General features: G+C 33.9%; 1 pseudogene; it reads left to right on the forward strand.

The window, feature by feature from the left end:
• Positions 1-20,390: 20,390 nt before the first annotated feature.
• LOC120595027 (60S ribosomal protein L34-like) lies at positions 20,391-48,410 on the forward strand (annotated as a pseudogene).
• The last annotated feature ends 23,679 nt before the right edge of the window (positions 48,411-72,089 follow it).

The raw sequence follows: 72,089 nt of genomic DNA on the forward strand, positions 1-72,089 counted from the left end.
AGATCCAAGGGTGGCAGAGACTTAACCAGCAGAGGCAAAGAGATTACAGCTACCACAATAGGTATCAGGGCTAGAGAGAACAAACTGTTAACACACTTTGACAATGACTAGTTGACCATAGGGTCTTTATAAGTAAAATAAATGAGCAACCTTACTTGATCTGTATGATAAAAACCTCTACGTAGAGTAAACAGAGGCCTGACTTGAGTCACCCTAACAGAAAAGCACAGATTCTCACTTAGAAGGCCAGGTACCTATGTGGAAGAACCTACAATAATACCACTTTCCAGTCTTCCCCAAAATAACAGCAGCCATTTACTGTAGTGACTGTACATTGAGCAAAGAGAAATACTCAGACCTTTTGAAGATTTTCAACATGGGCTCTGAGCTAAAATTAATTCTTGGGGACCCATTCTGACCTATACTCAGAGAAGAGGCTCATTGTAGTCGTGTGATAAATGAAGTTTTGACCCAAGCCCATCTCTCATTCAGTTCAGTGTTTCTGAAAACATATTCTGTAGTTATTTCTCCAGTTTCTGAGTGTATAGTGGAAATAGACATTCTTGGCAGCTGGCAAAATCCCAACAATCGTTCCCTGAATAATCAAGTGAGAGCTATCATGAATCATAGTAGGTATGGTAACCACCCTGCAAGATAGTCCCCAATGATCTCTGCCTCCTAGTATTCATAATCTTATATAGCACCCTCCCACACTGTATCAGTGATAGTCTGTTTGACCAGTAGAATGTCACTTCCAAAGCAAGGTTATAAAAGAAATTGTGACTCCTGCCTTCTTCCTTCTCTTGTATCACTTGCTTTGAGGGAGTCTGCTGCCATGTTATGAGGAAACCCAAACAGCCTATGGAGAGAGTCAAGTGACAAGAAACTAAGTAAGGCCCCTTGAAAATAGCCGGTTTCAAATGAAGCCATTTACGTAAGCTGACCCTGCTGATTCCCTGACTGCCCGAGGGACCCTGAGCCAGAACATCTAGCTAAATTCCTGACATAAGAAATCTGTTCTCAACTCTGGCTACATATCAAATCTGCCTTTTAAAATTACATATGACCCTGGCTCAGATTTTAAAGATTCTGGTAAAAGATCTGGGGGTAGGACTTGGTTATCTGTAGTGAAAACAAAATAACATAAAAGATAATACTGGTTTGCAATCAGGATTGTGAAACTCTGTTCTATGTTGATTTCTATACTACCTTCTCCTGATTATTATAGTTTTTGTTGCATTATTTTTGTAAGTTATCTTAAATACAAATGACAATAAGGCAAGAAATCATTCATAAATAAATACATCACTAAATCATTTTAATGTACAAGAGGAAGTCCCTAGAGCCATGTCTAGAATGACACAGGGAATTTCATTGTATTTTCTTTCTCTTCTTCCCCACATCCTCCAAACGTCCTTATTTTGGTGAAATCAAAATAAAAGTAAGGCTACTTTAAAGGACAAATATTGTACATGGGAAGCCTGGAAAGCCAGTAGAGAGATGAGAGCAGAGAAAGCCAGTTTTTTGCTCTGACTAGCAACTTCAGGCACAGGCTTGGATTCAGGTGTCTTCCTGAATCTGGCAAGAAAGAATCCTCTTTTTTCCACCAGGGTGTCATCATGCACAATTGCCCAACCACAAGAAAGGTACAGTTAACACAAATTGCTGCATCTTAGAGACTGCTACCCAATCTCAAACTCTCATACTATTTAACAGGCTCAATTGGTGACATCTAGGAAACCCAGATTTAAGTACTGATCTACAAACGTCCTATTGCAAGTGTGAACACCTGTAATTCCTACTACTCAACTCCAAAAAGAAATCACCTAATTTTATCACCCGCTACTATAAAATTTAATGAAATTGGACAAATTCTAATCAGAGGTATAGGCATGGAAAAGAAAAAAGGGTTCCCTAATAACTGAGTATGAAGAAAGCGAGGATCAGGGATAGCTCTAAGCAAGAAAATGAGGCCTAGGAATTTAGTTTCAGGTTTTTTCCAACCCCTCTTTCCCACATGATACTGCCTTTGAGGTGCTCAGTGCCCTAACTCAACTCCCCATCCTCTATAAAGCTAGGATTCCATTTTAGCAAACCTTTGCTGACTTGACAGAGCTCATATTTTTAATTCACCAATTTCCTTTCACACCTTCACAAATGAGCTTTTCTGCATTATATTCCCTCAGTAATCTCTGTTGAAGTTAGCAATTGAAAATGGCTTATTCAATTACCTTCTCACAAGATATCTTCATTTGATCAGCAAACTTCAATCCTTGAAACAAAGGAATAATTGATGGAAAAAATTTCTAGGACCAACATAGTTAGAACATACACATTTCTATTTATATCATACATGCTAGAGACATAGGAGATTTTTTAAAACAGATATTCTGTTATTCACATGATTGAAAATTCTGACATCTATTCCACTACTTACTCCTTTGGAAAGAAATAATGCATTGGGAAGTTTTTCACATACCCTTCCCTTTGAGGTTGTTCAGCCTTTACTTAAATATATCCAGTAAGAGAGATCTCAATAATTACCAATGCAACCCATTCTATGAACAACATGAGAAACTAATGAAGCTTCTTGTTGAGGCCCAATCATACTACCTAAATTTTCTACACATTAATCCAAATTTGCCCTCTGAATTACAGAGATCAAGTAATGTTTTTCTTCTATCTGCCAAGATTTCAAATACTGACAGCAATAATGTCTTATCTTTCCCAGAATAAATGTCTCCAAATCTTTCAAACCTTCCAGCTAAGACATAATTTTATGCCTTCTTATCATCTCATGTGCTCCATATCCTTCAGTTCAATATTTCCCAATATTGAGTTTGTTTTCTTAAACATGAATTTCTAGTCTCACTCATATAGATCGTGATCAGTAATTTGGGGGTAAGTTTTAGCAATTTACATTTTTAAATTTTTTTCCGGTAAATTCTAATGAATATTTACTTTAGCAAATCAATGCTCTAAGTTATTAATATGGTACCCTAAACAAAATCAGAACTCTAGTTGAAGGCTAACCAGTTCCGAAAAAAGGAGAATTATTATCTCCTTGATTTCAGGTACTATATTCTTATTGATAGAGTCTAGCATTGCATCATAATTATTAGTATTAATTATTTTCAGTATACTAGTAAGTAAAATCTCTAGGAGGTATCCATACCACCTTCTTATACCTATGACATTAGACAGTTCTACCAAAGTGCATTGCTGATAAGTAATCACTCTCATTTTTATAGCTCTTAGCTTAGATGAAACCTGCATTTTAGTTTTGGATTTCTCAAACCAAAAAAATGTTCCACTCAGGAAAAGCAGACCCTCAGGTAAGACCATGTATCTTATCCAGCTCGAGCTCAAGACTGGGTGTTTTTTTAAGCAACAAAAATGTATTTCCTCACAGTTATAGAGGCTGGAAGTCCGAGGTCAGTGTGTCAGCATGGTTAAGTCCTAATGAGAGCTCTCTTCCTGACTTGTAGACAGCTGCTTTCTTGCACATGGCCTTTCTTCAATGTGTGTATATAGAGAGTAAGCTCTCTGGAGTTTCTTCAAGAGCATGAATCCCATCATAAGGACTCCACTCTGATAACCTCATCTAAATCTAATTATCTCCCAAAGGCCTCATCTCCAAATACTATCATATTGGGGCTTAAGGCTTCAACATATGAATTTTGGAGGGACACTATTTGGTCCATAGAAAAGTAGAAACTTTTTAGTAATTTGTGCACTCATGATTGTATGTATGGTAAAACATGGGAAATAACAATGTTCATTCTGTTCTCACTGGCTAATCTTTTCCTCATATTTTTAAACTGAAACTCAAGCTTAACCAAAAACAAGAAAACTTCCATAGTTTGCTCTGCCTCTCTTCTACCCATTTCTATTCAATAAATACTTGAATTTGTTTATAGTGCTCATATCTAGTATCAGTTTTCTAAGAATAAAAAATGGATTTTTGGATCCTTTAGTGAAACTCCACAGTATTATGTTTTGTAGTCATCATGTAGTAGGTAATCAATAAATGAGAAATTATTCAAAATTAGTAAATTTTTTTACTGCATCACTTTCAAACCTTAACTCTCCTTTTTTTTTTTTTTAAAGGAAAAAAAAGAAGTATTTATTAAGGGTTTATAAGGTGCCAGTTACTGTGGTAGATACTGAGGAGAAGCAATGGGTAAGACTATATGTTCTCCTTTATGGAACTGAAAACTTAGATGGGGAGACATGTATTGAACAAATAATCACAGAGATAAGTATACAATTAAAATTGTGATATACACTGTGAAGGAAAAGTAGAATGACAGATTACAATGGGGGCCTGATTTAGATCAGGATTCAAGGAAGACTTCTCTGAGAGAACTATTTTAGAAGAGACCTGAATTATGAACAGGTGATATAGCCAGGCAGAAGGACAAACTCCAAGAAGAGGGGCTAGAACAGGAAAACCCCTCAAAGCAGTAGAGAGTTCAGCCCCTTTCAGGAAATGTAAAAAGGACATGTAGCTAAAGTGAAAGGGAAATGGATCATGATCAGGCTAGAGAGTTATACAGGGACCAGATTATGTAGGTAGGAATCAATTACAGATCCAGTTAGAGGGGTTTGGATTTATGCTAAATGTATTGCATAGACACTGAAAACCTGTTGCAGGGAGTACTGCATTTGTAGAAGATTACATAGGGCTGCTCTATACAGAATGTGTTGATGGAAGACAAGAGGAAATAGAGAATCAAGTTTGAAAGCTTCCACAGTAAATGGTATGGGGGAGAAAGGGCATTTGCTAAGAGTACAATGATGACAGTGGACATTTGAAAAAGTAGGCAGATTCAGGGTATATTTTGGAGATATATTTCAGAGGAATAAAAAGGGAAGTGTAGAGTTTGACACATATGTGCTTTCATAAAATGTCTACAAACCGTATGTATTTTCCATAACTGCTAAGACTCAGGAAGATATCTTAATGCCTAATTGTGCCTTTACCTTTTGTCTAATTGTTCATTTCAAGTAAAACCTAGAGTTGCTTAACTTTATACAATAATCAGCAGAGCATGACATTCATTTTTATGATTTCTTAAACTCACTTGATAAAGTTCTATCTCACAAGATTCTGGGGTTCTTAGTAAATCAGTATTACAAATATTGAAGGAGAGTATCATAGGGACAGATTTAATTCAGTTCAAAAGAACAAACTTGACATTCTCTTTTAAACTGCATTTTTTTTCCCCAAAAGTTAATATCAGTTTTAGTCTGAAACGTGAGCCTCGTAAAATTAACCTCAATACAAGCTTCCAACAACCACCAATATCCCTGACCTTAGTGAAATATATCTCTAAGTTTGTAATGAGGACATAAATGTACTTTAATGTTGTAAATACAATTTCTACATGAAACATGAAGGACTTTTAAATGCACATAGGATACATAGGATAAAAGTTGGGAAAAAAATAACTTAATGGTCAGATTCATACTGCATTTGAAAATGGAAATATAAAACTCCTTGGTCCTAGCTATATACTCAGAAAAAAGTCATATGGGGAAAAAATAGCATTAAAGTCATATAACATCCTTTAACTTTAAAAATCATGCTAACTTTTCTCTCTTCTAGAATGTCAACTAAAAAAGAAACAATTTGAATTACTAGAATGTCAACTAAAAAAGAAACAATTTGAATTACATAGCTGCAAATATTCCTTTTTATGTTTTCCTTGCTAGAAAATGGAAAGATATTTTAAAAAGAAATAAAGGGGGAAACCTAGTCAAGAGGAAAGAGATTCCAAAAAGATTTATATATATAAAGATTACATCTTCTCCATCACCCATAATTCCTATTTCAACTTTGATCATTTTCTTCATGGCCAATAAGCATTAACCTAGTGTAAAACAGTGTAGGAAGAGTATGTGCATATATGATGGATAAAATACAAGCTGCACCTATTTTGGGTGTTTTGATCATTAACTGCTGTTGCATAAACTGAACATACAATGGGCTGTGACACTGGATAAATCATTTGTTTCCACTTGTTATTGATGACATTTCATAACTCGTTTGGGGCTCTGCTTTGCCCCATCACATGTGAGTTATGAGGTCATCAATCATGACTGGGAATAAATGATTTATGTAAGTCACCCTATTGTATATTTTAGGTACAGTATACCATAAAACGCACACTATTGATTTCTAATATTGTGGCATTATGTTTATCATGTGTGTTTGTGAGACTGTGATCTTGTGTCATCTGCTGCAACAACTGAGTATAAAATATTAAAATAATTTATGAGAATAGAAATGCACAAAAATAATTCAGAGAATTCTTATTTTTAATTAATATCTTGCTAAAGCAATTTTAAAGGTCTCATTGAATTAAAAATATACTGTCTTAAGAGTAGAGACTTGTAGTTAAGGACATGAAATCAGTATACGAAGTCATGATTAGAAAAAAAGAAAAGGACTGAGAGAGACCTTTTGAATAGAGCATGTGCCACCCTGAGTAATCTACAGAAATAGCAAGGACATACTTCCCCTTGAAGAACATTTTTTATTGTGTATTACACTTGCAAGGATCAATGGCTTAGTAACAAGGATATCATGAAAATGTAAGAACTTCTTCCAGCCATCATTAGAAAAGAAAGAGGTAGGGTGGGGAACGAAAACCAAACTGATATTTTTTCTTGATGAAAGCTTGGTCCCTTTAACTATAACACAGGTTGAGTTTGCAAAGAATCCACAAGAAATTTAATTAACATATTAAACGAAAATAAACAGAAAGTTACCAGGAAAATATAATACTATTATTTGAAAGGAGTTCTTTAAAAAGGATATGGCATCTTTAGAGATTGGTAAATTTTTCTTTTACTTCATTCCTGTTTCATCTGCCAACTGACTTCCATTTTTTCCCTGATGAGCTTAAAACTATAAACATGGTTTTAAAAAAATAAAACTACAAGAAAATGCAAAGAAATTTGAGGGAGGCAATCAAAAACATATTGAAAATCAAACCTAGAATAAGAGCATCAAAAATCCAAGAACTTTCAGCTATTTGCAATTACGAAAGTAATTGCTATTTTAACATGTTTTGCTTGTTCCAAAGAAACTCTGGTTCGTAAGCTGAAATTCAAGCAGTTTAAATCACAGCAAAATCTTTTAGGAGCTGATCAAGACTAAATATACAATCAAAACAACCTATTATCTACATATTTTAGTTGATTAAAAAAATAAGTTACCTCTCTGAGCACTATTACACAGAAGTTGTCGTCCAGCTGTGTTCACTTCTCAGTGATGATAAAAAAAATAATAACTATTTAATCTGAAGTATGAAGAATTTAGGTCATATATAAAGAAAATTTTCCTTTTCTTACAAGAAAGTATTAAATAATGACATGAACTATTGAAAATAGTTATAGAATTTTCTTTGGAAATTTTTAATAGTAGTTTCACTTTTTAAGTTTAAGATTTGTCCTAATCTAATGAACAAATGTTGCATTATAAATTCAAAATGATTTCTCACAATTTTTTTCATTGCTGAATTCTATCATGACACTAATTAATTAAGAGCACTATTTTATAGAGCAACAGCATAAGAGGAATGGGGATTTCAAAAGTGAGAGTTGGTACCTTTTACAATTAGTAAGACAATATATGAGAAAGTGAATCAGAGGTCCACCTGATGCACCTAAAAATTCTTAGTTTAAGTTCAATATTATTTAGAAATATTTCGGCTATGAATGTTTATTCTAGGTTTTTTTCAAGGTATTTTAATTAAGTATAAGATTCTTTAACTTATGGTCTTAAATGGGCTTTAAGGAAGTTCAAAAATTCCCTAAAATTGTATTAAAAATTGTATGAGTGCATATGTATGTTTCTGGGAGCTCATAACATTACAAAATTTTTAAGAGTCCAGGTCCAGAAACAAATTTTTTAAAAATTACAAACCACTTATTTGAGAGGCTGTTATTCAGTTAAGTCTATTATCTGTCTTTCCAAATTGTTTATAAAATTAATTCCAGTTCTTTAAACTACCTTTTCTCCTTCTCCCTCTCTTTCTCCCTCTCCTCTCCCTTTCCTCTCCCTCTATCTCAAATGCCCTTTATTCTATTCACTTTGACAACTGGTCAGAAGGAAGTACTTAAACTCAGTAGTTAATTTTGCTATCATTCAAGTGTCTTTGGATGATAGCTTGGTTATAAATTCAATGGTTTGAACTGTCAACTAAAGTCACTTTTTTTCATGTGTGCATATATCAATGAAATGCGATTTCCCTTTTTTCCCTCATATAATCAAAGAGTAGCTGCTGTTTAAATATGGCAAGTCGCATATGGAATCAGAACAGCCATTTAAGAAAAAAAATAATGTATTTTCTAAAAGTCAAGGTAAACCTTATGTTTTAATTTCAAATTTTACATTTTAACAATAAAATGTGATGAGATATGGGAAGATTATCATTTGACATAAGGAGGCTACACAGAGAAATTAGCAGTATAATTAGGAAGCATCTCTGCAGATTTGTATAATAAGTAGTACATGATCAATCCAGCGTATTAAAACAGAGAGAGTCAGGGAGGACAGAAGAAGAGAGGTAAAGAGGAGAGGGAAAAGGAGAGAGAGAGAGGATAAAAGGAATAAAGGAAGGAAAAATGAGAGAGAGAGAGAGAGAAGATAAAGATGGAAGGAAGAGGGAGGGAGGGAAGAAAGAGGAAAGGAAGGAAAAAAGGAAGAAAAAGAAAGAAATTTGTTATAAACCTGGTTTAATCAGTATAGAGCTGTTTTAATGAGCTTATTCCCAAGCATTAGAAATGCTGATGGAGCCATAGCCTATGTATTTGGTCGTGTACCAGGTTGAGTATAAAGAGACTGGGGACTTAACCCTAGCTCTGCTCTGACTCACTGAGTGACCTCAAACCAGTTAACTCGTCTGTTGTTTTTCAAAAGGTGATGACTTGAAGGCTGCCCAGAAATTGCTGTGCATTAATGGGGTGATAGTCAGAGGAAGATGCCTGGGGCAGAAGAGCTTCAGTGTAAGGAAATCAGCTTTTGCTGCTCTGCCCAATCATTTTGGCACCAGTGGTCTTTCAAGGGGCTTCCTGACATTGCTGATCCCTGCTCTGGTACACTCTGTGCTGCCAAAGCCACTGCAGGGGGTCACCTTTAACAGACAACCTCATTTTCAAATTTCCAGGCCACTAATCAAGTGAACCAGTACAAGTATAATATTTTTGAGGTTGCAAAGAGATGCATAGAAGAGATACCTATCTTTAGGACGAGAAAATTACAGCAGGAGTCTTGCTTTGTGATGACTAGAAAATAAGTAAATCAGAAAGCAGCTTCCTGAGTTGAGGAATTATTTAGATTTTAAATTGTGTTTTGCTCTACATCAAATTGGATTAGATTCCTTGAATCTTCTAAGACTTTGATCCAGCCCATTTCACATTTACAAATTAAAAAGTAGCTTTGGTGGTGAAAATTATATAACATACAACAACAAAGCTTCGAGGGGCATATGAACAAATTCAGCCTAGAGGCCCATCCACTTGTACAGTGTCTCATATAAACATGTTTGTACTTTGAGAAAATATACTTAATTCTTATAATGCTAAAAATTCTTCAATAGGGAAGCATCCATTCATAAAACAGATATATATCTATATTTTATACTTTATCATGTTCTTGAATCCAATAATAACTTATTTCAACAGCATTAATGCCCTCATATAATTAAGAACACCAAAATTAAAGGTACTGAAAATGTTGTGCAAATGTGGGCCAGTTAAAATATTAACTATATTTTAATTAAAGTTAAAATAAATGAGTCATGTCCTATATTTGATAATCTAACAAGTCCATGACAACTAGGCTCATCCTAAATAATCATGTGGAAACGAGAACAGTGAGAAAAGAGAGAGAAGGAAGACTAAACATTCAAATCTAAAACTTAGTCAACAGTAACTTTGACTGTGCAGTAATTTTAAAAAGAAAATCACCTTATGTGTGAGCCAGGAAATCTGAACTAAAATATCATCCATACAAACTATAAAGACTGTATCGGGCATCCCTTAAGAAATAAAAAGATCATCAGCTACTCTCAAACAGAGCCTGTCAGCATAGCACACTCCAGCAACTTTCTAATGCCACCATGTGTGTGCAAGGCTTCATCAATAGGGTTTGAAAAACACTGCTATTCTCCAGATAGTGCTCACTACATGAACACTAACATAAATAAAAAATACTGGCATGTGTTCCCTGTAGTCACTGTTGCTTAATCCACTTACTCTAACCCTTCCCACCTTCATACAGGGTCATCTCTCCATGTAACTGACATATTCCCCTTTCAAAAATATTTTCTTTTATGAAGGTTTATAAATGCCTTATTGATTTTTCCATACAAGGCCAGACAACTTTTGACTTCACAAGAAGAGTTGAATAAAGTGGCTGAACGCACTGCTGTTTCCCTACCTACACAACTAAAGTACCACTATCCAGTTAATTTTAGTTCAACTAAATGACCTAGTCATAAAATAGCTGTCATCAGTCTCAGGATGCCCAAAGGACAAAGACCTTTCTGTGCTCCTGCTTGACTACAAAGTTACAAAACCATTGGCAATAAAACTAGATGGCTGGCTTGATTCTCCTCTCAGTCTCAGTCTGATATGCTAGAAAAAAAGAATCTTGATGCAGCTTCTGAAAACATTCTTTTGATATGTTTATCTTTTCAACAAATCAGTTAATCAAAAAGGATTGTCTTGCATCTTTTGCATTTTTAAACATATTATAATTAAGGCTATAAACTTAAAAATATTTTTGCCTCATTTCACTCATAAATTTTCCACAATTTTTGAGAAAATATTTATTTTCTTATTTTTATTACTGTTATTTATTATTTATTTTATAGGTTATTAAAATATGCTACTTTATAGTTTTAATTCTTATTTTATTTATATTATTTCATGCATAATACCTTCTACTCTCCACTTTCTTTCTTTAAACAAAATTAAAAGAGTTTCAAAACTGATCTTGCATTAAATTTTAGAATAAAGCAAAAAAAATTACACACACGGACTACATATATAGTGGTAAGTAGTAGTAGAAATGAGCCTATATAGTTGCAAAGTTTCTATGTTTTACTTAGAGTAATACAATATAACACTAATTGAATTGTAAAAATTAATGATGTGTATTATATATATTTATTCTTCCAGTAACTTGGGGTCTTGGAAATTCTATTTTAAACCTTTTTTTTTTTTTCATTCCTACAATATGGAGATGAGAATCTATGAACTTTAAGAGCACTGCCAGTTCTGTAAATAAATGAAAAGATATACTGTGCTCATGAACTGGAAGAATTAGTAGTGCTAAAATGTCCTTACTACCTAAAGCAATAAACAGATTCACTGTAATCTCTATTAAAATACCAATAGCATTCTTTTCAGAACTAGAACAACTAATTCTAAAATTTATATGGAAACACAGACTCCGAATATCTAAAAAAAAAAAAAAGAAAGAAAGAATAAACTGAGAGAAAGAAATCATGCTCCCTAATTTCAAACTATACTACAAAGCTATGATAATCAAAGCAGTATGGTACTGGTATAAAAACAAATATATAGATCAATGGAATAGAATAAAGAGCTCAGAAATAAATCCTAACTTACATGGTCACTTAATCTAAGGAGACAAGAGAGGCAAGAATACACAATGAGATAAAGATAGTCTCTTCAAAAAGTGTGTTGGAAAAATTAAACAGATACATGTAAAAAATAAAATTAGATCACTTTCTTACACCATACATGAAAATAAAACTCAAAATGGATTAAAGACTTAAATGTAAGAACTGAAGCCATAAAGTTTCTAGAAGAAAACATCAGCAGTAAATTATCTGGCATTGCTATTTTGGGATATGTCATCTCAGGTAAGGGAGACAAAAGAAAAAATAAACAAATGGGACTATCAAACTAAAAAGCTTTTGCACAAAAAGGAAACCATCAACAAAACAAAAAGATAAACTACTGAATGGGAGCAGATATTCACAGATGATACATCTGATAAGGGGTGAATATCCAAAATATACAAGGAAATCATACAACTTAACAAACAAACAAACAAACAAAAACTAAATTAAATCAGCAGAGGGAGTTCCAGTCAAGATGGCAGAATGGGTAAATGCTTTGCTTGCCTCCTCTCATGGCCACATTAAAACTACAATTAAGTTATAGAACAATCAACCTGGAGAACCATCTAAAGACTAGCTGAACAGAAGACCTATAACTAAGGATATAAAGAAGAAGCCATGACGAGACTGGTAGCGGGGTTGAAAATGTGAAATGCAGTCTGATCCCACACCCACATGAGAATAAGGAGGAATACCCCAGTTGCAGAGGTCTCCCCTGAAGAGCAAGGGGTCTCAACCCTACACTGGGTTCCCCAACCCAGGGCACCAGGTCTGGGAAAAGGAGTCCTCACAACATTTGGCTGTGAAAATCAACCAGAATTCCACCCATCAGGATAAGATGGAAGACTGCAGAAAACCCAGGCATTCCTCTTAAAGGGCCCATTCACGGACTCTCTCATTTCCAAGTATTCACCCTGGACAGCAGCTTGGGAGTGCCAGAGACATATAGGGAAAGACTGAGTTATGTGGTTACAAGGCAAGGGCTGAAGGGACAACCGCCAGTGTCCCTGTTTTGAGCCCTCCCCTTGTGTAGTTGGTGGGCAGGTACCATCTTGCTTGTGTTGAGCACTCCCCGCCATCACAAAGCCTGAATCTGCTTTGAATCTGCATTGGCCTGATGAAATCCACTGGCTCCACCCTGGTGGCTCCCTGAGGCTCCACTCAACCCAACTCATACACCCCTGGAGGCATTTTTGGTAGTCGGCAGGTGGTCTGCTGGGACTGGCCCACACTACAGACTTACTTGGACAGCTCTCAGGGACCCGGGGACCCCAGGCAGGTGTCAGATGGCCTTGACAAGCTGCGAGCCTTTCGGCTGGTCCCAGGATCAGATCTTGTGCCAAGTCTGAATCTGCACTAACCTGGTGAACACCACTGCCCTACCCTGGTTACTCCCTGAGATCCTGCCTCACCTACCTCACTTACTGCCTGAGGTTCTTCAAGCAGCTGAACAATATAGGCAGCTAGCAGGTTGTGGCAGGCCTTGAGATACCTTTTGCTGAGCTGCCCGAGGCCCAGTACTAGTGGTGGCCAGCCTTGGTTCACAGTATGGCCTCTACCACACACCCCCAGGTCCAGCATAAGCAGTGACCAACCACAGATCGCTATGTAGCTCCTACTAGGTAGCCCTGGGCCAGTCCAGGCAGTGACAGAACTTGGCCTGCATGAGAGGCCCTCCCAAGAGGCCCTAGAACCAACATGTCCAGTGGCCATCTCCAGACCACAACAACACACCACTTGATTAGCCCCACAAATGACTCACCCAAAGGGTGGTCTCAGCAGTCACCAGAGCATGCTGGGGCAAATCCTACCCCACAACTGTTCATATACTATGGTTGTGGTCAGTCCTTACAGCCAGTCAGTCTAAGGATCAGTCCCATCCACTGATATGCAAACAGCAATCGAGGCTCAGCTACAAAGGAGGGTGACACAGACCACACAAGGGACATTCTGGGAGTATCTAGCTCAAGCATCCAGGGAGACTGTGTCACTGGACTCCACAGAACACCTACTACATAAGACTACTGAGACTGGGAAATGTAGCAGATCTACCTAAAACATTGAAACAAACACAGAGAGGCAGCCCACATGAAGAATAAAAGAAACATGTCCCAAATTAAAGAACAAGAGAAAACTTCACAAAAAGAACTAATAAATGAAATGGAGACAAGCAACCTACCAAATACAGAGTTCAAAACACTGGTTATAAAGTTGCTCAATGAACTTAAGTAAAGAATAGATAATCTCAGTGAGAACTTCAACAAAAAGATAGAAAGCATAAAAAATAACATAGAAACCATAAAAAGAACCAGTCAGAAATTAAGACTATAATAACTGAAATGAAATGAAGAATACACAGGAAGGAAATAACAGCAGATTAGATGAAGCAATGAATCAAATCTACAATTTGAAAGACAATGTAGCAGAAAACACCCAATCAGAATAGCAAAAAGAAAAAAAGAATTTTAAAAAATGAGGAAGTTTAAGAGACCTCTGGGACTATATCAAGCATAACAACATTCACATCAAAGAGATATGAGAAAGAGAAGAGAGAAAACAAGGGACTGAGAACCTATTTGAAGAATGACAAAAAAAATTCCCTAACCTGGTGAAGGAAACAGACATAATATTCGGGAAGCACAGAGAGTTCCAAACCCAGAGAGGCTCACACCAAGACACATCATAATTAAAATTCCAGAGGTTAAAGACAAAGAGAGAATCTAGAAGCAGCAAGAGAAAGGCAGTTAGTTACCTACAAGGGAGCTCTCATAAGACTGCCAGCTGATTTCTCAACAGAAACTTTGCAGACCAGAAGGAATTGGCATAAAATATTCAAGGTGATGAAAAGTAACAACCAAGACTCCTCTATTTGGCAAGGCTATTATTTAAAATTAAAAGAGAGACAAAGAGCTTCTCAGACAAGAAAAAGCTAAAAGGAAAAATTTATCACTATCAGACCAGTATTACAAGAAATGTTAAAGAGATTTCTTTAAGAAGAAGAAGGAATAAGGGGGGAAGAATACAAATATGAACAATAAAATGGCAATAACTACGTACCTATCAATAATCACTTGAAATGTAAATGGTTAAATGCTGCAATTAAAAACCATAGGATAGCTAATTGAATAAGAAAACAAGACCCATACATAAAGAGACCCATATCAGATGGAAAAGACACGCACAAACTGAAAGAGATGGAAAATGATATTTCATGTAAATGGCAACAAACAAACAAACAAAAAAGCTGGGGTAGCAATACTTAGACAAAATGACTTTAAAACAAAGGCTGTAATAAGAGACAAAGAAGTATATTATATAATGATAAAGGGATCAATCCAACAAGAGAATATAACCTTTGTAAACATTTATGCACCCAACAAAGAAACACCGAAATACATAAAGGAAATATTAACTGACATAAAAGGAGAGATTAACAGTAATACAGTCATAGTAGAGGACTTTAACACTCCATTGACATCAAAGGATTGATATCCAGACAGAAAATCAACAAGAAAACAGCATCTTAAATGACACATTAGACTAGATGGATTTAATTGATGTTTTTAGAGCATCTCACCCCAAAACAGCAGAATATACATTCTTTTCGAGTGCATATGGAACATTTTCCAAGATAGACCATGTTGGGCCAAAAAACAAGTCTCAATAAATATAAGTAAATTGCAATCACATCCAATATCTCCTATAACCACAATGGTATGAAAATAGAAATCAATTACAAGAAAAAAAAAACCTGAAAAACAGACAAACATATGGAAGATAAATAACATGCTACTAAACAATGAATGGGTTACTAATGAGATCATAAAAGAAATCTTAAGATACCTTTAGACAAATGAAAACAAAAGCACAATGACCCAAAATAGAATCTAAATAAACAACACACAAAAAAATCAAAGAAACCAAGAGCTGGTTCTTTGAAAAGATAAACAAAATTGATAAATCTTTAACCAAGATTAAAAAAAGAGAGGACTCAAATAAATAAAATCAGAAATGAAAAAGAAGTGACAACTGACATAACAGAAATATAAAGGGTTATAAGAAAACACTATGGATAATTATATGCCGACAAATTGGAAAATCTGGAAGAAATGGATAAATTCCTAAAAACAAACAATCCTCCAAAACTGAATCAAGAAGAAACAGAAAATCTGAACAGACCACTTACTACCAACAAAATCAAAACAGTGATCAAAAAACTCCCAACAAACAAAAGTCCTGGACCAGATAGTTTCAAAGGTAAATTTTACCAAGTATTCAAAGAATTATCACCTATCCTTCTCAAGCTACTCAAAAAAATTCAAGAAGATGGACGGCTCCCAACCTCATTTTATGAGACCGTCATTACCCTGATTCCAAAGCCAAAGGCATCACACACACACACACACACACACACGCTCATGCACACGTACACACACAAATTATAGGTCAATATCCCTGATGAATATAGATCCAAAAATTCTCAAAAAAATATTAGCAAATGAAATTCGGCAGTACATTTAAAATATCATATACCCCAATCAAGAGGGATTTATTCCTGGGATGCAAAGTTGGTTTAATTTCTACAAATCAATTAACGTGATACATTACATAAAAAAAAAATGAAGTATAAAAATCATATGATCATATCCATAGATGCGTAAAAAGCATTTGACAAAATCTAGTATCAATTTATGATAAAAACTCTCAGCAAAGTGGGAATAGGGGGAACATACCTCAACATAATAAAGTCGATAAATGACAAACCCACAGCTAACATCATACTCAATGGTGAAAAGCTAAAAGCATTTTCCTTAAGATCAGGAACAAGACAAGGATGTCTACCTTCACCACTTTTGTTCAACATAGCATTAGAAGTCCTAGCTATAGCAATCAAATATAAACAAACAAACAAACAAATAAATAAATAAATGCCATCCAAATTGGAAAGGAAGAAGTAAAATTATCATTATTTACAGATGACATACTATATAGAGAGAACCTCAAAGATTCCACCAAAAAAAACTATTAGAACTATCAATATATTCAATAAAGTAGCACAATATGAAATTAATATTCAGAAATCAGTTGCATTTTAAAAACCAATTACGAATTATCGGAAAGATGACATTAAGAAAACAATCCTATGTATAATTGCATCAAAAAAAATAAAATAGCTAGGAATAAATCTAACTAAGGACATATAAGACCTATATTCAGAAAATTATGACACTGAAGAAAGAAATTCAAGATACGATTAAATGGAAGCATATAGCATGTTCATGGATAGGAAGAATTAACATTGTTAAAATGTCCATACTACCCAAAGCAATCTATAGATTCAGTGCAATCCCTGTCAAAATACCAATGGCATTTTTCACAGAACTAGAACAAAGAATTCTAAAATTTGTATGGAACCACAAAGGACTCTGCATAGCCACGGCAATCTTGAGAAACAAGAACAAAGTTAGAGGTATCACGCTATCTAATATCAAACAATACTACAAGGCTACAGTAATCAAAACAGCATGGTACTGGCATAAAAACAGATACATAGGTCAATGGAACAGAATAGAGAACCCAGAAATAAACCCACATCTATATGGTCAATTAATCTATGACAAAGACATTAGAGTATACAATGGGGTAAAGACAGTCTATTCAATAAATGGTGTTGATACATTTACATGCAAAAAAATGGAACCAGACCATATTCTTACACCATATACAAGCATAAATTCAAAATGGATTAAAGACTTAAAACTCCTAGAAGAAACCATAAAACTAGAAGGAAACTCTCTGACATTATCTTAGTAATATTTTTCTGACATGTCTCCTCAGGCAAGGGAAACAGAAGAAAAATAAACAATAAACAAATGGGACTATATCAAACTAAAAATTTTTACACAGTAAAGAAAACCTACTAAATTGAAGAAGATATTCACCAATGATACATCTAATAAGGGCTTAAAATTAAAAATTTATAAAGAACATGCATATCAACACCAAAAAACAAAACAAAAAAAAATCAATTGAAAAATGGACAGAGGACCTGTATAAACATTTCTCCAAAGAAGACATACAGATAGCCAACAGACATATGAAAAGATGCTCAACATCACTAACTATCAGGGAAATGCAAAGCAAAACCACAATGAGACATGACCTAAACCTGTCAGAATGGCTATTTAAAAATCAACAAATAAAAAGTGTTTGTGAGGATGTGGAGACAGGGAAACCCTTATACACTGTTGACAGGATTGTAAATTGGTGTGGCCACTATAGAAAACAGTATGATGATTCCTCAAAAAATTAAAAATAGAGTTGCCATACAGCCTAGTAATTCCAGTTCCAAGAATTTATCCAAAGAAAACAGAAACACCAATTCAAAAAGATATATATATTCGTATGTTCATTGCAACATTATTTATAAAAATCAAAATATGGAAGTAACCTAGATGTCTATTAATAGATAGATGAATAAAGATATGGTTTATAGAGTCAATGGGATACTACTCAGCAACAAAAAAGAGTGAAATATTGCCATTTGCCACAACATGGATGACCTAGAGGGTATTAATGCTAAGTGAAATAAGCAGACAGAGAAATACAAATACTATATGATGTCAGTTATATGTGGAATCTAAAAAAAATAAAACAAATCAATAAACACAACAAAACAAAACAGAAACAGGGTCATAGATACAGAGAACAAGCTGATGGTTGCCAAAGGGGAAGAGGGGTGGGAGGAAGGGTAAAATTTAAAAAAAAAGCTGCTAACAGGTCAAATAAATGAGGATGAAAATATGTCCATTACATTGAGCAATATGAAGGCCATTTTTGACCATTCTAGTTATTTATTTCTGTACAACACACAATCTCAAAATTTAATAGCTTAAAAAAAAAAAGGACACTGCCAGTTCTAAGATTTTACAATTAGATTCTATTTGGGTTAAATATCAGTGAATGTGTTTTACTGAACTTTCACCTGTCTTCCCATAACCATTAGTAACTCTAGCTAAACATTATACTTGAGAAGAAGGTGAAGAATTTACTGTGTAAAACTTTGCAATATAATGTGACTTTTTTGAGAGCCACAACGGAATACTGTCATCAATCCCCAGCAGACAGCTACCCTAAACTGGTGCTGCTAATGAATTACATGCAGTAGATAAATTAATCTTGTACAACAATTGGTATTAAAATTTTCAATGTAGCATTTAGAGATGCAAACCTGGGTACTCCTGGAGCTCAAATAACATTTGCCATGTTACCTATTATAGTAACACCTTTTGGGTGCTGACATCATACATACATCAGTATGTACACAGAAAATAGTAGTAGAAAGGGCATGTAGATGCCATGTTAACAAAGAAAAGGCAGGAGTAAAAAGAGAAATTGATGTATTTAATGTCAATACTTAACTGCTACTTAGTAACTGCATAACCTTTAAAGACAGCAGTCCCCAAACTTTTTGGCATCAGGGACTGGTTGCTCCTATAAGAATCTAATGGCTAATGATCTGAGGTGAAGCTAAGGTGATGATGCTATTGCTGGGGAGTGGCTGCAAATACAGATGAAGCTTTGCTCACTCGCCCACTACTCACCTCTACCACATACTGTGTGGTCCAGTTCCTAACAGGCCATGGACCGGTACCAGTCTGCATCCCACGGGATTGGGGACCCTGCTTTAAGGAATTTGTTGTACTGAACTTGAAACACTGTTTTTCTTTAGCAACTGAGTCAAACATTTAAGAACTGTCTTTCTGGACACAAAATGAAACTTCTATCATCTTTTGCAAAAAAAAAAGAGAGAGAGAGAGAGAAGGGGCGGAGATTTTTTTTATCCTTGAAATACCTGTACTCTTCAATTCTTATCCATGCAATTTATCTTCTTCATCATCTCAATTATAATTCTTCAGGAAAAGAACAACTCTCTAAAAAGTAACAACTACTGCTACTTCTCAAAAAAAAAAATATAGGCAGCTTTTCTGCCTTAGAGTGTTGCTGTTCCCAATCAGTTCTTATTCTGTGAACATCTTATTTTGAATAAAAAGTTACTAAATTCCATTTTTTAGGGCAACATTTCTTACCTGACAGAAATCAGTCGCATTTTTAAATCTTTCAAAGTTTCTAATATCAGCTCCTTTCTCAAAAATCAAAATGTATGTCCATGGAGAAATCTATCTTATTGGAAATATAATGCTATATTGAGACTTCTGCTTTTTAATTAGATTGGGAACAATTTCTTCTGTTTCTTCTCTGCCTCCTTACTACTTTCTTAGTTCCTTTTCCTTTCTTTTTTTTCTCATTTGTTTTTTCTCATTTTCATTTCTCAGTGGCCTAGTATGGTTAACACTTAAGTCTTCCCAATGGAGTCTAGTAGGAATGCATTTCATTCTGAAAAAAAAAAAAAAAAATTGCCAAGGAAGCTAAAAAGGAAATACAAAGATTGAAAGGAACAAATCTATTTTTCTGTCATTAGGTGCCTGAAAGGAAACTGCCACCTAGCAGAAAATTTATTTAGTTCTACAGTATAACTAATTATGAATGAGTTTAGACCAGAATCGCTAATGTTCAAAGAACTATATTATGTCATTGAGTAGAGCCATCTATCATTTTTAAGAATTGTTATAAGCTTCAGGTAACTGTAGAGTCCATTTGCCCATTGTACACAATAGTTTTATATAAACTAAGGAACCAAAGGCCATGAAGAATTAATTCAGAATGGTCCAGCGTTTGACCCACTGCCATAGATTGTCCTACAATACAGCCTCTAACAAAACTAGGCTGTCCCAAATCCCTGGTGATAGAATTGTTTACCTCTTTACCAAGAAGGTTGGGAAAGCACCAAAATCTGCATATAGTGGGCACTGAGCTAACTTCGAAGAGTTGGTGCTGGGAGACTTAAAGTTCTTATGAGATTGTCTAAAACGGGGGAAAAAAAAAATGTCGGCAGGGCCTATTGTGGTTCCATGTGTACTAAATGTGTTCGTGACAGCATCAAATGTGCTTTTCCTTATTGATGAACAGAAAATCATTGTGAAAGTATTGAAGGTACAAGCACAGAGTCAGAAAGCTAAATTTCTTTTAACAAAGCTTTTTTTTTGAGTAATAAAAAGAATCTACAGCTTTAAAAATGAAGACCTAGGAGCGGCTGTGTTCGACAGATTTTAGGTAACAGAGGGAACTTCAATTTTTCGCTTAATATTCTGCATGTACATCTCTAGTTAGTTTAAATGCATTTACAAAAAATTTGGTTGCACTTCTATATCACTGTTTCTAAGCCCCAAGAAAGATATAAATTTAACAATAAACATTAACTAAAATAGCCCCAGGGGAAAATATTTTTTGTTTGTTTCTCAATGGACAGGCAGAGCCAAATTAATTGGCTCTTCCAGAATCATTCCATATGAGTATAAAAAAGAATGTTACTATTTCTGTGTTTTATATCTCTTTGATAGGGAGGAAAGGTAGACATAGTCTCTGTGTTTCTCATACAGTTTTAAACTGTGGGTAGTAATGGAGAGGAATAGGGTCGGGGAGAGGAGATGAACAGCATGAAGACTTTTTCTAGAGATATTCTAAAGGTTATGAGATTTCTGGATTATTCAGAAAATAGATGAAACTATTGCCTACTTACTACCCCCATTTCTTACAGTCATATTCACTTTAAAGATGGAAATACTCATTCCTCTAATATGGCAATGCATAGGAGACAAGTTCTATTATCCCACACAGAGCCTCCTCTGAACCTCTCTAAACTCAAGTCGATAGTAATAAAGATAATTTCTTTATTCCATTACTTTGGAGCTAAGAAGGCAGGAGAATGTAGCAAAAAGAGGCAGCGTGGGCTGGGGTAGGGGCTGCAGGGGGGTGAAGCTTAATGTGGCTGCAAGGTCTATGGGCGAAGGTGAGGCAGGAAAGAAAGGCTGCTAATCAAAACAGACTTGAAAATTACTTTTCTGGGTAAAGTTGGTAGATCCCTTCCATGTTGGTAAAGAAACTGATGCTAAAGAACAATTGTCTTCCTGATAAGTTGTGTAGCCTGATTATCCAAAAAATGGTTATCCTTAGGTATTCTATTTTACCAACAAGCCAGAATCCTCTAGGGGTTATTTTCATCATTTCATCATAATATTAGATTCCTAATCCTTTTACTAGACATCTTTCTCCTCCCTCCCTACTGTTTTCACAAACATTGCTAAAAAAGGAACAAACAAATCATATGAAGGGAGCTAATTATGGATATAGAAAAACAAACAAGGCCATTCTTAGAGACACACAGAATCAAAAAGATAGATTGCTTGAAATGCTGTTTTGTCATATACTAAAGTGAAACTGTGCTGAATACTACTAATGACAATTTAAAAAGAACACAACAGAAGCATTTACAGTCCTATTATACTATTAATAAAAAAATAAACTATTTCCTTGATGTCATAAAATGCTGTTTTCCCAGGAGATGTATGCATTTTCCTACTATATAACTACGCTTTCTAAACAATTTTTTTCCTGAAACATGCTGTTAACAGTAACTGTTGATAGAAATTGTGTTTAAAAATTCTGACATGGGTTAGTATGTGAGTTATACTCTGAAAATAAAGCTTAAAGAAAAGAATAAACACATTGCAAAAGATAAGGGACACATAATGGAAGAATTAAGCAGCCAAAATGCATATATAACCATTTCTTTCTCTTTCTCTCCATATGGGCAAATAGAATATGGCTAAATATGAAATTCATTTTGTATTGTCTTTCTAGTCACAGGTCAAATGATTCTTGAGGTATGTGGCTTTGCTCTCAAATAACAGCACAAAATAAAAGCACTTTTCAGATTCTTATCAGGAAGTTCAATCTTGAACTCACCACTACTTGAAACAAATTAAAAGCTGGTTTCATAGAAATGTCATTTGGACATAGTTGTCTAAATTTTATGGAATCCCAGTATTTCTTTAGCCTTCGTGACATCTATCCCTGGATCAGGTTAGACCACTAGACATAAACTGAACCTTCTCCTACTGATGACCTGCAGGACTTTTCATTACATACATGTAACTAATTTGTCAATGTCAATTGTCAAGAATAGATTGTAAGTCTGATGAGGGTAAGGGCTACATCTCTTGCTCACTACCGTTTTCTACATCTCTTGCTCACTACCGTTTTCTACCCATTGCAATGCCAGGTGATACATACGAGACACTTAACAGATGACTATTGAATGAATGAACAACCTTCCACTTGCTTTCACTGTCTTGCTTCACCAAGATGCTACGTAACATATAACTAGCATTCATTAGACTAATGCGTGTGTTGACCATAGACTATAGTTAAGGAACATATTTCCCTGAATTACACAATGTTCTCTCTATGAAGACACAGGAGATAATTTCCCATGACCCTGTGTACAGCACATCTCCTAAAGAATCAGTTTATTTTCTTGAAGCTGACTCTGTGGATCTTGTAATTAATTGTTTCCATCTTTGTGCTGGCTGTTAGAGAGCTGAGGACTAAACCTGTGTTCCCTCTCTAACCGGTACACAGGGCTTTACAGTGGGCATTTGGTTCCATAGTTACACTTCATGCTCCGCCTTTTCCTTTTATGGTTTTCCCTTGGCTTAATTTTCCTCACTTAGCTGTAAATTTATATTATGTATCTTTGTAAGCCACCTTAATTTCTTTTTGAATCAAAGTGGGACATAAATAAACTGATTTTTTCCCCTTCATGTAGAAGTTATTAACTTTGCTGAAGAAGAAAAAGGGCAAAGGAAGACAAAATATAGATTTCGGCAATGTATGGCTGATTCTAAGAGACCTTGGGGATAACTTGTAAAGAGAAGATACTATTTCTATCCCACATTGTATAGTTTCAGTTTTATGTACAGCACAAGGCAATTGCACAATGTCAACCCTTTTTATTACATTACATCCATTATGTTAATGCTACAAAATATTTTAAAATGAGAAACAAGGATTGTAACTGGACCAGAAGAAGCTTAGCTTTTACTTATGGTCAGAACATTGGGAATAAGGAAAACTGATGAAACTGTGAACATACATGGGAAACATAGGTATCAAGTAGACAGAATGACCTCTTGCTGTTGAATTATGTTTGGAAACACTGGGTCCCTCCTCGTCCCCATAATCCTTTCTTTCACAGAGTAAATTATCCATTTTTTTATGAGAAGTAACTTTTTGAGAGACAGAGAAATGGAACAATGCTATATAAGAGCAAATAATCACAATTTTTCTAAGAACTGATACTTGAAAGTTTATTCAGAAATGCAGTTGTATTCTATCATAATCTGAAAAAATATAATAGTCAATCTGAATATAGAATATTTGTATGTTTGTTATTGCTACCCCTACATCTACGTTTCAAGTACATTTAACTAAAAGAAACAGTGACAAAGGAAAATACACACACACACACACAGTCATCTGCCCCCAAATAGCAAAGACATCTCTGCCACAAGAGCCTTACCCATCTCTGCTCCAGGTTCAGGTAGAGAACTACTGTCAGTCTATTTTAGCACACCCTGTTTAAATTCTGTACATCTTTATAAATGCAGTTATCATTACCATTGTTGCCTTATCACTCTCTATGATTGCTCTCTTTCAGTCAAGTACAAAGGCAGTCTAAATACAAATGTTTTGTCATAAAACTGCTATTCAAACAATAGAAAAGGGTTAAATAGTAGTAAAAATAATTTACCCCCAGGGCTGCTGCACAGACTGCAGTGTACAGATTGAGGAGGACAAAACGCCTCCAGCCACACTCTCACTGTCCTCTAAACTCTTCTACCACATCTGTATCCATATCTGCATGATTTTAAAGACAATTCAGATACCATCACATGGCTGGGATATCCAAAACCTTTTTGCATAAGATTTAAAAAATGGTGCAAATTATCTTTAGCAATATTATCATTACTATACTTAAGAGACATGGGATAAATTAGATTGAGAGTTTGTATCTTTCAAAGAAAAAGTTACTTTTAAGTTTGTTAATTTGGAGGCAAATGGATAAATGCGTAATGCATATATATATGTATACACACATAATGCACATACATATATGTCATATGCACATATATACATATACCATATGTACCTACACATATATTATACATACATATATCACATGTACATGCATAATCGTGTTTCATATATACATGTATCACACATACACACATATATCATACACATATGTCATATATACACATATATCATGTGTACACACATATAACATATATCCTATATATTATACATATACCCATACATATAAAATCTTTATTCTGAACATGCTTTGCTGGCATTAGGACTAGCTGTGCACTGCCACCCAGGAGCTGTCTACAGCATCTTAACACTACTATCTTGCCAAGAGGCATTCAAAGTCATTACAGAATGCATCTTGGACTGATAGTCCTTCATGGTAGCTGTTAACAGCCCCATTGCACTTTCCTGTAGCTTTGGTGTCATATCCTATAGCCTGAATGCACACTGCAGAGAGAGGCAGAGAAAAGGAAGAGAGAAAAGAATGCCCAACAAGCAAAGGACCGCGTAGAAGGAAACAAACAAATCATACTGACAAGGCTGACAAGAAGGAATAAGAAAGAAGGAAAGAAAAGAAGGAGGAGGTTTATCAGAGCTTCATGCCTACTGCTCTGGGTAAATATTCCTCCTTGCAACAATAAAGACAAATAAAGTACAAAGAAAAGATAAAGCAGAAGATTATAGACCTGGCCAGTGTTTGATAAATGGCACTCTACTTCACTCTGCTTATTGTGTACTTCATACCTCACTCCTGAATATGGAATAGAATTTTATTAAAGATTTAGCCACGGTGGTGGTAGTGACTGGCTCACAGTAATTTTCCTACAAAGTAGTTTAATCTATCACAGGGCAGACAGTGCACCTTCTTACCATGTATCATATCTGTCTATTGAGTAAGTGCTATCCAAATCCAATTTCTTTTCATTTTTGGAATCTGTGATGCATATTCAAGATACACTTTCGTTTTGTCTTTGTCCTAAATTGGGTGCTGCATAAGAAGCGTGGAGGGGGAGGAGTACTAATAAATAGGAAATATGCAGTCTATGGTTTCTATATCATTCTGGTCACTTTTTGTATTTTACAAAACTAAATTGCATAATTTCAATGGCATATAATATTGGTCACATGTAGAGTCACCAAGACCTTTCAAATTTATGGCTATGAATATGAAGCATTGCACCACTGATTATGAAATGAACTTAGAAAATCATTACAGTCAAGTTCCGGTTTTAAGCTTTGTGGAGCACACAGGGGTTGTTCCATTCAATAATGAGATGACTTGTGCAATAATAGGGAAACTGTTTCGACCAAAATCATTCAGCAGTTCATTATGTGGTAAAATGTAAATCCAGAAGTGTCATAAGCAAGGTACCTTCAGAGTGCTCTGTTATGGAATCACAGAAATTAGAAAAGCCCCATGAGGTCACTCACTTCATCTGTTCCTGGTATCAGAGTGCTCTCAGAAAAATATTTTCAAATATAGAGTCCATGCTCCCATCATGAGATTCTATTATTTCTCCTTTCGCTATATTACTTTATTTCACTATGATGAATTGTTTTCTAACTTGACAATGGTTTCCTTTAAATGTTATCAGTCTTTTTTGTAACAAATAAGTAATTCTGCCCTCATCCAATTGTACTATATCCTTCACACAACTGTTATATCCCTTTAAAACTGACCTTACACATATTTTTTAATTATAATTATAGCATATATTTTACCCAGCAAACTTACATTTAGAATCACAACTATTATTGTTTTATAGTCCCTTGGAGGACCCAGAAATCTCAGACTCAGTCAATTGCCATCTACAGCAATTTAAACGGTACATCTCTTTCATTTCCAAGCTGTTTCCACCCTCAGCAACTTGGACTCTTTCTTGGTTGGTCCCAAATCCAAACATGAGATTTTAGAAAATATTGAAAGTAATTTTTTTACCAGGAAGACTTTGAGTCCTCTCTAATCTTGCCCAAGTCCTTTAATTTAAAAATGGAAAAATAACTGAATCTCAAAAAGTAATTTGTTTATATGGTCAAACAACTGATTAAATTACAACTAGACAGGAGAGAATAAATTTTAAATCTAAAAGACCTAGTTTCAGATCCCGCCTCTGCAGTTAACTAGTCCTGTGACCTTGTGTAAACCATTAGCTTTCTGAGCCTCAGTTACCTGTCTATATAATGAAAATAGTAATGCTGAGCACAAGTTTTTTTTATAGGAATCAAGTATTTAGAATGTTATTATCCCAACGCCTGGCACACAGTAAGTGCTCAATAAATGATATCAGTTACAGAACTGAGCCTAGAAACTATTTTTAATAGGATTTGTATAGCCACATTTATTCATGCCAGCTATCATTTCTCCTTCACCTATACATTATGAACCAGTGCTTAGGATAAAGACAAAATTTAACTTTTATCTAAAACTAGGTACAAAGTATTCACTTATTTAAAAAATCTAAATTTATTACAAATAAAGATATTTTTAAAATCTGATTATAAAAATAAAACCAGTTAGATATTGTACCATGAAAAATTTAGTCCTGGGTTTGAAATGAATGAAGATAATAATCAGTAACATTTGAGAGAACCTAATTTTTTCACTAGTTTCTTAAAATATATTGTCAATCAAATGTTTGCGTAAACATTTTTTAACATAAATTAATACTGCTATAGGATCTTTATGTATGCTTCTGTTTTAAAATAAAATAAACTTTTTCATACTATAAAAATAATTCATGTAGTGAAGAAAAATTTTAAAGTACAAAAAGAGAAAAAATGAATCATAATTCTACTATCTAGAAATAATTGCCTTTACTATCTTGGTGAAAAATCTTTAAAATATTCTATGTATAATAATTTCATATAAAATTAAGTTCATCATATATGTGTTATAGAGATGTAGATTATTTACTATTTTATAGCCTACCTTTTTTCCCCAATTATAATTGGTGAGCATTTTTTCGCACCAGTATATATTCTTGAAAACATAATTTTTAAGTAGCATATCATAGGGATTTGTGAGTACTTGAACTCCTCTCCTACTCTAAAACATTTATGCTCTGCAAAAAGCATCTGTGAATTTCTTTTGAATTAGAATTTTCTGTCATTCATTAAACCAAAAACTCCTTTGAAGCCACAGCTCTTGTCCAGCCCTCTCTTTGATTTTACTGCCAGCATAGTGTGGATATTCAATAAAAAATACTCTAAGAAATGTGTTCCTATAGATTAACATTCAACAAAAACATTTCCCCTTACAAACACTATGAAACTAATTCACAATGTGGGATTCATAGTGCTCTGATTTCTTTACATTACCATAATAAATTTTGCATGGAAAATTTAATAATTACATTAAATATGCCCCTCTCTGGAAATTTCCTCTATAAACTATAGACCTTCATAAATATCAACAATCAAGATAAATTCATAAATTAAAGTGTCTTGTTAGTCACTGTAGTGTCTAGATAACTAACATGAAGAGATAAGGAGATTGGCAATTGGAAAATAAAGACTGCAAAAGTACTTAGATCTTTCAGATGCCATCTCTTAAAAAACCAAAACACTGATTCGAATTTCTGACAGGTGTTTCATATTTAAAAAAACACATTTATCTTACACATTTACATGACTTGGAGATTTAAATTTGTAATACTAAAAGAAGAAGTCCAAAATTTAAAATAATTTTGGATTTTATGTTTGCCACCTGCACTGGTCTTGGAAACTGCCCATTGGAAGATTAATTTGAGAGTAATTTGAAGCCAGGTCATTATAATGACAAAGAAGAAAGTACCAAATTACATCATGCTGAAAGAGAAAAAGAACAACCAGAAAGTTGACCATTTTAAGAATGACTGTAATTGCCCCTGGGGGGATACTAGTCAAAAATATACTCACTTTGAGGGAAAAAAGTGACGTATAAGGCTTTTCTTTTAAAAAATGATTTTAAGTGTGTGTATACACATGTATTTCCTCTATTCATTGCCTTCGAATTCCTTCCAGTCTGACTATTCCAAAGTAAAAAAGCACTCTATTGGTAACAAAAGAGTTTTATTTTTAATACTGCTTTATTTATATTCAAAGCAGAGTATTTGTAAGGCATGAGGCACTATTTGTAATGAAAGACATTAGTGCATCCTGGAAACTATGAGTCTTTTATCCACTCTTTTAAGATGCGTAAGATGCATTCGCTAAACACAGAAGCTTCTCACCAAAAATGAAAATTAAGACATCTCTAAGTATATTTATATAGAGATTATTTATACATTTGTAAAATAAGTTTATTTTCACACTTGCAATAAAATCAGTTACCAGGGTCAGCAATACCATTAAATAGTCAGGTCAGGCAACTGACATTTTATTTCTTACACAAGACTGCACCCTCTACCGCACAGCGCCACCTGGCAGCAGGATGAAGAACTGTGTCGCTCGGGTCTCCTGAGAATAGTCACTAATTAGTGCAGTACACTGTATTCTCAAAGTCCAACTGAAGCTGACCTCATTTTCCTCATTAAAAATGGACACATTCACATACCAAGTTTTAAAATCTGGGGGTTTTACTCTCTTAGTTTTTGTTATTTGTACTTTTAGGCATCTTAATTTAGAACACTTCATTTTCAAAGGACATCTTCACTGCACCTGATGGCAGTTGATGATGATAAATGTATCTACATTTTTCAAAAATAATTTGTCATCAGTTTTCATGGAGATTATCACAATAAGTTAATTTACAACAGTGACACAAAGAAAAACCCAGTGTTCAGTTGAGTATAGCTGTATGCCTCTTTGAAGCAGGAACAATAAAAAACAAAAATAATAACCTCTCATATCTATATGCTTGAATTATTCCAATTTTATTTATATGTCTATACCCATAGAAATATTTATATGGTGCCTGGGTATGTTTCTAAACACATGTACATATTAACATGAATAAAATATTATTAAATCTTTTGATCTTTCTCTTCCCAATGATTTACTTGTAATCTGAATACATGTAAACAACTAGAGGCATTTACACACACACACACACACACACACAAACATACCAACTATGTTCATAATCTGACTGAAAATAGTTTTTCTTTTAATTGAAAAGAAAATGTTGGTATCCATTATTCTTTAGGTTTAAAATTTTAACATCCATTTGTCATTTCCATTTCTTCATAGCCACACACTCAAAAAAAGGTGGGGGAAGGGTAAGGAATTGATCATGATTGTCTTTAGATTTCCAGCACAACTGAAATTCCAAAAATAATACTGCCAACTCAATGAGCCAAAATACCAAGCTGGGTTCATAGTCATATTTAGCTTGTTAGATGGTTCTGACTGAAGAAGTTAGTAGCCCTCTCTGCATTACATTACGATTTTCCCAATCATAAAACGGAAATAATATTTAGCATCTCCCTAACTTGTGAGGCAATTTTCACTTTAAATAAAAAAAGAAAATGTATTCTTTTTTTGCTTTGTGCTTTCTAGTCTTTTATCCTATAGTCTCAGAAACAAAAATTTACCTTAGAACTAATCAAAAAAATCCCCAGCTTCTGAATATTTAAAAGCTGACAAAAGTGTCTGCTCACTTTTAAATATTACAGGGTAGAGGGTACAGCAATTCAGGTTATACACCCACATATAGACCACTTTTCACTTTTTTCTTTAGCGCCCTTATGATTGTGCATGAGGTAAGAGAAAGATCTTATTGGGAAATAGCTTAAATCACTTCTTGTTGATGCAATTTCCTTCTTCTCTCAACATCTAAGTTTGGAGCAGCAGTGTCACCATACTGGAGAAGTAAAAAAGGCAGACAAAGGTAGTGTTCTTCCCAGCCTACCAGTCTGGAAATGCTTCCCCACATTGGTAGACTCTCCCTAGATGATGTTGACGATGAGCCCTTCAAGTCAAAAGTGGGACGTGCAGGGTAAAGATGGCTTATTCTAAGACCCTTGTGACCTCATTCTCACATTTAATATGAGTGAACAGTAACTGTGGTCACAAGACCTGAATCAGCTTTCAGTGTTGCCCTCAGGGACTGCTCTAAGCAGAGAGGCCCCAGGCTTACACACCCTAGATACATGTGGAAGAACAAGCTTTGTACATTCCTCTGCAGGATGTCTGTTGGTCTTTGCTGGATCATTGCTGCTTAATATATTCATAAGTAGAAATATATATGTATGTGTATGTGTGTGTGTGTGTGTGTGTGTGTGTGTATACACACACACACACACATACACATACATATATATACACACACATACACTACATGGAATATGTATTGGATACCTCTTAGGCCTCACTTCACTTCCTTTTCACTAACCTTTTTACTACAACTTTTGCTGTAGTATCTATCTGCCCTCTGGTGTGACTTGGCAGTCCCTCACCTCAGGGCCACTGTGTATCTCTAGCTACACTGGCTAGATAATTTGTGGGGTCTGGTAGAAAATAAAAATGTGAGGTCTCTAGTTTATGAATAATTATGAACTTCAAAATTGAGAGCACAGCATAAAACAAAGCATTAGGAACTTCAAAGTGTGGGCCCCTGTGATTGTAAAGATCACTAATGGATCACACACTCATGAAGTCAGACCTGTTCTTTTGTTTTATGCAATTAAACTTCTCTGCTGTGATCCCATGTTGGCATCTGTTCAACTAAATCAGGAAATGCACAAGTTAACACCTACAGAGCAACTCTTAAGCAGTGGGGGATTGAAGCTAGTAGATAAATGCTCCCTTCTTTCATGCTTTGGATGTGTAATTCTGAGGTATTTTCTACTGGACTCTTCAGGATCCTCCAGCAGGATGGAGTCCAAAGATCCACAGTGAAACTCAGTTTAATAACACAACTCTAGATCACCACTCCTTTTTTGCTTATTCATTCTCCTCAGCTGCCCACTCTTGTTCCTTAGGATCACTTCCCAAAATAAACTACCTGCACAAGTGCAAGATACGCTTTAGAAGAAAACCTTGACGAAAATAAAATAGAATATAAATGAGATGGGTGAGGCTTGGGATGAGAATAGAGTAGGAGGCTAGTTTGAAAGATATAGCAATAGGAACAGAGGAGTTGAAGAAAAGATGATTTTGGAAGTTAGAAAACAGGATCAAAGGGACTTGGCAACTGACTGGATATGGGAGGTGAGAAAGAAAATCTGAATATAACTAAAATTTCTCATTTGAATAAATAATGGTAGTGACACTATTAAACAAATTTGGGAATTCGGAAGAAGAAAAATTGGAGTATGAAAATAACAAATTTGTGATTGCTCAGTGAAAATGTATCAGTATCCAGTTAAACTTGAGTCTAAAGTCAGTAAACAAATCTAGATTAAAGTATAGTGATTTTAAAAGTTAGCATACATAATGCTAAGAATATAACTAAAATGCACAAATAAACACTTGCTGAATACAGAAAAAGAGTTGGAGAAAATTTTCTGAAAAAAATTATTATAATGACATCCATTCTTTATTTTTACTATTGAAACTCCTGCTGGCAACCTAGTATGCTTTAAAATACTTCTATAAGAAATTGAAAAACAACAGGAAAAAAACTAGATCAACTAATTATTATATTGAATAATTTTAATGTGAAGTGTTTCCAAAATCAATATTTAAAAATCTCCGGGTTATTATTTTCCTTTTTGCCATTATCCTATCTCTTCAAATGAAGTAACCTATTTGAGAATTTAAATAAATTTAAACTTTTATTAGGAAACTAAAGCATTAATACTATGAAACTCTGGGGATTTGCCAAAGTTGTAAGCTTCCAAAGATTTTCCAACTGACCCCAGATATTTGGCCAAGAACTATAGGGCAAATTTTTCTTTAAGTAATGTTTACTGTAAAAGTCACATAATGTTTCGTTTCTACAAAAAATAGCAAGTTGGTTTTAAGGGGATAGCTCAAAACCAGCTATACCTAGAATTATCAAATTTGGCTTTATTGATCTGTCTTGAGAGGGATTAAAATCTACCCAGATGGTTAGGAGTTGATCTTCCTCTGGATTTTATTATTCACATATCCAATATCTTTAAACGTCTGTCTTTGGAATTGCATGTACTTTCAGTGTTGCCAGGTTCTTCTGAAGGTAGAGCTGTCCACATGAATCAAAAAGAAATGAGACTGGCATGGAATATAAGATAACTTGCTCTTCTTGACAACCAATATTTGCAACCTTTTAGAGGCAGTCAAAACCGAGACAAGACACTTAAATTAAAAAGATCAAAAAGACATCCCAGCCAAGATTAGAACCAGAGGAGGCCTGAACCAGAGCATGTACATGAGAAAACCTGCCCCACGGCCTGTGAAACACAAAATACATTGGAATTTTGAGAAAACAAAAGGTTTAAAAACAAGAAGTAAGAAGACTCTTTAAAAAGACACAAAAAGAGATGAAGTGATAAACTGAACATCAAATTTAAGATGTCAAAATAACAAAAGTTAGCATACATAATGCTAAGAAATTAGCTATACAATGCAACTGTGTGTGTGTTCACATGTACAATAAACAATGGATTAGTATGCAGAATAAATTGCTTTTAAAAACTCTTTCAAATCATAAAGAAAAACAAGACCAAAAAAAAACCCTACACAAAAATGGAACAAAAACAGGAAGAGAATATCACAAAACAGGAATTATTAATCTCAAATAATTAAAGTAAATGTTTTAAAAGATACTCATCCTCATTAGTAATCAGGGAAATATAAATTAAAACAAAAATGAAATAATATTATTGACTTATAAGATTGGCAGAAAAAAATTTAAGTTCTGAATCAGTTAGACATTGGACAATCTGAGAGAATGGTCATTTTGGGGTACTACTCATAGGCACATGAATGTGTACAGCAAATTTGAGGAAAAATTTGGCAATATCTATTCAGATTTACACTGTACATTTCTTACTACCCCCAAATCTCACTTTTAGGTATCAAGCAAAGAGAAATATTGACAGATGCAAACAAGAAGGCATGTACATGAATGTCCACTGAAGCTTTTTTATAATAGCAAAATTTTGACATATGTAATATATAAATCATTTATATATACTATAGAATTCACTTATATATAATGAATTGCAATAAAAAAAGACTAAATACATATTTAATTATTTCAAGGGAGGAGCCTAGGATAGAGAATATTTTTAGCTAACCTTATTTTTAACGGCTCACAAGGAGAATATATTCATGTATTACGTGAGTAATTAAAATGACTTTAAGAGCAAACAAGAAATCACCAGAGGATTAAAATGAATAAAAAAAGCAATCCCAAAGGTCATATATTGTAAAATTCCATTTATATTATATAAAATTTCTGAAATGACAAAATTTTACAAATGGAGAACTGATTAGTGGTTGCAGGCTGTTAGAGATGGGAAAAATGTTGGTGTCTGTATAAAGGGGCAACATGAGATCCTTGCGGCAATGGAATTATCCTGTTCAGTATCTTTTCTGTGGTAGTTGATACAAGAATCCACACATGAGAAAATTATATAGAACTAACACATACATACATACACACGCACACGCAAGTACAAATAAACTATAGTCTGGCAAAATGTTAACATTGGGGGAACCGGATAAATTTCTGAGGGACTGAATATATGATTGGATAATAGCAAGACCACATAAGACAATAGAACTCTGAAGCCATCATTATGGCAAGCCAAATCTCTGCAGCAGTTGGCCCAGAATGTTCAGGATTCTTCTAGTAACTGCTAGTTTTCCTATTTTTTACCACTCTTCCAACTCGGAATCACTTAGAGAAAGCCAAATATGCCCTTCAAATCAATCACCCAAGATGCCTCACTTCTAATTAGCCTACCTCTAGTTTCTTCATGTCAATAATCTCCAATCAGAGCATACCTGAGACATTCCTTTTTATCCTACTATAAAGCTTCTCCCCTTTCACCTGCCTGGTTTTGACTCTCTGTTGAATGCAAGTGATGGTGGCTGACTCCCTTGCTATATAGCAAGCTTGGAATAAAAAGCCTCTGTCCACATTCAGGTGGTCTACATCTACACAGTATAAATGGATCTCTACATATTATTTGTTATAACTGCATGTGATCCTACATTACGTCAATAAAATTTTCGATTAAAAATATGTCTAATATTAAAAAATGTCCTTCCCAAGCACTGGTCCTTTATCTTCTTCCTCTCTCCATATAATTTGTTCTCCCTCCCTCTACTACAGAAGACCATCGCAGAAATGTGGCTTAGAAAAGAGGAGGAAAAAAAGAATGGCAGAAAAAAAGGAAGTAAACATCCTAGAGTAGGCATTTTAAAATATCTTTGAAATTTCCAAAACACACTAGACCATCTTTAACTACATGTAAATAAACTACTATATCCTAATTGTTTTATCTACTTGATTGGGGGCAGGAGATGGGGAGAAAACTCCTAAAGCGCAAGGTCAAAGACAATTTTTTTCAAGTATTTAATTTACCATTTAGAATGTTGAAAGCATGTGCACACTAGGTCAAAAGAAAAATTTCACAATAGCCCCTGAAAATGGATTCCTTGAGACATCAGAGACAAGACTTTGTAAGAACATGCACTAGTGTACACAGATGCAAATCTAGTTACCATTAGAATAGCAGCAAATCTCCTACAAGGCAGTAACGACAATCGGTCCATTGTGAATTACACTCAGCACACACAGTTAAATGTAAAAGCCAGCAAATAATCGGCACAGATTCCAAGCAGTAGTCACAGTGTGCATATTACTAAATATTGCACGGGATGCTTCTTTATGACTAAGGCCTCTGCTACTTAGAATGTAGTCTGAGAAAAGAAGTAGAAGCAAAACTTGGGAACTTATTAGAAATGCAGAACCTAAGACCCTACTCACAAACCTACTGATTCAGAATTTGTATTTAAGTAAGACTCTCAGGTGACTCATCTACGCATTCAGGTCGGAAGCACCAAGCTCAACTAAAAATTTAGATAAAGAAAGTTGGGGCAAGCACCTAAAAATTATTGTGCAGTATTTCAAAAGTGATATATAGACCATTAGACAATTTGCTTAGATAGTTCAAGAAAACAACTAAAGGTTTAATTTCATAGCATTTTCCTTGAAAAGCTAAAATCGTAAAAAAAATTCTTTGCAACACTTAAAAATTATTTATTTTCTATTTCAAATACTATATCATATAGATATGTAGCAATTAGAGATGAGGTGGCCTAGTAAGTATAATAATGTGTCATCGCAAAGGATAAGAGACAATATTGCAAATTATAAATCTGCAAAAGACAAAATGCATTTCAGATCAATCTTCTCAGCCAGTTGTCACTTTGAAAAACAGTAGCATTTGCAGAAACGTTAGCTTCACCATCTAGGGTGAATTTGAGCCCCTTTATACATAATAAAATTGTCCCCATCATTTACAGATAAGTATAAACTATCCACTGGTGTGACTTTTGGTAAATTTTATGACTCTTTTAAGATTTAATTTCTTTATCTGTAAAAATTGAAATTCTAATGCCCATTTTGAAGAGTTTTGAATTAAATAAAAGGAGAATAAGGAATTCTTCGCACAATGCTAACCACATGATCAATAAACACTGGCTTCCTTCCTATCATATTTAGTCTTATTTACAGTTAATTAGATTTCTGTCAAATATATCTGTCATTGATAAACTTTAAACTAGCAGGAAAGCATATCTCACCCAAGGATAGTTAACTAATAGTAGTTAACAAATACATTTTGAATTAAAGTAATTTGATAGGTAAAAGTGAGTCACAATTGGATGATCTGGTGTTAAGACTAAGTTCTACCTCTGGACATTTCACTGTTGTTATTAATTACAATAATAATACTGAACATTTACATAATGTTTACTATACAGCAAACATTTCCTAAGTGTTCGTCAAATTTTTTACCTAATTCTTACAATTCTATGAAGTAAGTATCACCATCATCCCATATAAGAGGATACTGGGACACACAAAGGCTAAACAACTTTCCAAAAAATTGCATAGCCAGTAAATGGAAGAATCAAGACTTAAATCCAGGCAGTCTTTCTTCAAAGTTACACTTTAACCACTGTATTATCACATCTGCTATGGGCATTACATATGACCTGTCCATCTTATAAATTTCTTAAGAATAACATTTTATAATTATAAAGCTCTTAATTTTTTTGTTAACTAAAATTTGAGTTATACATCTAAAAATTCAAAACTAACTATAATTGGTCAAAGACATACTTTAGTTAAAATAACGTCACTGACCTACACTTATTTAATTTTTAAAATAAATCAATTCCCACATACATTACATTTCACAAACCACACGGTGTTCAAATCCACTTAAAAAATGTACCACAAATTAAGAATCATTCTTTATGGTGGTGGTTAACTGAAAAATAAATAATCAAAGTAAAATGATTATGCACAAATTTCAAAAGCAGATAGGAGAGGGAAATCTACACTAACCAGAAAGAAAAACTGTTCTCTATTCCTAGAAGTTTGAAACTTAGAAGACAAAAAAATAAAATTCTTTAAAATCCTTATCTAGCCAAATTAAAAGTAGGACTTTTCCCCCTAAACAACCTCATACAAAAAAAGAAAGTTGCCCTATATTTGAGGGCTTCCAAAATCTTTGATATTAAAGGGTACTTTTAATATTTATTTTAAGTAACCAAATGTACTCAACTAGTGCTTTTTGAGAAAGAAGCACTAGCCTATTATCTATGCGAATTTCTGGTGCTTAAATATATGAACTCATGGGACTGACTAAACAAAATAAATAAATAAATAAGAGACAGAAAAGTAAATACAGATTCAATAATTACACCTGGAGTAGGATCTCACAATTTGAACAAATTTATGGCCATGGAAACCAGCTTTTTAAAAGATCACGTAACAAAAACAAATGCAGAAGTCACATATACAAAATTGTGTTTTAACAAATACATAGTAAAGAGGTTGAATAGAAATAAAAACTTTTATAATGTTATGTAAATAATTGCTAGTACCTTGAATTAAAACCTGAGACAGTATCATGTGCTGATTGCAAAACTGCTTTATCTAAAACTACTTTGAAGGTAAGATGACAAACTTTGGAAATCTATTAGATGGAAAGTGGTGTTAGATGACTCAAAAAATAAGTTAAAGTATTGATAAAGACACCGAAGTTCTAGATAACTGAGATAAATTTGAATACATTTCAAATGCAACATTTATCAATTAATGTTTCAATAAGAAAACAAAAACTAAGTTTTTAAATGAAATATAAGTGGATATTACATGATTTCATCTACATTCCCAGAAGTTTGAAATTTTAAGTCAGCCAAAAACTTCAAGGAGATCTTTTCATTAAGAAAATGAGAATTGCCTTGCATCTTCCATTAGAAGCTAATGTATTTAAACAAGTGAAGAAAATGAGGAAGAAAATCTAGTTTCAAGGTACTTATGTTTGCCACACGCCATAACACAAAAATTAAACCAAAATAGATCATAGACTAAACATAAAACACAAAACTATAAAATTCCTAAAAGGTAACAAAGGAGGACCTTGGGTTTGGAAATGACTTTTTAGATACAATACCAACTGTACAATCCATGAAAGACAGAATCAATAAGTTGGACTTTATTAAAATTAAGTTTCTTTTCTTTGAAAGACATTGTCAAGAGAACGAAAAGACAAGCCACAGATTGTGAGAAAATATTTGCAAAAGACATATTTGATAAAACACTGTTATCCAAATATACAAAGTGTTAGTAAGGATGTGAAGAAACTGAAACTGTCTTAGACAGTTAAACATAAAATTACCATACTACCAAGCAATTCCACTCCTAAGAGTCTAACCAAGAAAATAAAAACATATGTTCACACAAGTGTTTCTAGGCAAATATTCACAGCAACATTATTCATAGTAGCCCAAAAACTAGAAAAAATCAAAATGTCCATCAACTAGTGAGTAGGTAAGTAAAATGTGGTATATCCATACAACGAATATTATCTGACAATACGAAGAAATAAACTATGGATACACGCTATCACATAGGTGAACCTCAACAACATTATGTTAAGTGAAAGAAGTCAGACACAAAAGACTACATATTGTATGATTCAATATAAAATGTCCAAAAAAAGGCAAATTTACAGAGACAGAAAGCAGAGGGAATAGGAGCTGACTACAAATAAACAGTAAAGAAATTTGAGGGATGATGAAAATATTCTAAAACTGGTTTATTGTGATCATTGCACAATTCAATAAATTTATTAAAAATCATAGAATTATATGCTTGCAAAGAGTTAATTTTATGGTATGCAAATTATACCTTGATAAAGTTGTTTTAAAAAGTCAATGTCATGATAGAATCTAAAAGTTTCAGTCTTTGCATCTCAATGAATCTGAATTTAATATACTCTTTTTCCTATAAAAAGTTTCCTAATATACTTATTAATTTTAAAAATAATTGCATGTTCTAGATAATTTTCCATTCAGACACATACATATACATACAACTTTTTAAAAGGATGAAGTGAAAAAAGAAGTAGAAGAAGTTCTAATATTACCTTCACAAATCAAAATAAATTATGTCGTGCAACCCACTTTGGAAGACATTTTTTACAACCTGTGAATATCTCCATGCACCTCATATGATGCCAGAATATCCTTACAAACTTTTACATGGAAATCTTCTTAGAAATACCTGAAAGGAGAGTCAATTACTCCCCAGAAGAGCTGTAATTATATCTCACAATATCTCTATTTTGGGGATGGGGTTGCTTTGAAAAATTAGAGCCAACATTTATTTAATAATTACAGGTAACAATAATATTATTGGTTTCACAATTTTTATTCTAAATTCTATCCTAAAATGCAACTTTGTTGTACATACAATACTTTGTTCTGTTCTTAACTCTAGATTTCATTCTAAATATCATACTCTACCCTATGCTCCATAGTTCTTTTAATGACCTTTAGACAAAAGCAATAAAATACTAATTTTATAATTTCCATACATGCATAACAAGACAAAAACTAAAAGTAAAATATATTGGTCAAACCATCTAGTCTATTTTTCAATCGCTGTAGAACTTTTGCAGCAATACACTAAATATTTACATACTCGTCTTTTTTTTAGTCTAAAATATCCCACATCTTTAGATTTTCTATTTCCTTTTTCCTACAACTAGCATAAAATCTCTCAATCTCTTGAACAAAATCCCATTAGCAGTTGAACTCTAGCAATTGTAACTAACCCTAGAAATCTTTCAAATCTTAAATCAAGATCTTTTTTCCCTTCAGTTGATGAATATTTGCTCCTTCACATTTGTACAATGATCCCTTATTTTCATTCTGTTATGTTGAGCCTACAAATCTTAAAACTGATCATCTTTCCACAGGTAACTCTTGAGTGTTCATTTTATTAAAGTTCAAAGTCAAACATAGCTAGAATAATCAAGTTTAAAAAATTCACTATAACTAGATATTCTATCTGTATAATACAAAATGGCAAACTAATGATTATTAATAAAAATTATGGGTTATATAAGAATTATTTCCCCCCATTTCTGTGTAAATGATAACTTTAAGAAATTTTCTTTGCATCAAATATTTGATAGAAACTCATGATAATGCCTAAGTTAAAGTTCACTACGTCAGCAAGGGACATCAGCAAAATGAAACAGGAAGCATCAGCCTTCACCCCCAGTCAACAGAGACAGTGAATTAATAACAATATATGTACCAAAATACTTTTATGAGTCTATGGCCATGCCACCCTGAATATGCCCAATCTCATCTTATCTCAGAAGCTAGGCAGGGTCAGGCCTGGTTAGTACTAGTAATACCAGGTGCTGTAATTGTTAAAAAAAAAAAAAAAAAAAACTTTTATGAGCACTTAAAAAAGTGCTCATGTACCCCAGGTACATGCAAAGCTGAGGTAAGCCACACTGAAACAGGTAAGAAGAGTCATTTTACTTTACATGTGATGGTCCATTCCCTAAACCAGCATAGCTCAACTTAGCTCATAGCTACTCTTTTGGGGGAAAGAGAAGAGTGGAACCTGCATTTAATGATGTAGCATTTTAGAGGACTGTCTGAGGGAACGGTTTATGTTTGCCTAAATGCTGAGAAGCTACTTAAAGTGAAGGAGTGGAAGGAGTGGCTTGCTGCAGTACCAGAGGGCCTACGATGCTACAGCATATGCCATCACAGGTTCAGTACAGATGGAAGAAAACGCCCAACTTGTGGCCTCTCCCTTGGTACAGAGGAAAAATATGGGAGTGTGAATCCAAGATTGCAGCTTTTTAGAGAGCTACCCAAGGAACTGTTATCTGTCTCACCTGATTTGGGGATCTAACAAGGAGTCAACCTACTTTAGAAGCTTGAGGATGCTCAGACAAAGGACAGTAGGGCAGCTTGTTGCTACAGCATCAGACAACCTGCAGTACTACAGATAGACACCAGAGGGGGCAAGAGATTATGAGCCAGGGAGAAAGAAACTGGCTGACCTCTCTAATTGAGAAACTACATGTACAAGCATAGAAAATCATAGCATACTCCCCAAAAATGGTTTCTGAGCTTCAAGAATCTCTAGCTGGGATGACTGGTGAAGGTCTTCCTGTATACAAAACCAGACCATACAAACTGGGGGAGGTGGCTGTTGGTACAGACACATAAACCTCAGCAAACAATAACAACCACAACTCACACAAAGAAAAAGGAAACATGGCTGAATCAAAGAAACAAAATAAATTTCCAGAAATTAACTCAAAATAAATGGGGATCTATAAAAATTACTTGATAAAGGATTAAAAATAAGTGTCTTAAGAAAGCTCAATGATCTATAGAGAATACAGACAACTAAACAAAATCAGGAAAGTGATGCATGAAAATGAGAATGTCAACAGAGACAGAAACTATTAAAAAGAACCAAACAAATTCTAGCACTAAATAATAAAATAACTAGATTGAAAAATTCACTAGAGTAGTTCAACAGAAGACTTGATCAAGCAGAAAAAACAGTGAGTGACCTCAAAGAAGACCATTTGAAATTACTGAATCAGAGGAGGAAAAAGAAAAAAGAATAGAGAAAATGAAGAAAGTATGAGGAATTTATGGAACATTATAAAATAGATCAACATAATATTATGAGAATTCCGGAAATAGAGACAAAGGAACAGAGAGCTTATATGAAGAAATAATGGCTGAAAACTTCCAAAATTTGAGGACATCTAAGAAGTTCAAATAACTATAACCAAGATAAGCCCAGAAAGAACCCCATAAACATACATTATAATCTGTCAAAGAAAATGAGAATCTTGAAAGTAGCAAGAAAAGTAACTTGTCATGTACAAGGGAGCTCCCATAATATTACCATCAGATTTCTTAGCAGAAACCTTACAGGCCAAAAGGAAGTGGAATGATATATTCGAAGTGCTGAAAGAAGTTAACTGCTAATCAAAAATACCATATATACCCAGCAAAATTATCCTTCAAAAAATGAAAGAGACATAAAGACTTCCCCATATAAACAAAAGCTGAGGAAGTTCATCACCACTAGATGTGCCTTATAATAAATGTTAAAGGGAGTCCTGCAAGCTACAATAAATGGGCATTAGACAGCAACATGAAACCACAAGAAAATATAAAGCTCACTAGTAAAGGTAAATGAATAAACAAATATAGAATACTGTAATACTGTAACGGTGGTACATAAAGCAATTTTAATCTTGGTATAGAATTTAAAAGACAATAGCATAAAATATTAGTATAATTAAAAGAAGATCTGAAAATCAACAATCTAATTTTATATCTCAAGGAAAAAGAAAAAACAAACAACTAAACCCAAAGTTAGAAGAAGAAAGGAAATAATAAAGATTAGAACAGCAATAAATGAAACAGAATAGAAAAACAATAGGAAAAAAATCAACAAAACTAAAAGTTGATGTTTTAAAAAGATTAATTAAATTGGCAAGCCCTCAGCTAAGTATGAAAGAGAGAGAAAAAAAGAAAGACTCGAATAAGTAAAATCATAAAAAATGAGACATTAAAATTGATTCTACAGAAATAAAAGGGATTATAAGAGACTACTTTTAATATGTCATCAGATTAGATAAGCTAGAAGAAAAGGATAAATTCCTAGAAACATACAACATGCAAAGACTGAATCATAAAGAAATAAAAAATCTGAACATATCTGTAACTATAAGGAGGTTGAATTACTAATCAAAAACCTCCCAACAAAGAAAAGTTTAGGATCAGGTGACTTCACCGTAGAATTCCATAAAACATTGAAAGAATTAATGTCAATCCTTCTCAACTTCCTCCAAAAAACTGGAGTAAAACACTTCCGAACTCATTGTATGATGCCAGCATTACCACAATACCAAAGCCAGACAAAGGTACTACAGAAAAAGAAAACAATAGACCAATATCTCTGGAAAATGTTAAAGTAAAAATCCTCGACAAAATATTTGCAAACTGAATCTATTTGCACATTAAAAGGATTATACATCCTGACCAAGTAGGATTTATTCTTGGTCTGCAAAGATGTTTTAACATGGGCAAATTAGTAAATGTAATATAGCATATTAACAGGCCAAAGGACAAAACTCACACAATCATCTCAACTGATACAATAAAAGCATTTCACAAAATTTAACAGTTTCATGATGTTAAAAAAAAAAAAAAAAAAAACAGTCGACAAACTATGAATAGAAGGAAATTACTTCAACATAATAAAGGTCATATATAAAAAGCCCATAGCCAACACCATATTCAACAGTGAAAAACTGAAAGCTTTTTCTCTAAGATCAGGAACAAGACAAGGGTAACCACTCTTGCCACTTCAATTTAACATAGTACTAGAAGCCCTGGCCAGAGCCTTTAGGCAAGAAAAGAAATCAAAAGGCATCCAAATTAGAAAAGAAGAAGTCAAATTATCTCTCTTCACAGATGCCATGACCTTATATTTAGAAAACCCTGAAGACTTAAAAAAAACAAAAAACAAAACAAAACAAAAAACTACCTGTTAGAATTAAAAAACAAATTCAGCAAAGTTTCAGGATACAAAATTAACACTCAAACATCAGTTGCCTTTCTATACACTAACAAGGAGCAATCTGAAAAGTGAAGGAAACACCACCATTTAAAATAACATCCAAAAGAATAAAATACTTAGGAATAAACTTAACCAAAGAGGTAAAATACTTGTACACAGAAACCTATATAATTTTGCTGAAAGATAGCACAAATAAATGGAAATACACCCTGTGTTCATGGATCAGAAGCCCTAATATTGTTAAAATGTCCATACTACCTAAGTGAACTACAGATTAAATGCAATCCCTATCAAAATCTCAATGTCATTTTTTTTTTTTTTTGCAGAAATGAAAAAAAAAAATCCTAAAATTCATATGGAATCTCTAAGGTCCCCAAATAGCCAAAATAACTTGAAAAGAAAGAACTGAAGTTCTCACACTTCCTAAGTTCAAAACATATTACAAAGCTATAGTAAACAAAATGATATGGTATCAGCATAAAGATAGACACATATAGCAATGGAACAGAATAGAAAGCCCAGAAAAACCCTCAGATATATATGGTCAAATGATCTTCAAAAAGGGTGTCAAGACTACACAATGGGGAAAGGATAGTGTCTTCAACAAATGATGCTGGAAAAACTAGATATCCACATGCACCATAATGTAGATGGACCTTTATCTTACATTGTATACAAAAATTAACTCAAAATGAATTAAAGACCTAAATGTAAGACCTGAAACTATAAAAATCCTAGAAGAAAACATAGGAGGAAAGTGTCACGACATTGGAATGTGCAATAATTTCTTGGATGGAACATCAAAAGCATGATTAACAAAAGCAAAAATAGGCAAATGGGACTACAGCAAACTTAAAACTTCTGTATAGCAAAAGAAACAATGGGGTGAAAAGGCAAATTATGAAATGGGAGAAAATATTTGCAAACTCTATATTAGATAAGGTTAATATCCAAAATATATAAAGAACCCCTACAATTCAATAACAAAAAAAAATGATTAAAAAATGGACAATGGACTTGAACAGGCATTTCTCCAAAGAAGATATATGAAAAAGATGCTCAACATCACTAAACATCAGAGAAATGCAAATCAAAACCATAATAAAATATCACCTAACACCTGCTAGAGTGGCCTCTATTTGAAAACACACACACACAAAAAAAAAATTCAGAAAAATAACAAGTTTTGGAAAGGATATGAAAAAATTGGACCTTTACACACTGTTGGTAAAATGGTGCAGCAATATGGAAAACAGTATGGAGGTTTCTCAAAAAATTAAAAATTGGACTACCATATGACCCAGGAATAAAATGTCTGGGTATATATCAAAAAGAACTGAAAATAGAATCACAGAGACATTTGCACATCCATGTTCACTGTGGTTGTTTTTCAGTGGTCATAGAATTTCAGTCATGCAAGATGAAAAAAAGTTCTAGATCTGTTTTATAACATTGTGCATATAGTTAACAATACTGTCATGTACATTTAAAAACTGTCAAGAGGATAAATTTATGCTGCACGATAAGATGAGGCAAGATAAGAAGTGAAGCTCACTGTAACTGATTTTATTTGTGTTAAGATAATAAAGTTTACCTAACTCTAAGAAATGACCAGAGTCTACTTATACTCAATATAGATTTCAGATGTCAACCTATAAAATAGTCTGAATCATTTTTTAAAGTAAGCGAGAGTCTTTTAAATATTATAAACAAAAAAATAAAAAAAAACATATATTGGATTATAACCCAAAATATAAAATAAGTATGCAAAGTCCACACTGATATATATAAATATTTGAAAAAAAATAAAAGGGATAGAAGAGACCAATATTCCATTCTGAAGTATTCCGTAATCTCCTTTGCTTAGTGAGTTTCTTAGTTTTTCCTTGTTTCATGACCTTGACAATTTTGATGAGTACTTGTCAAGTACTACGTAGAATGTCCTTTAGTTTGAGTCTCTCTGATGTTTCTCACTTGGTTAGACTGGGTTTATGTTTTGGGGGGATGAATACCACAGAGGTTAAGTGCCTTTCTCATCTCATTGTATCAAAGGGTACCTGATAGCAACATGACTTATCACTACTGATATTAATTTTGATCATTTGGTTAAGTTAGCTTTTGTCAGCTTTCTCCACTGTAAAGTTACTATTTTTAGCATTCTATACTCTGTTCTTTGAAATTAAGTCACTAGAGCCAGCATACGCTCAAGTGAAGGGAAATTAAGCTCCAGCTTCTGGAGTGGAGAGTGTATTTACACATATATTATTTGATCTTATAGCTGGGAGTTGGTACCTTTTGACCAACAACTCTTCATTTATATTATATGTTTATTAATCTTCTGTCATTTTAATTGAGTTTCACAAAGAACAAAAATAAATGTTAATGTTCACTCCAACATATTAAACTGGGAGTCCATTATATCAATAATAGTTTGTGTTTACTTCTGGGTTTTATTAAGTGAGAAACAGTCATCGTTTGAAGTATAAAACTGATGCAACAAACTTTCTTATGCACAAACCTATATCCTCCCTTTATGCCCCTGTGTAGCATCCAGAACAAGACCATCACAGAGTGCTATATCAGTGGACGCCCTTGCAGATCAATAGAGGGAAGAGAAAGCAAGAAATTAACAAATGGGAGGATAAATATACTCTAAAACTTTCCCCAAATTTAAACTATTATTTAACAGGATCTATTTCAAATCCTATGCAATCAAGGAATTCCCTTTAAAGTAACCCTAATAAGTGCTCATCACTTGAATATTTACAGTGAATAGAAAATCACAACCCTCCTAGACAACCTACTTACTCCACTTTTGTAGAGTTTTCATTATTTAAATCTCTGGATTAGTCTCCAGGAGGTAAGATGTTCGGTAAATCCAAGCAGCAGAGCACTACCCTACCACAGTGAGCACTACCCTACCACAGTGAGCATTCAGAATCTAGTCTAGTGAGGACAGGGACAGTAGCAGCAGCAACTACATCTAGATTCCAGAAGCAGTGGTTCTAGTAGCAGCTCTACAGCACTACTAGGTCTAGGGTGGGTATTGTTAGGGGTGCAAGGTTTCATATTTGTATCCAATAGACTGTTCTGTAAAATAACTTTAAGATTTTTTTCTAACTGTGTAACCTATAAGGCTGAATCTCTAGTTTTTCCAGGCATTCTTTTTAATATCTTTTTAATAATCAAATAATAGCCAATATCTTTTAACAAATTCCTTTTCTGCTTTCAGGTGGCCTGGGGATTCTTTTGTGCACAACTAAAAATCTGCTGAAAAGTATTATTTAACTTTTAAGTAATAAATTTGATAAAAATAAAACTGTTTAAACAAAAATAAAATAACTTTTAAAAAATATTACTAAATAATATTTGAAGCTAATATCAACATTGGAATCTGAACCTCTCTACAAGAAGTCAAGTTCTTAGTGTGAAAGAAGCAGACTGATCCTTTGAGTTTTTCTTTTCTCAGAGAAGTGTGCTTTCTTTAGTAAAATTCTCTTTTAGAACTAGTAAGCATCGAAAAAGCCCACTGCCAAAAAATAAGCAGTCTACTCCTTTTCCTAATAACACTATGGTGCAAGTTGATTATTGTAGCCCAGCTCTTCAATAAGTAGAAAATAAGGATTGATGGCATATTCAAATGGTTGTGAATTGTGATTTGAGAGAGGAAGTACTCTTAGATTTTTTTGAAATAATTAATGCTAGTTATATATGTCTGAAATAATGTAATAATATTAATAACAAAATTTCACATACAAACATAGTAGTGCTATTGGCCAAGTAAAAAAAAATCATCAAATCTCAATTCTCATTTTTTCTAGTTCACTATATATGGTAAAAACATGAAATTACTAAGATTTATAAAGGCAGTTTTGGCAGACTTTTTCTATTTACTGGGACTGTGAGCTATAAAATTGAATTTGGGGCCCTGTCTCCAAGAAAAAGTTATTAGTTCTCAGAATAACAGCATGTTAGTGGATCAGACATAGATAAAAGATTTCCATTATGACTGTTTTTAGCTGTGATTTACAGTGACCTACATTGTTTTATAATGACTTTCAATTTTGAAAATGTACATCCACTGTTAGTTTTATAGATGTAGTCACAATTGATTGTGGGCTTGAGAGAGTGATCCTTCTAACTCGGTAACAAACTGAAAAAAATTTAATGTACAATAGACAGGTGTTTCTAGATACAAGCATGTCCTCCAGTAGTAGAATTTTAATAATAAAATAAATGTGAAAATGTTTTAATAATTGCTTAGCCACTCATTACCTTTAGTTAGAATCTGGAGGAAACTGGTGACTAAAACTTGTTTTAGAGCTCTATCCCTCCAATAGTACATGATTCTGAAATTATCTACTCATTTGTGCCCAGTGCAAAAGAAAATCTCTTATACTCAGTTCCTAATTAGCACTTGGTGTGGCAATACCACTGGATAAAAATTTGACAAGAGGCCAAGTAGGACATCGGCTCTTGATTTTCTCATCTTTCTTTTCTAGCTCATAAAAGGCAGATTTGCCAATGATTTCAATCCAAATCTTGGGCCTATCCATAGCATCCAGCTTGAAACCCATACTGAAATTTCTCTAACTCTGCTTACCACTCTTCTCAACCCCTTCTCCTACAGTACCACTTCTACCCACATTCCAACACAAGACTTTATTCCAGATTAGACCTGGGTAAAGCAACCATATCCCAAATCACATCCATCCCACCCTACTCCATTTTAGCTTGTTCCTCAGCCTAAGTTCTTTCCCCTTGATTTCTGGACAGTTGGCCTGACTCCTACTGTCATCATTTGCTCAAAAATTGAAGCCCACCAAAACCATATTCCTTTTTGCTCAAGTAGCTAATATCTTTTTAGCTCTACTCAATTACCTTCACTAAGACAAAAATCTGTATGCAATAGTCATTTTTAATCCTTTATCCTGCTTAAGCATATGATCAAGGAGATATAAACATAGTGACTTAAGTGAATGAGCAAAATCTGATGGAACACAATATTTTATCATTACTAGATAACAACAGTGGTAAGCCACATTCATATGACTCGAAGCTTATTTGCCCAATTATTTTCATAAAACTATGAGAAAGTAAAACTAACATCTATTGAGTCCCTATCATTTACTATGTCAGTGCCAGAGATGTGAGAAGTATCATCTCTTTTTCTTTTATTTTCGGATGAAAAACAAAACAGTCACCCAAAAAGAAAAAAACAAAAAAACAAAAAATCAAAAACATAGCCCAGACATAGTTTCCAAGAAATCACATTTTGTAAAGCTAGGATTTGAACCAAGTTCTTGTATAAGTCCAGTCATTATACATCTTAAAATGTTTGATACCACCTTAAAATAATGATTTGTCTGATAATAGTAAGGCCCCTCTGGATACATTCTAAAAGAACTAGCCACGGAAGTTCTGGTAAATCATTGTTATTGTATGAAAAAGGTATGCTGTCCCTATCTTTCCAATAAGAAATCTGATTTATAGAGAAGTAAATCATTTGGCCTAAACCACACAATTAATGCAAATCTAAACTAGAAACCCCAATTTTCTGGTGATTTAATTCCATTAGAGAATGTTTAGACAAAGGTGACAGAAGGCATATGTTCATTTCATATATTTCATATGGTTTGAGAGTAAAGGGAAGCACTATTAGTAATTAGGCCAGAACAACAAATGTAAACCAAACTGTCCCATGCAAACCGAGATTTCTGGTCATCTGACGTAAAAAATAGCGAATATTTTTAAAGTGGTAGTTTCTTTTTCCTTCAAGAAACAGGTGTGATCTCATTCTTATCTTGAATAGTAAGATTGGAGGATTGTTTAATAAAATTGCTTATGTTAAATTCTGTTATGTTAAAATTTGTTTAATGTTTATTCATTTCCTAATGCAAAATGTCAGACAATGTCATAATAAATTATTTCCACAGATGATATATTAAAGTGTTTATCCTCTTATTTCTTCTTATATTAATATACCCCATATTATTTGCTTTAGAGGAAAAAAAGCAAATAAATAAAATCCTCATAATGTATAACTGAGAAGCCGAACTAATGATATCTAAGTTCTCTACTAACTGATCTCTAAACATCCATGTCTATGACTCTAAAGGTATCTAATACAATACTACACAAATAGAAACCAAAAGCAAGAAACAAATGTAGTTCACCACACTCCATGTAATAAATTCCACTAAAGACTAGAAAACTCTAAATTATTGTGAAACCATTATACTACACACACACACACACACACATTTCTATTTATCTTGCAATTTTTTTAAAACTGTAACTAAAATATATACAAACTGGGAGGAAACAGAAAGAAGGTTTAAGAAATCATTGATTTTGAGATACCAAAAAATTATCAGGAAAAATAGACAGCATTCTATTATTTTTTTTAAAAAAAAAGATACTCTCATACTTCTAAAGTATATGAGACAAGGGCTGGAAATAGCGTTGAACTGATATTTTAAATTATGATTAGCATTAAACAGATTTTTATAAAAAGTAATATTTTAAGGATTAATTGATTTGATATTTTTTATATGTAGTATGGCAAAATTGATATCTTCAGGTGAATTATCAAAGATGACACACACCTCTCAGAAAATGAAAGCTCAGTTATTAGAGCATTTTAGTACTAAAAATTTTTTTAATGACACACAGGTAAAACTACTCATCACTTTTTGCTACCTTTCACAAACTCCTTGGATAGTTCTAAGACTAAGCCAACACTTCAAAAAAATTAGTACACAACCCATACTCAGAATATTTATGAAATAATCTACTGAACAATATTTTCATACATAGTTCTGACAAAAAAAAAAGTGGCTTGGGATCAAAACCATCTCTGCCTCTCAGTGACACAGGCACTTCGGGCAAGCTGCGTAGTTTTTCTGTAAATCAACACATTCATTTATAAATTTAAGGCTATTAACCTACCCTGAGCTACTGTCTTCACAAGATTATTATGAAGATTGAACATGACGAAATATTTTATAAACTATGATAGAACATGACAAAATATTTTATAAACTATGAAGCAATATATCAGCATAGCCATTATATGAATCTGTATATGGTTTAATGATCAATTAAAATAAATATTTTCAAGAAAACAAGAATTATCTTACCCAAACAACTTGGGCTGAGTATGAATTCATTTAGCCCAACATCCTGCCATTAATTCAAATTTCTATAAAATGGTAGTGATGAAAAAAATAATCTACATAAAAATACATGTAGCAAGTTGGCCACTAACAAGTTATAAGGAAGTTGAAATTTTTTTAAATAAAATATAAAAATTGAAAATGTGAGAGAAATGTAAGATTGAGAAAAGGAAATGGAACAAAATAAGTAAATCAAGAATGTTTGGGTGATTTACATTATCCCATCTTTGTATGTTTGCCCAGCAAGGATCTTTTTTTTTTTTTTAATCAACGCTCAGGAAATTATTCACCCTTTAAAAAATTTGACTATACGATTCAATCTGCTTTCGAACCAGTAATGCTCAATGGTCTGACAGTTTTTTAAGTGTAAAAGGCATTTACAACTGAACTGCATTGAAGTTCTTTCCTCTATTTCTTCCACCACATCCAGCTAATTGCTCTTTAACATGCTAACAGAAGGATAAGCTGGTACATAATAATTCAGGCATGCACCGATCCCATAATGCCAGGAACTCAGAAGCAGCATGAGAAAACATCAGATTTTTGGCATGTGAGCTAGATGTTTAAATCTGCATAGATTCAAGCCAATTAGACTTGTCAGACTCCAATCCAGTTGAGAGTGACCCCTGATGGTGGAAAGACATGTGGGACAAGCCACAGAAAAGCTTGCAAATGTCAGAGAGGCCAAAAGGTGCCCCACTGGCCTCAAAACTATTAATTAGCAACTAGCAAAAGCACCACCAAAGAATCGCTGCCCCAGCACTCCTCCTCCAGAGGTTGCTGCTACTCGGCCTCATTATCATGTGGATGGAAAACAACACCCTTTGCTGGGAGCTCTGGGCAACACTCTTATTGATTAAGTTCCCACAGTGTTAAATCATTCTGTAGCTTTCACTCCAATCTTCCCACCCCTGAATAATAAAACCTTCAAAGGATTTACTGGGATGGAGAGGGAAGTGGAGGTGCAAGGAGAGAAGGAGCACTGAAACACAGTTTATATAGTGCCCACAGTATCAGCATAAATCAGATCCCAGAAAGAGTTTAAAAGGCAACATCTAAAATGAAGTTAATCTGAATTTTCTTTAGACTTAATAATGTTTTATTTCCTAGAAAAAAAAAAACCTAACATATTGGCTATTTCTAAGTCATCTATGCCAAATAAAATCATGACACTAAATTCTATTTCTACAGGTCTTCAGTGACCTTACTTGGTTTGAGGATCACAGGTGTCTGACAGACAGATGCCTGTTCCAATGTACAGAAGAAATTATTCCAAGGAGATAGAAAGGGAAGCTAAAAACAGGAGCCCTAACCTGAATCTTGTGAGAAAAATATGTGACAAACTTTCATTCCAAATAATTTATACTTATTCTTTTTTTAGTTATCTATTTCTCTTTAACCAGGAGAAACTAAAATTAAAGCAAAATAGTTACTGTAATATAATAGATTCACTATACATACTGTATAGTAGTGAATGTCAGTTTTCTCATCTGTAAAATAGAGATTATAACTATCTTGCAGAGTAAATGTGGAGATTAAATAATAGCACCTTATGAAATCCTTACTATATGCTTAACATATACTAAGTGTTCAAAAAATATAGCTGTTATTGTCATTATCATTAGCATTATAAAGCAAACAACCAGTAGCATGCTTGTTCTGTAAAACAAATGCTTCATCTATTGGGTCTACTTGATGCAATACATCTACACTCCAAGTTATTCCCAATTTCTCACGGAGAAATAACAAAATAAACATTAAGTGGACATATAAGATCTATACTTATCTGCCTTCTCTCAGCTAGCATACCCTGACAAGCCGCCTGATTCTGACTTAGTAAGACCAGAGCTTCTGCCAAAATACAGAGAGACATATTTAGGGGACAAGATCTAAATTAGACAGACAGGAGCTCTAAGATAGACAAACTTGCCTATAAGTTCAGTGTGATGTCCACATTTTTGGACAATGTGCTTGGGCCTGCTGACCCAGGAACAAGTAAATTAGATAGGAAAAAGCATTAATTTCATTTGATTATACCATTGTGGATAATAGTATTCCACAACCATGACATGTGATAATTAGAATATCTGAGTCAGTGGAGAGACACAGTAAAAATTTATAGATTTTGTATGAAATTAAAACCTATATTATGCTACATAAGTGAGATCATTTTTCAATATTTTTGACTCATCCTCTCTGTGTCTTGAATCATCTATGAAAAGTTTTGTGGTCTAAAAACTCAAAGGGGAGAGGGAAACGGGACAATTTAAACTTAGTAAATTTAGAAATAAGTAACAAATAGAAAACAGGATTCAAGATTGAAAAATGGAAATATATTACACAGTTCTCAAGAGAAAATGTTAGTGAATATTCAGCAATATAAGATCAAAAAGAAATCATTGAAAAAATAGTCTGAACAGTAAAAGAGAGAGAGTGAGACCTCTCTTAGAAAAGTAGATGGGGTTTAGAAGACAACAACTTGCATATATAAGAACTTTGAAAACAAAGGTAAAATTAAGTATAAAATGTCCTGTGGACACTCAATCTTCTATTAGTACTCTATTCCTCCTATTGAACTTGTAATCACTGCACATGTGACTACATAGAAAGTTAGATACAGGACAGCAATATCAACACACACACACACACACACACACACACACACACACACACACACAGAGAAAAAAACATAAATGTTCAGTAACTTGCCTTTGCATTAACGCACTTTACATTTTCAAGAGAAAGGGTCATGTGAACTAAATCATACTGGAAGCCAATTTACGATTTCCCTGACAAATAAGTTGAGGTGGTAAAATTATTTTTCAAATGGACATTTGTTAATATTGTGCTGTAATTTTTTTAAATGTTTAAGCTCAAACTGCCACTATAAAGCCCTCTTTGTAGAAATGTTGACTGATTACAACATCTAGACAGAATTCACAGCTAAAGATATTTTGCTATTATATTTCCAAATTATACACAAACAAAACTACTTTGGCTCTCAGTCTACATTTTGGCAGAAGACTACTCTTCAAGTTTCTACTTTCCCAACCAATTCTACTGTTTTCATAAAACAAAAGCATAACAAGTTTTCACCTCTAAACACAGTGGGATTGATTATACAAGAAGCTGCATGTGAAAGCAAAATGCCAAAATATATTCTAGGCTTCACTACACATCTCCTGCAATATTGAATACTTTCTAGTAGTAGGACTACATTTTCACCCACATATATGGAGATAACAGAGATGATTTTCACTGGGGAAAAGAATGCTCCCTGTTGCTCCCTCTGACCCTACCAATAGCCTCATTAATGCCAACAAGTCACAGTGGGAACAATTTGAAGACAAAACCTACCTAGCAAACAACAATCATTGAACTCAGCAAAGAAAAACTGAGGTGACTGATTTTATCTTTGCTATTATTTTCTTAATAAAATTTTAAAAGTGTGGAAATTCATGACAAGCAGTTGATATAAGGAGGAAAAAACTTTAAACAATAGATGCAAATCTATTTAATGGCTATTTACTAAAAATTAAATAACATTTTATTTAAGTATATAAGGTTAATGTGATAATTATATGGACAATAAAATACAAAAAGGAGAGTAGAAAGCCAGGCGAAATCAGCACCATGTTAATACACGTTACTCCAAAGAGGTGAATGTGCCACATGGTCTCCATTATATCGTCCCAAATTCCTGAGACATCAGTCTTGGAAAACACAGACACACACTCTCCGGTGATAATTAGAGCATCTAGTCATTGCAGAATTAGCCAAAGAGATGATGTGAGCCCGAACCCAGGAAAGCATGTAAGAATCAGCTTTTTGTAAATTAAATTGCCTCATTTCAACTGGCACTTCCCTCTACACAAACACATACACGCACACATGCATGCGTGCGCGCACGCGCACACACACACACACACACACACACACACACACAGAAAAATTATCCTAAACAATATTCTGGGAGTCTTCTTTTCCCTAATACTAAGGCCTAGGCTCTTTCCTCAGACTCTTGTTCTACATCATCAGAGTGAAACTCTTGCTGAGAAGGATGAGGATAATGACAACTCCAACTGAGAGGCCATTCACACCACTCATAATTATAGAACAAGATGGAAGTGGTTAGAGAATAGGTGGAGGACTAGGAGGTAAAGGAGAAAACCATTCAGTCACAAAAGCCATTCCTTACCAAGGATGAATACCAGGGCTTAACAGAAGTTCAAACACCTGTATTTATCTATCACTTCAGTAAGAGCTGATTTAATAACTGATTTTATTAATTTAAATGCAATTTAAAAGAGTTGATTACAAGTAAGTAATTATTTAACCATGGATTTAAAACTAATCACTATAGTTTTCTTTAAAATCAAATCCCCCATAATAGTTTCATACTACAATAGAATGGTGTATTATAACAAAGCGTGGTTATACTTGTTCCTTATGATAAGAGAACAATGATAACTTAAAAAATACATATTCTTACTGCTTCACCAAAAAATAATCAGCATATTTTTGCTCCTTCAAATAAAAATTTTGGATCAGTAGAATCGAAATTATAAACTAATCATAGTAACATTCTTGGAGTTCATCCTAGTAAATGTTGTCCTCACCCAAAGAAAAGCCCATCAATTTGAAGTAGGGTGAAATATCCCGTTGAGTCCCCAAAACTTTGCTATGCTCATACTAACACTATATTTAAAAACTGCATTCTTATGTTACTTGTTTTGTTTATCAAGAGTGCTAAAATTTTGCTAGAATAATTCAGTACTATGACAAAATTACTACTATAAACTTTACATATTAAATAAGCAAAAGTATTTCTTATAAATGAAAATGAAAACCAGAAAAAGGACTGATGCAAATCTCTTTTTATACAAGTTAGCAATAATAAGTCAGGTTACAATGGAATATCAATAACTGCTGATAGCTAGTTTTATTAAGGGATGAGTCAGAACTCATTTACCAAGTAACTAAAAACAAGAGCAATGAAAGTCCATGCCACCTGCTGTCATATTTTCCTATTATATGTTATTGAAATATCTAGGGTTTCATTTTTGCAACATTTTGGTGAACATAGGTGTCTCTCTTTAATTTCCATTGCAACTCACTGTGAATTGTTTGTGTAACAGTGGCGGAATGTTGATCACACACACAAAACCATTATTTTTATTCTAGTTAATGAAAACTGGGTGGTTTTTTTATTTTTATTTTTTTAGTAATTTTTTTCACTGTCACTAATGGTCTTATCATAATAATCATAGTATATAATCTGACACAAGTGCTCTTAAAGAAATTTTTAGTAAAGGACTGTAGCCTCTGTGGGAGGTAACTGTCAGAATTATCTTAAACCACTACCTGTCTTCAGCTACAATAGAAAAGGCCTTTAATCAAAATAATCCTTTTTCAAAAGAGCAACTTTTTTCCCTCTGCAATTCACTCATCTTAAAAGAGCACTATAGCTTTTGTGCATAACTTAATTCATTCAAGACAAGTACAAAATTTGTCACTGACATTTAGCGCCAGCCGTAGGCAATGGATAAAATGAACTAGTTAGCAATTTAACCTGTAAAAAAACAGAGTGGGATGAACAATTTTCTGCCATCAAAGCAAATGGCTAACATTTAGCAGGATTTTATTTTTATTTTTCAGCCCATCCCATCTTCAAGAAGAAAGAAGTCAGGCTAACATTTTTTCAGGGTCCTAAATCTTCCTCTCAGCCTATTCCTTTAATGGTTTCAAGTAAATGACTATCCAGAGGATAATTAGGCACTGTGCTGTCGCATCGTGTCAGGTCACAGCTGGATTTAGTCAGCATTAACCTTTGGGGAGAATTGGAATATCAGTATCATTTAAAATTAAAGACGTGTAAGCAGGCATTTCTGGAGATGTTAGAAAAGTAATTGTCTGTAAATTGTTTGACCTTGAGATTTAATTGCATGCACAACACATTCTAGCAAGAGCCCTGGACTGTCTTCCTTCTTTTACCTCCAAACCTCACTCCACAAGGCCCATTAGGCTACCTGTGGCTTTTTTGGTAAAATATTAAAGATTTTAGCCTTCAATTTAAAACAAAAGCTTTGAAGCAATGCCTGATATACTAAAAATTTTAAGTAAAGATGCTTATCAACCCGAATACCAATTTTACTATATATTTTTAAATGTACACATACTACAGTTATGTTTGAAGGCTAAGTTTAACTCTCATCCCTTCTTCTTTTCTGCTAACAAGTTTGCATATTTTGCCTTATTCCCTTTTACCCTAATGAGACAGCTTACGCTTTCAAAGTCCCTCAAGCTAAGCAAATCTCTATACCGCTTCCACTGTTAATAATGAAACTTCGTAATTATACAAATCCAAGGTGGCCAATCAGCTTTCCAGACTGAGCCTTTGGGTACCTCATAAATTATTCATGTGACACTTGGGCCTGTGAACTCACTTGCTTATATTAGAAGCCTAATTAATATTTAATCACATGTGCAAAGGGCACTTGAAGCTTCACTGTCCCTGAAAGAAGGATAAATATAAATGTGCATATGATGTAAATCTTCTTCAGTATCAAAATCAAGTGTCTATGGGCATGCAGAAGGAACCATGAGACACACTAGGTGCCTTCCAGTTCGTGTGATTAATTCATTGAGCCTACTACACACCAGGCACTGTGCAGGCCCCTGAGAAGAAGAAGTTGAAATTCTTATCCCCCAGGACAACTGTGAATACTTGCTGCTTTGAAACCAGGGAGTTTCAAAGCTTTTGATAGGTAAATATTGCCTTTTCAAATTTCAAACTGGTGGGGAGGTGGGGTACTGAACATAGTTATCCAGCAGTCTAGAAAGGACTGATACACAATCACATTATCAAACAACATTTAACCTTGGAGAATGTTCATTTTGTTTTTTTAGAGGCAGCAGCATAGTTAAGCAACATACAGCATACCTTGGTAACTTTTTATGAGCTTTCACTATTTTTCCCCCAGGGGAAAGGGCTAGAAAAGTGAGCCAAACATTATTATCTGGCTTAATAGATTGAAGACAATTGCTATTTAGTGGAGTTATCCTATACTGTACTAAGAAAAATAAAATACATTCTTTCAAAGGGTGATAAGCAAAAAAAACAAACCCATAGTTAGTTATGGAACACCAGAACCTGTGAGTTAAAGCGAGAAACAGTCACCGACAAAGAAGCATGAGCTGAGTCCACAGAAATGACTATTGGATAAAACAGCACTGCCACATTTTGGGAATCTATACTCCCAGGTTACACAGTTTTAAAAGTAAAGCCAGTGGCATTGTTTTTAAAGATCTCTTCTGTTTTTAACAGCATTTCCATTCTGCCAGAAATGATGCTGTTGCTTTCCCTGGGACCCGCCACAATCATCACTGTTGGCAAATCCACATTAAGAACATCAATGAGGAGACAAAGTTTATAGTTCTTTAAGCATTATATTGCAGTAGCCCTAACATCTCATGAAGTGATTGTGGTGGGACATTTTAGCAGGAAAGCCAAATGATGTGACAGTGATCATTTACCAAATATGAAAATGGCCAAGAGTGACAGGGTTGCCACCTAGAGAACTAACAAAATGCTTTATGTTAACCCTTGGAAATTATATCACTGGCCACCCTGTTATTTTATTTTACAACATAAATTAGGATGTGCCCAAATGTGGTCTTCTTAACTCAGAGTTAACATAGTTAGTAGAAATAATGGTTCCATGTGTCTAATTAGGATTCCTACTAAACTTGCTTTCTCCTGCTCAATAGGAAACACTCACAGGTTTAAGGAATATTTGTGATAAAATCCTGTTGCTTTCTTCAAAAGTCAGTAATCACAAGCTGATTAGTAGGAATCATGACTGAGAAGTTCAGGTTGGACTAGGCCAAATCATAGGCTATGGTATGCTAGAATTCAGGACAAGGTTTTTCTGCAGGGTAAGAAGAGTAAAAGGAATGAAGGTAGAACATGTGCAAGTATACCTCCTGGACCCAGATCTGCTTTTTTACAAAATACTAAAAAATGGCAAGGATTTAGAACTAAGCAACACTAGGTAGGCCACTAACTCTGGGCCATGAACTTAAATGAGAGTCTAATATATACAGTACAGCTGAGAGCTGAGACTATTTGAATACTTCCTGTCTCGATGAAGACTGCCTCTGAAAGAGGGAGAGTTTGAGCTTACAGTGGGAAGAGAAGTGGGAGCAGTGAGGAAAACAGTAGACTCCATTTTGAAAAGCTACAAATGGTAGGGAGAACAAAGGCAGAAAAATTGAGGAGTAGACTGTAAAGGAACATTCCCAATTTAACAATACTCAAATATTTTTTAAAATATAGATACTCACAATTAGACTCTCCTCTAACACATCCCTGTAGATGAACTAAATATAACAAATGAATAAAATTATCCAAACTGCCACTGTACAGCAGATTGGCATCAGGTGGTCACATACTTGATAGGTATAAAGCTTAACTTTGACTCTAATGACAATCCTTAGGACATCTCACAGGCATTACATGTGGCTGTTGATATTCTAGCTCCCACTTTTTTCCATAAAAAATGAATCAGCATTTGTCAAAGACTGACCAGGGACAAAATGAATCAGAACCACCTGAGATGATTTGGTGAGCTCATGTTAGGGAATAGAATACAAGATTATAAATCAAAATTAGATACAAAAATGGATATTTATTTAGCAAAAGAAGTCACAACAAATTAAGGGAGCCTTGAAAATTGAGAGCACTTGAGGAAATTTACCAACTGTACTTGCATAGAATGGTTCCTGGTGGAAACCTGACTCCCCTCTCTCCACCCAGAATACTCTATAACTCCCCACAACTACCAAAATTTACAGAGTCATTAAACTGAGGACACTGCTACTTGAGCCCTGTTAGCTTTATAGTCAATGTCTCTACATGAGATACTTGTTTAAAATGAAGATGCCCTAATATCTAACCTCCTTAAACTCTTCCAAAAAATCGAGGAGGAGGCAATACTTTCTAACTCATTTTATGAGGCCAGAGTTACCCTGATACCAAAACCTGGTAAAGATAACACAAAAAAAGAAAACTATAGACCAATATCTCTCATAAACACAGATGCAAAAATCCTAAATAAGATACTAGCGAACCAAATACAACAACATGTTAAAAAGATTATACGCCATGATCAAGTGAGCTTCATCCCAGGGGCACAGGGATGGTTTAACATACACAAATAGATTAATGTGATACACCACATAAACAAATTAAAAAAATAAGAATTATATGATCATATCAATAGATGCAGAAAAAGCCTTCAACAAGATACAGTATCCATTTATGATCAAAGCACTTAACAAATTCGGTATAGAAGGAAAGTACCTTAACATAATAAAGGTCATCTATGACAAACTCTCAGCCAACATTATACTTCATGGTGAAAAACTAAAAACCTTCCTTCTAAGATCAGTAACAAGGCAAGGCTGTCTACTAGCACCACTGTTATTCAATATAACATTGGAGGTCCTAGTGAGTGCAATCAGGCAAGAGAAAGATATAAAAGGCATCTAAATAGGAAATGAAGAAGTCAAACTGTCACTATTTCCAGATGACATGATTCTCTATATAGAAAAACCTAAAGACTCCATATGAACACTACTAAAAATAATAAGCAAATACAGTAAAGTTTCTGGATACAAAATCAATGTTTAAAAATCTATAGTGTTCCTACACTCTAATAAATAATGAAATGCCAGAAAAAGAAGTGGAAAAAATAATTCCTTTTGCAATTGCAACACCAACAAAAAAATTTCTGGGAATAAATCTACTGAAACATGTGAAGGACCTATATAAGACCTTATTAAAAGAAATCAAAAAAGATACAAAGAAATGGAAAAATATTCTGTGTTTTTGGGTTGGAAGAATCAACATAGTTAAAATGACCTTATTACCTAAAGCACTAAACAGATTTAATGCAATCCCCATCAAAATCCCATCAGTATTTTTTAAAGAAATAGAACAAAACAAAAATCATCAGATTTGTATGGAAACACAAAAGACCCCGAATTGCCATAGCTATCCTGAAAATAAAGAACAAAGCTAGAGGCATCACTCTGTCTGACTTCCAATTATACTACAAAGTGACAATAATCATAAAGGCATGATATTGGCAGATAAACAAAAACACAAACCAATGGAACAGAATTGAGAGTCCAGAAATAAACCCATGTTTATATGGGCAAATAATTTTTGACAAAAAAGCCAAAAACATACAGTGAAGAAAGGAAAGCCTCTTCAATAAATGGTGCTGGGAAAACTGGAAAGCCACCTGCAAAAGAATGAAACTAGACTGTTGTCTATCACCACACACCAAAATTAACTCAAAATGGATTAAGGATCTGAATATAAGACCTGAAACAATAAAATACATAAAAGAAAACATAGGAACTAAACTCATGGACCTTGGACTTAAAGAAGATTTTATAAATTTGACCTCGAAGGCAAGGTAAATAAAAGCAAAACTAAATGAATGGGACTACATCAAACTAAAAAGCTTCTGCACAGCAAAAGAAACCGTCAACAAGGCAAAGAGACAACCATCGAATGGGAAAATATATTTGCAAGCAACACCTCCGATAAGGGCCTAATATCCAAAATATACAAAGAACTCATACGACTCAAAAACAACAACAACAAAAAACAAACAATCCAATCAAAAAATGGGCAGAAGACCTGAACAGACACTTCTCCCATACAAAGAATACATACAAATGGCCAACAAACATATGAAAAGATACTCATCATGATTTGCATTAGAGAAATGCAAATCAAAACCACAATGAGATATTATCTCATACCTGTTAGACTAGCAGTTATCAACAGGATAAGAAATAATAAATATTGGAAAGGATGCAGAGAAAAAGGAACACTCATACACTACTGGTGGGACTGCAAATTGGTACAGCCACTATGGAAAACAGTATGGAGGTTTCTCAAAAAACTAAGAATTGATCTACCATATGATCCAGCAATCTCTCTACTGGGTATTTACCCCAAAGACTTGAAAACGCATATCCGAAAAGATATTTACACACCAATGTTCATAGCAGCCTCTACTGGGTATTTACCCCAAAGACTTGAAAACTCATATCCAAAAAGATATTTACACACCAATGTTCATAGCAGCATTATTCATGTTGGCCAGGACATGGGAGCAACTGCAGTGTTCTATGATAGATGAATGGCTAAAGAAGCTGTGTTAGATATATACAATGGAGTATTACTCAGCCATGAGAAGAGATGAAATACTGCCATTTGCGACAACATGGATGGACCTTGAGATAATCATGCTAAGTGAAATAAGCCAGATAGAAAAAGTTGAAAACCATATATATCACTTATGTGTGAGATATAAACCTAAAAGCAACAAACGAATGGGACAAACAGAGACTCATGGACATGGACAATAGACTAGTGGTTACCAGAGGGTCAGGGGAGGGAGAGAATGGAGGCAGATAAGGTACAAGGGGTCAAATATGTGGTGACAGAAAGAAATCTAACTATGGGAGGTGAACACACAATGCAATATATATATATGCCTTGCTGTTAAATTGAATACCTGAAACTTACTGGATTTCATTAACCAATGTCATAATAAAAAATAAAATAATAAAATAAAATAAAATAATAAGATAAAATTAAATTAAATTAAATTAAATGAAGATGCCCAGACCTTACCTCAATCATTGTTGTATCAGAAGTTGTGCATGTAGACTCAGGAATCTCCATGTCAGCACAAGCAACTCTGAGGATCACTGCCCAAATAACAAATAAAATACAGGAAGTCAAGAATCATCTTATTCACTCATGCTGTTCTCTTTGCATATAGAAGTTCCCTTTGCATATTTCTAGCTCACAGCAAGTTCTCAATAAATATGTTGAATTATAAAGTTAATTTTTGATGGGTTTTATCAATGCAAACCATATATATATGTGTGTGTGTTGAAGGTAGGCACTAGCTATGTAGCTCCTTGAATCATTTCAGAAGTTAATACCATGTTCTGTACATATTAGACCCTCAAAAAAAAAAAGTAGAGTAAACTGTAATAAAAGCATGAAACTTAGAAATTCATACCAACTTGTAGAAAAGTTTTATATAACAATAAGAGAGGATGTCACTCCTTTTAGGAAAAAAAAAAAAAAAAAGATTGCCAAAGCACTTATAGCGTTGAAAATTTCAAGCAATGTGCAGGTACATACACATCTTTTTACTCTCCTATAATTTTCAGCATTATCAATGACAACACTTAAGAAGACTGTATGTGGGTAAAAAGGAACATACACATACCTACTGTATAGCTCAAATGTCGCAAACCTCCAGGACTTTGCAGAAAGCTAGGACAATCTTATAAAAAGACAGTAGGGTGTAGGACCTGAAGAGCAGCAGCACCTCTGCTCCTCCCAGTGGTACCCATCTGGGAATCAGCCCACTGGGGCAGGATTTTTCAAGAGAAGCTGAAAATTTGAATCACAATCAGAAGTATTGTAATTTTTAACTCTGTTGAGAACTAATGCAGCATTTTAAAAGACATTGAGCTGACCAATGCTTGATGGCTGCAGGCCATCAAGATAAAATCTCTAACACAGGGAGTATTCAGACAACACTAAAGTTCAGAACAAATATCTGTATTATGGCTTCATATAGTGTGAAGCACCCCACCAAACTGCGGCCTTATCCATAATACTTTTTATATATCCATCTTTAAGTATAGTGCCTTCCAGGAATATATGATTCACTCCTGAATGCCCAGCATCTAGTACTCTGCCTGGCATGTAGTTGAAGCACAATAAATAGTTATTGAATCAATGACTGGCACAGGCTCCATCAACCTCATAGATGAAATTCAAAACCATATTACTGGGTGAACAATGCAAACTATATATATATGTGTGTGTGTGTATATATATATATATATATATATATATACATATATATATATATATGTGTGTGTGTGTGTGTGTATATACATATATATATACACACACACATACATACATATGTATGTATCTATACATACATATATATATGCAGTATGCTATTATTAATTCCAAGCTTAAAATACATGACACAGTATTAAATACAGTATACAGATTCTTATATATAGGAAAATATACATAAAGATATGCACAGAAATGATAAAGACAAATTTAGAATAGTAATTACCTCTCTAGAAAAGGATATCAGGATTGTGGAGACATACATAGATGACTTAAACTATATTTGTAATTTGTCTTTCTTAAGTCGGGTAATGGGTACATGGTATTAATTATATTTTTCTTAACTTTTTGAATTACTGAATTATTTAATAGTTATTTAAATAAATGTTTCAAAGATAGTAAATAAAGTTCCTAGATACCCTCCACCCAGCTTCTCTCACCTTAAATTAGTTGATATCTTATATCTGTATGATACATTTGTCAAAACAAAGAAGCTGACATTGGTATATTACTACTAACCTAACTCCAGACTCTATTTGGCTTTCACCAGTTTTGCCTTTGAAGTCCTATTTCTGCTCCAGGATCTACTTCAGGGGACCACATTGTATTTAGTTGTTATGTCTCCCATGACTCTTCTGGTCTGTGACAGTTTCTCAGTCTTCCCTTGTTTTTCATGACCTTGACAGTCTTCAGCAGTACTGGCCAAAGATCCTGAAATGCCTCCTATTCCAGCCTCTTCTGTTTTCTCATGATTAGATTGGGGTTACGTGCTTTTGGAAAGGAAATGAATGAAGATACCCTTCGCATCATGAGTACATGTTATCTACATGACAATGTTGTTTTGTTAACTTTCATCACTTGGTTAAGATAGTATTTGCCAGGATTCTTCACTGTAAAGTTACTGTTTTCTTTTTCTTTATTCTTAGAAATGAGTCACCACATCTAGCTTACCCTCAAGCGTAAAGGGAGGGGAGAAAGGGAGCAGAATTAAGTTCTACCTTCTTAAGGTGAGGGGGGTAAATACACATAGGTAATAATTTTTGAAAAATAAGTTTTGAGTATAGCATAAAAAGAGAACAAGAGACATAAAGAATGAAAGGAATTATACTCCCAGAAACATCCAAGGTTTTTCTGTGACCTCTGGAAACAATAGTATCTCCTATTCTTAGGATAAATAATGTGCACATTCAAAATGTCAAAACAGTCTCATCTATGAGTTCTTTCTTTCTTTAATTGTTCAAAGAGTAACCAAATTTTCTAACAGGTAACCATTCTCTAAGCTTAGATACTAACATCTGCTTTAATAGAAATGTAATAGTGGTTCCATTTAAAGTAAAATTTTCCCCACAAGCATTTGACTACCTATTGTACTCAAGAGAATGGACTGGCACTGTGAAAAATTTCTTCTAAAATATGCACAATGTTTATTATCTGCCCACCAAGGAGGCTACAATCTGGTATAGGGAGAGAGGGTGTAGGTAGTTAGAAAACAAGTGCCCATGTAACAATAGCACAAGTCACACTCAGTTTATTGCCATCAAAGAAATACTAATTCAGAGGCATATGGATTTGAAAGGGGAAAATATAGAACCCAACTGAGAGGTATCTAGTGAGACTGTGCTTGCTCTGTATCACCTCTTGGTCTCTTTTCAGAGTGGCACAATATCTGAGATCCAGAGTCTTGATCAATTTAAGTGCTAGGTTCAACAATAGAAAATATTCATAAGAAACAAAACCAGCATTGCTGTAGACATAACCAATGCCAGAACAGAGAGAGCACAAAGTAGAAAACTAAAAACTACTCCCAAGAAAGAGACAAAGATTAAAATCTTCATTGTATCAGTCTACTGCTCAAAAAACACTAGAATTACTCCTAATTGTTAATCCTCTCCTCAGTCTGTGCCACTTGTATTAACATACTTCTTCGGTCTCGTTTCTCACCAGTTTCGAAATAGCCCAACTACTTCTGCTAATTCAACTGCTTGTTCTGTTATGCTCACAGTTTCCAAGATGGGTCCTCCTTGCCCTGAATATTAGCCAGTGTCCTTTTCATTACAGACAATTAACACCCAGTTCAAATAAATACAAGCAAAAAAAAAAAAAAAAAAAAGGCTAGAGCAGGGAGCATGGAAATTGGCTCACATAACTAAAAATTCAGGGCAAATTCAGGACACTGGCTCTGACTCTTGGCTTTGACTTTCTCTCCAGATACTTCCTTCTCAGGTAGGCTCTTCATTTAGAGTGGTCCCAGGCTGCTCCAGGCACATATGCTCACAGCCTAACAACCTCAGTAGAAAGGGATCTTATTCTCAATAATTCCAATCAAAGCCCGAGGATTGAATCTTATCAGAATGATGGGTCACGTGCCCATCTTTGAACGAATCATTGTAGTCAAAAAAGGAATATGCTAATTTCCTAGCCCTAAATAACACGCTCACGCCTGAGTGTGTGAAAAGAAAGCTAACAGTCAATTCCAAACCATCAGGACTGCAAGATGGAAGAGTGATGGTTCTTCAGAGTAAAATAAACATTCTGTTATCATAAGAAGGCAAAATGAGTATCTAGTGGGCAAATCAATTGTGGCTACCTTATTCTGTCTGTGTCATTTCACTTGTTTTCTCATTTATCTTCTTAGACTATTTACATCTCTGCTCTTCCTTGTGTTGTTTTCTCATGAACTTTGTCACCTGCTCTGCCACTTGAAAAAGTTTTACTTATCTTTCAATAGCTTATTTATGTGTTACCTCCTAAATCTTCCATAAATGATCCAGTCATGTAATTGTTCTAAAATTCCATAGATCACATGTTCCTCTATTTGGTATCTATTCCATTCTACCATATTAAGGTAGTTTGTGTAATATAAATTATTTGAGACTAGAGTAGGTGCCATACCGATCTTTGCTTTCCTTCTCCTAAAGCAAAGTATCATATGAAGCCATTTGATAAACTTTTGCTGAGTTAGAGGCAGCTAAATCCTTTATACCTCAAACCTTTGTCTCTATTAATTCTTTCTCACTTTAAGCAGCTAGTTATTCTGAATTCTTCTCCACATTTATATGTTTTTGGTGCTGTTGGCTCTTCCAGGCTCTACTTGATCCTCAACAATGAATTCAACTTTGTCCCAGTCCCTGGAAACCAAGGTCTATGTTGAGTTGAGATGGAAGAATTTAAAGCATTCCAACCAAACACCTTGAGAATTGCATTTATTAGTCCAGTTTCTCTTCTGTCCAAACTTCTGCCTTGGTGATCTACATGGCATTCATTACCTCAAGGACTGATTCTGTTTATAATCTATGGAATAAGGGTTTAGCATGAATAATAAAAAGAGAGATTTTAGTGTCAAAAGTATTGTGACCTCAAATTTTTTAATCTGAGTCTTGTTTGTTCATCTGTGAAAGATTTATTTTTTAAATGTTTAACTTCACAGTCATCGCAAGTTAAAATAAAATAAAAAATATAAAGAGTTTCGTATAACATCTGATATCTGGAAAGTAACAAACATTACAAGCCTATGCTAAAATGTCAATAGACCAGCTAACCTGCCTTCCCTTGTCCTCTATGACATCTTATCAAGGAATCTTACAGGGATGTAGTCACTTGTGTGACCCAAAATCATATTAGATAATTGAAAATTGAGTTGCTGTAAACCAAGAACTTTCAAGAAATCTCAGTAGAACCAAATTTCTTCTATAGAACCCAAGCCCAAGAACAAATCTGTTCTCTAACCTGGCTGAGCCTATATCTTCCTTCATTATCCTAAAATCTTAACTAGCCAAGTCCCCAGAATTGTATAAAAAATGGCCCCATTTTATTCTGTAATCTCAAAGCCTTCATAACTGCTTTTCTAAGCCCAGTGCCTGAGATTCATAGCTTACTCAGATCTATGCCTTGTTCAGTTTATAAACAGAACTATATAGGTCACAACCAATGCCAAGTTCCATAACCAGGATCCACATAAACAGGTACCAATAAAGAACTCAGAGACTTCTTTAATATTCTTAGGGTGATTATTAGGGTGTTAAAGAGATGGGGGATGCACACATTTAATGATTGTTTTATTGATCACAGTGAAAAAAAGGGGGCAGGGGAGAGAATACAAAGAGTTGTTACTATTTATTGTTCCCACAAAAAAAAAAAAAAAAAAAAAGAGACTTCCTTCCAAAGAGTATGATATAGAAAGAGAAATAAAGGAATAACTACAGTTCTCACTTCAGCCAGGTGATAAAGGTTAAAATCAGCAATGATAAGTCATGTTGATAGCATATATCTTTAATATCCTTAATAAGAAAGATTGTTTTACTTACTTTCATGGTCTTAGTCTCAAAAACCCATAACCCATAAACCCAGTCTAATCACGAGAAAAACATCAGACAAACTTTAATGGAGGGATATTCTACAAAATATCTAACCAATATTACTCAAATGGTCAAGATTATTAAAAACAAAAGAATATCTGAGAAACCGTCACAGTCTAGAGAGCCTAAGAACACATAACAACTAAATGCAATGTGGTATACTCGATGGGATCCTAGAACAGAAATATAACATTAAATAAAAATTCAAAAAATTAGAATAAACTACAAAGTTTATTTAATGCATCAATTTTGGTTCACTAGTTGTGACAAATGCACCATACTAATGGAAAATGTTAACAGTAAGGGAAACTGAGTGTAAGGTATATGGAAACTCTCTGTACTATCTTCACAACTTTTCCACAAATCTAAAACTATTCTAAAATAAGGAACATATATTTTTAATCTGTCCACTGAGCTTTAAGAAAAATAGATAAAAAGAAATTCTTACCTAGACAGGTGTAGTAAAAGTGTAGAACACCAAAGATCTTAAAAGCAGCCTGAGAGAAAAGACAGGCAAATTAAAAGGAATATCATTTTATTTCTCATCAGCACAATGGAAGAAAAAAAAAAGTATTAATATTTTCAAAGTACTCCAAGAAAATAGCTTCGACCTAGAATTATATACCCAGAAAATTTTTATTTTAAATAAAAAGAGCAAAATAAAGACATTTTTAGAGAAACTAAGATGGAGAGTTTACCATCTACAGAACCACACTAATGGAAATTATAAAGTATATCCATGGGGCAGAAGACAAATAAATGCAGATATAAAATCTGAGATTGCTGTAAGGAATAAAAAGTAGAGAAAAGTTAAATTCGGACAAATAGAGAATTAATGATTACCAAGAATAATAAACACACCTAATTTTCATTATTTAAAAAAAATGGAATTAAAACGTATTCAATAAAGGGGTAGGGGTAACAATAGCAAATTTCTAAGGTCCTTCAAGTATTAACACGAAGGAGGAAAAGACATTGTTTAAATTTAGACTTAAATTATATATCTATATCATTATTACTAGTGCAATCATTTAAAAAGTAGAAATAGAAATTATGACTTCCAAACTAGTCAAGGGGGAAATTCTAAATGAGAAAAAAACAAAAAAGCTATTCAAAAGGAAGGCAAGAAAAAGAGGAACAAAAAGAAGTGTATGAAAAGCAGAATAAATACATAATATAAAATAAAATGGTCAACATGAGTTACAATATAGTTGTCATTATTAATAGTAATTAGTAAACTCTCTGGATAAAATACAATATTAAGATTGGATCAAAAATAAAAACAAAATCTAGCTATACTGACTTGCTGAGAGACACATTAAACATAAAGTTGTGGAAAAGTTGAAACTATAGTGGAAAAATACAACAGGTGTCTAGGGAACCTCCAAGGTTTGCCTGAAAGATTCACAGGACTCAGCCTGTAGTCATACTCATGGCTAAGATTTATTACATTAAAAGCATACAAGCGAAATCAACAAATAGAAGTCCAGAGAAAACCAGGCACATGCTCTAAGAGTCCTCTTCCAGTCAAGTCACACAGGACATGCTTAAATCCCAAAACAATGAGTTGTAACAACATTTGTGAAATGGTGTCTACCAAGAAACCTTATTAGAGACTCAGTGCCCAGGAATTTAATTGGGGGCTGGTCATGGTCAAGCTGCTCAAAATTGATCCATAGATTGAATAAAATTCCAATCAAAATATATATAGATTTTTTTCATTGAATTTGACAATCTGATTCTAAAATTTATACAGATTATCAAAGGTCAAAAATAACCTGAACATTCCAGAAAAAAGAAGAATAAGGTCAGGGAAATTATTTTACCAGCTACGTAGAATTACTTAAAATCTATTAAGGCAGAGAGGTACTGGCACAGATGAATTAACCAATGATGGATCAAAATAGAGCTGCAATAGTTGGTTTTTCATAAAAAATGGGCAGAAATGGAATTTAATTGTAAATTCCCACTAAACACAAAAATCAATTCAAAATTAAGTCCATGAATGTAGAAGACAAAACTTTAAGCCATCTAGAAGAAGATATAAAACAATTTCTGTAAGATAGAGAAGAATTCCTTATTTAATATGCAAAAAGTAAAATTCATAAAAGTTAATTCTCACTGATGAAATCAAGTACTACTCAACAAAAAGTACTGTAAAGAGAGTAAAATGTCAAGTAACAATAAATTGGAAATACTTGTGGAATATTTAACCAACAAAATACTAGTATTCCTGGGGGGGAATCCCCTTCAAATAAATTTAAAATCATTTTAAAATCTCATAGAAAAACTGGTGAATGCACAAATAGGAATGTAATAGAAAAATAAATACTGATGGCATACATATATATGAATATTGTTTGGGAAATGTATACTAAAATAATGCAATATTATTTTGCACACATCAGGTTGAGAAAAATGTAATAGTCTAACAATATCAAGTTTTGTGAAGTTGTTAATTTACAGATAGTTGCTGGAAGGTACAGCTGCTCTGAAAAATTATTGGTATGACTTAGTAAAATTAAAAATATATATTCTTTATGACCCAAAACCCATTCTCTGAAATATTTTAACAATTGTATCGTGAAACCTGCACATGAACATTCACAGCAGTCCTCTTTCTAAAAAAATCTGTTGATAACTAAGTGTACAAATAATGAATTTGATATATCCTATGATGAAATACTATACAGCAGAGAAAAATGAACAAAGTACAGCTATACACAACAACACAGATAAATATCAAATCATAATGTTAAATGAAAAGAACATGTTACATAAAAATACATACAGGATAATTCCATTTACAAAGAACAAAGCTAAAAGTTATATATGCTCTGGACGTGCATATGTATGCTAAAACCATAAATAAAAGCAATAATTAGTTACCTCTTGTAGGGAAGGAGAAAAGAGGGATCATAGAGACATGTATCAGTACTTCAAATTATGAAATGTTCTAATGTTCTGGGAATAGTAAGAAAACTACTGAAGTAGCTTGGAGGAATAGCAATAACAACTTGAGCAGCTAGAAAAGTCTAAACCAGCAAAGAGTGATAGGGAATAAAGTCATAGAGGGAGAGGGATGGTCATACAAAGCCTTCTCAAGGGGAGGGTTAGATTGTTATTAGTATAAAGAGAAGCCTCTGGAAGGTTTTGAGTTTGAAGTAGTGTGATTTCACATTTGTTTTTAAACCCTCACTCTGGCTGTATAAGAAATATAACTGCATAGGAGCAAGAGTAGGCTCTGGAGGCCAATTAGAAAGCTATTTCAGTAATATAGGCAGGCAGTAAAGTTATCTTGAACAAAAAAGTGGTAGTGGAGATAGTAAAAAGTGATCAAATTTGGGGTTTTATTTGAAGGTAGAAGACTTGCTGATGTTAGGATTTGTGCGAAAGTTGAAAACTCGGACTAAAAGATTATCTTTGAGGTTTTGAGCAAAACAACTAGGTAAATGGGCATTTTCTGATGTGGGGGAGGCTAGAGGAAAAGCAAGCTTGGTATAGGTGGATATCTAGAATTCTGTTTAAGAAATGCTACCTCGAGATGCCTGTCAGACAACCCAGTGGAGATGTCATGTAAGCAGTTGGATATGTGAGTTTTGATCTCAGAGGGGAGGGCAGGACATATGCCACATTTCACTGATTCTATGATACACTTCTTTTTTCATATTTTAATATGTTTGAAATTGAGATGTGTTTTACAATCATTATTGTTTTATAATGAGAACTGGCAACGTTTTTTCCTTTATTAGTACTATAGAAAATGGTGCATCTTATAATCAATAGGATTTAGATTCTAAATTTTACAACATTTGGAAGACATCAGAATACAGAAGGCATTAA

Source organism: Pteropus medius, unplaced genomic scaffold (genome assembly GCF_902729225.1).
Source record: "Pteropus medius unplaced genomic scaffold, Ma_sr-lr_union100, whole genome shotgun sequence".
NCBI lineage: Eukaryota > Metazoa > Chordata > Mammalia > Chiroptera > Pteropodidae > Pteropus > Pteropus medius.